Source organism: Ochotona princeps, chromosome 24 (assembly GCF_030435755.1).
Source record: "Ochotona princeps isolate mOchPri1 chromosome 24, mOchPri1.hap1, whole genome shotgun sequence".
Classification (NCBI taxonomy): domain Eukaryota; kingdom Metazoa; phylum Chordata; class Mammalia; order Lagomorpha; family Ochotonidae; genus Ochotona; species Ochotona princeps.
In genome coordinates, this window is record NC_080855.1 from 27,791,726 (window position 1) to 27,854,491 (window position 62,766).

At 50.1% G+C, this 62,766-nt stretch overlaps 2 protein-coding genes across 2 annotated transcripts; one reads left to right on the forward strand and one right to left on the reverse strand.

The window, feature by feature from the left end:
* Positions 1-317: 317 nt before the first annotated feature.
* FZD9 (frizzled class receptor 9) lies at positions 318-2,722 on the forward strand. The gene has a single exon (XM_004586990.2). The coding sequence runs from the start codon at positions 566-568 to the stop codon at positions 2,360-2,362; it is 1,797 nt and encodes a 598-aa protein (XP_004587047.2). The 5' UTR covers positions 318-565; the 3' UTR covers positions 2,363-2,722.
* Positions 2,723-5,239: 2,517 nt separating this feature from the next.
* On the reverse strand, positions 5,240-57,946 carry BAZ1B (bromodomain adjacent to zinc finger domain 1B). The gene is made up of 19 exons (XM_004586991.2): positions 57,159-57,946; positions 48,890-49,006; positions 47,754-47,898; positions 39,629-39,830; positions 36,839-36,960; positions 35,154-35,351; positions 28,315-30,016; positions 26,676-26,814; positions 25,931-26,064; positions 22,555-22,657; positions 21,847-21,945; positions 20,767-20,944; positions 19,085-19,267; positions 12,080-12,227; positions 11,168-11,315; positions 8,783-8,898; positions 7,693-7,835; positions 6,865-6,968; positions 5,240-6,766 (listed from the first exon to the last, which is right to left on the reverse strand). The coding sequence occupies exons 1-19, from the start codon at positions 57,263-57,265 to the stop codon at positions 6,409-6,411; spliced, it is 4,446 nt and encodes a 1,481-aa protein (XP_004587048.1). The 5' UTR covers positions 57,266-57,946; the 3' UTR covers positions 5,240-6,408.
* Positions 57,947-62,766: the final 4,820 nt, after the last annotated feature.

The following is a 62,766-nucleotide window of genomic DNA, read 5'->3' on the forward strand; positions in this document are numbered from 1 at the left end:
ATGCAGGGTTCCAAAGGCTTTTGGGCCATCCTCTGCTGCTTTCCCAGGCCACACGCAGGAAGCCGGATGGGAAGTGGAACAGCCGGGATACGAACCGGCGCCCATATGGGATGCTGCCGCTTGTAAAGTGAAGATCACCACTAGTCGGGTTTTGCAGGGTGCTACAGGGTGCTGCAAGATGCTGCGCCTTTAAACCGCGGCGGGGGCGTGTTTGGGGCAACGCGCCCCCGCCCCCTGGGCGTGCCCCCCACACCGGAGCCCCGCCCCGGGGTTGTAGCCGCGGCCGCGGGCAGAAGGCCCCCCGCGCTGGCGGCGGCGGCGGCTGGAGCGACAGCGGCGGCGGCTCGGCTCCTCCTGCGATCCCTCCGGCGGCGGCAGTCTGTGCGCTGCCCACGCGCACGCCCCTCTCTCCCGGCGGCGCACGGACACACGTGGGTGGGTGCGTGCGTGGGTGGCTTCGACGATGGCCCGCGCGCTGCCGCGACGTGGCGGGCAGGCCCGGGGGCGCGGGACGGCGCGGCCCGAGTGAGTCGGTAGGGAGAGGGCGAGAGCTGCTCCGCCCGGGATGGGCTCGCTGCCGCTGCCGGCGCTGCTGCTGTGGCCGCTGCTGGCGGCGGCCGCGGCGCTAGAAATCGGCCGCTTCGACCCGGAGCGCGGGCGCGGGCCGGCGCCGTGCCAGGCGGTGGCGATCCCCATGTGTCGTGGTATCGGCTACAACCTGACCCGAATGCCCAACCTGCTGGGCCACACGTCGCAGGGCGAGGCGGCCGCCGAGCTGGCCGAGTTCGCGCCGCTCGTGCAGTACGGTTGCCACGGCCACCTGCGCTTTTTCCTGTGCTCGCTCTACGCGCCCATGTGCACCGATCAGGTGTCCGCGCCCATCCCCGCCTGCCGGCCCATGTGCGAGCAGGCGCGCCTGCGCTGCGCCCCCATCATGGAACAGTTCAACTTCGGCTGGCCCGACTCGCTAGACTGCGCGCGGCTCCCCACGCGCAACGATCCGCACGCGCTCTGCATGGAGGCGCCGGAGAACGCCACGGCTGGCCCAGCCACTGAACCGCACAAGGGGCTGGGCATGTTGCCCGTGGCGCCACGGCCCGCCAGACCCCCGGGCGAGGCAGGCGTGGGCCCAGGCGCGGCGGATTCGGGTCCTGGCGGCGGCGGCGGCACCTGTGCGAACCCGGAGAAGTTCCAGTACGTAGAGAAAAGCCGCTCGTGCGCGCCGCGCTGCGGGCCTGGCGTCGAGGTATTCTGGTCTCGGCGCGACAAGGACTTCGCGCTCGTCTGGATGGCCGTGTGGTCGGCACTCTGCTTCTTCTCCACCGCCTTCACGGTGCTCACTTTCCTACTGGAGCCGCACCGCTTCCAGTACCCAGAGCGCCCCATCATCTTCCTCTCCATGTGCTACAACGTCTATTCCCTGGCGTTTCTCATTCGCGCTGTTGCGGGCGCGCAGAGCGTGGCCTGTGACCAGGAGGCGGGTGCGCTCTATGTCATCCAGGAGGGCTTGGAGAGCACAGGCTGCACGCTCGTCTTCCTGCTGCTCTACTACTTCGGCATGGCCAGCTCGCTCTGGTGGGTGGTGCTGACGCTCACCTGGTTCCTGGCAGCCGGCAAGAAGTGGGGCCACGAAGCCATCGAAGCGCATGGTAGCTACTTCCATTTGGCCGCCTGGGGCCTGCCTGCGCTCAAGACAATTATCATCCTGACCCTGCGCAAGGTGGCCGGGGACGAGCTGACGGGGCTGTGCTATGTGGCCAGCATGGACACGGCGGCGCTCACGGGCTTCGTCCTTGTGCCCTTGTCCTGCTATCTGGTGCTGGGCACCAGCTTCCTCCTGACTGGCTTCGTGGCTCTCTTCCACATTCGCAAGATCATGAAGACGGGCGGCACCAACACAGAGAAGCTAGAGAAGCTCATGGTCAAGATCGGGGTCTTCTCCATCCTCTACACTGTGCCGGCTACCTGCGTCATCGTCTGCTACGTTTATGAGCGTCTCAACATGGACTTCTGGCGCCTGCGGGCCACGGAGCAGCCCTGTGTCGCCGCCACCCTGCCTGGAGGCCGCAGGGACTGCTCCTTGCCTGGGGGCTCTGTGCCCACCGTGGCCGTGTTCATGGTCAAGATCTTCATGTCGCTGGTGGTAGGCATCACCAGTGGTGTCTGGGTGTGGAGCTCCAAGACTTTTCAGACTTGGCAGAGCTTATGCCACCGCAAGATGGCAGCTGGACGGGCGCGGGCCAAGGCCTGCAGAGCCCCTGGCAGCTATGGGCGGGGCACTCACTGCCACTATAAGGCCCCCAGCGTGGTATTGCACATGACTAAGACGGACCCTTCTCTGGACAACCCCACACACCTCTAGGGACACAGGCCTGGATGACCCCACTCCCTGTGGATGGGGTGACACCTGCTGCCCCTCCCCCAGCTAGCTGTCAAGGTCAGGCCAGGGGAACATGGTGAGGGGAGGGCTGAGGACCCAGTGAGGTGCCAAGTCTGTGTCCCCCAATTAATGCAGGGGGATGCAGGACAGCCTGATTCCCCTACAGGCACTTGGGAGAAAAGGGCAGAAGTGGGCCTGACCTGACCTTAAAGTTTATTTAATGATGTAATTTATTGTTTTTCTTTTTTTTTCCTGGAAGCTGTGACTGGAATAAATGCCCCCTTTCCCCGTGTGGCACCGCCGAGTCCTCTCTGGACTGGAAAAGAGGGAAGGTTGGAGGGATAGAGCTGGCATGGGGCAGTCATTGGGCTCTCAGGGGACCTTGAGGCTGTGTGTCACTGGAGTCCTGGAATGCCTGGTGCCTCCTTCCTCTCGCCACCTTGCCTTTGGGCAACCTCTGCTTGCCTGCCCTGTCCATGTTTCCAACCTGGGACACTGGGCTGAGGCCAACCCAGCTGTCCTTGCTATTACCTTCGTCCTTTGCTGTGCGGGTCCCAGAGATGGGGCTGGATTGGTATGTAGGCATCCTGGAAGCACAGACCTGAACTTATAGGAGGCCAGCTCTTGGGCCTGGCATGTCTCCAACTGCTATGGTCATGGGAAGATGGGAGGAGTAGACAGCAGTGGGAGAGGTGGGGGACAGCAATGTGCCAACCTGGGTGCCAGTGCAGCTCAGCTGCCGAGTGGATGTAAGTGTCCCAGAGACTCCAGACTGTTTGGGATCAGAGCCCAAGGCCCCTCTTGGCCCCTGAGACTACATACAGCCACGTGTGGGTTTTGGTGGCTGTCCCCGTGTACCTGCTCGCGCACGACCAGCACTGTTGGAGCCAGGGAGGCCACCACCATCATGCCCCTGGCCAGGGTTTGGCCCTGCTTCCAGCCAAGGGGAGGCTCCAGGGAAGGGGAAGCTCGTTCCTCGCACTGCTCACAGACCCACGGGTTGTCAGGCCACAGATTCTGTGCTCCACACCCGCCACCAGGGTCACCGGGCAGTGGATTCTATGGAGAGTCCAGCAGGGATCCCGGCTCCCTTGCAAAGGCAGATGCACTGTGGTTTCAGAGCAGGCAGCCCAAAACATATGTGGACCTTCCTGCCACCTAGCCAACGGACCACAGTTCCTTGGAACTCTCCGTGGGAAGGTCTCTGTGCTTAGTGGAGATAGTAAGGCAGGCCGGCAGTTCGGCAAGTGAGATGTTAGGGGCTGGGCTGGGTAAACTTCAGATCTGGGAAGAGAAAGCCGAGTGGAACTGGCTTTGTGTGTGAGTAGGGGGAAAGCTGAGCCTTCCCACACAGCTGCTCATCCCCTTCTCCTTGCCCACTGAGGACAGAGTTGGGGAGGTGGGGGTCACTGGTGCTTGGCTGTGCCATGCACAAGGCAAGTTGGGATGGGCTGGGGAGTGCCCAGGGCAGAGGAAGCTGGGATGGTTCCTGCTGGCCAAGAGACGTAGGAGGGAGGGCAGGATTATGCCAGCCAAGGCTTCCCTGGCCCTAGAAGATGCTTGCAGAAGTCCCAGAACCAAGCAGGAAAAGGACTTGACTCTGCCAAGGCCCGGCCCGTGACCTTCTCCCTCATTCCATAGGTAGTGACCCAACCACAGGGGGGCTTCCGGTAGGTCTGTCCACTGTGGGGAAGCTGCAGCCAGGGAAACTGGGCAGAGCAGGGAGGGTGTGTGTTTGTGCTGGGGAATGGGGAGGAGGAGACAAACACCTTCTCCCCCTTGCCCAAGAGAACCTTCCAGAGCCAAACACACATACCTCCATGACCAACATAGGTGCTCCTGATAGTACTAGTGTGCAGGGACTGGATGTCTCACTCCTGGGGACCTGGGCTCGAGCAGCAGCTGGGTGCTTCCCACAGCTACCATGACTTCAAAACAAGGAAGTGAGGCTAGTCCAGGGGCACCATGATTGATGCCACGTAAATGAGAATTCACTGCTTTTCTGAAAGTTTTCCTAGAAAACCTAGCAGATCTCCCATGCCGTTAGCAGGGAGCTGAATGGCAGGGGGACTTCCTCATGAGCTAGAGTTTATTCTGAAAGCAAAGTCAGGAGTTCCCTCAGAACCAAAGGACTACACAGGGGGCAGGCATTGTGCCATAGCTAGTATAGGTGGAGATTCAAGTCCTGGCTGCTCCACTTCCCATCCAGCTCCCCGCTATGGCCTGGGAAAGCAGTAGAGGATGACCTAAGGCCCACCTGTGCCTCCATATCCACATGGGAAAACTGGAAGAAGCTCCTGGCTCCTGTGACCATGGCCATTGTGGCTATCTGGGGAATGGACCAGCATAGTTCTTCTCTCCCACTCTTTCAAACACGTCTTTTGAAAGAATAAAGGCCCATGCAGATCCCCGCGGTAGAGCCTGCACACAGGAGCGTGCGGAGCTTGAAGGTCATGTCTCAATCCCAGGGGGTTGAGGAATGCAGCAGATGGCTCTGACCTCCAGCCAGGAACCAAGTGCGGTCAGCTGCTGGGGAGGACCCGGCTTTCAGCACGCCACCAGATCTGGGCAACACAGAGAGGAATCCAGCACAGTCGTTTCTTTATAAACACAAGTACATAATGTTTATTTGAAATTCCAATTTATTACAAGTTCACCCTTTAATGGGGCCCTTCCTCCTTTGGGACGGCTTAAAAAAACAAAATGGTTCCGATGTCCTGAAGTGGGAACGCAGGAATCGCACTACGAACAAGGACAGACTGATCTAGCACAGAGGTGGGGGAAGGCGGCGGCGGCCGTGGGACAGGGGCCAGCGAAGGGGTCCCGGGGCATGTGGGCTGCACCCGGGCGGCCTACTCCCAAGTCCCCCATGCACAGTCCCCACCAGGGAACCATCTCCTTTCACTGCAGTGCAGACAGGAGGGTCAAGGGGCTCCAGCCTTCCAGATTCCAAGTTGATAGAAAAGCAAAGAAAACCCTGTACTGTACTTCTAGCAAAATCTGTCATCACGGAGAGAAGACCGCCAAGCCTAGCCTTCCACTACCGGTGAGTGCTGGGGGGCTGGTGGGGCCTTTCCCGGCCTTCCCTCCTGGCCCTGAGGACAACGGAGGGGGAGGCGGACGGAAGAAGCGAAAGCAGCCACCGTAGTTGCGGGCAGTCAGGCAGGACAGTCCCAGTGTCGCCTCCTCGTGGGCAGGTGGTGCATGGGTCAAGGACAGGGAGTTAAGCAAACACGCCATCATATAAACCATACTGTACATGTGCCGAAGCGAGATGACAAATATTTTACAAGATGTTCTTTATACAATGTCACTGCTGAAACAAGCAACTTTCAGTAACTAGAAAAGTTGATTTAAAAACAAGGTATGCGTTTCTGCTCTGCCTGCCTCTCCTCACCCCGCTTGCCCGGCGCCCGCGGCGGGCAGCCCCAGCCAACTGAAGGGGGCATGCATGATTACAAGCAGGTCACCGGGTCCCCATGAAGTGCCTTTGTTTGGGTGTTTTTTTTTTTTTTAATTTTTGTGTTTTGTTGAGGGGGAGGGGGTGGCAGTAGCGAGAGGCATGCCACCGAGAGGAGAGGTATTCAGGAACGGCTCCAGGATGGGACCCTCTACTCCGTGAGCCCCATGCCATGATGCTGGTGAACAGACTGCGTGCGGCGCGAGTAGGCGTAGGATGTGCAGGCTTCGGCAGTGAAGGCTGCCTGGAACCCCACCCTCCCTCCCCCAGCCATGCAGCTAACGCTCTCCTGCAGCCCGCAGGGGCCTCAGGGAGGTGAGAGGAAGAGGACTCACTCATGCGCTTCTTGGAAACCCAGAAGGCAGGGTCCAGGCAACCTCTACCTGCAATGACTGCGGCCCAGAGTCAGGCTGTTCCGAGAACTCTGCAGGTCGTCCAGGGATCGTGAGGCGCCAGGGCACGGCTGGTGCTCCTGCAACCACTTCCCTCAACCCTCTCACTGCCCCTTCCTGTTCCCTCGCAGTCTCCTGCCACCCCCCGCCCCCCAACCCTCAGCAGGGCCCCGCCTCTATTTCCTCTGTCTTCGTCCCCTGGACTGTCCGACAGGTTCTGGCTCACTGTCCACTTCCTCCTCCGCAGGCCGATCGGGAAACTTCCTGCGCTTCCTGCGGACATATGGGTGGCCGGGCAGGTGCTTGTGCAGCAGGGCCACCAGGCACTGCTCCGTCTTGGCCATGCAGCTCAGCACGTGGCTGCCGTGGCAGTTGTAGAGCTCAGCATTGGTGAACACCTGCTTCATGTCACCGAGGAACTCCTGCACAGAGCGGTAGTGCCCACACGAGCACTTGTTCTGCATCGTCTGGAAGTCCATGGGGTGGGTGATCACATCGTAGTAGTCCTCAGCCTCGTCCCTCGTCACGGGCTCCCTGTTGGGCGGGTGGGAACCAGATGGAGCTGGATGCGCTGGCCTCCTCCCCTGCAGGGCCAGGGCCAGCCCACCCCGCCCCTCAGGAGCAGCGCTCACCTGAAGGGCCAGCTGAAGCGGTACTTGACCACCTTCTGCAGGATCTCCTCGCACTTCTGCAGCTCCAGGCTCTGCCGCCGGGAGCTCCGCTTGCTCTGAAGCACCTGCGCCGGAGAGAGGGGTCTTGAGTGAGGGTCCAGAGGGAAAGCATGGGGTGCGGCACATGGGTGAGAGCAAAGGTAGAGCTAGGCCCTTAGCTCTCCTGCGGCCAACATCAGCACCACCTGACAGCGCTCAGGCTGTAGCCTGCAGTGCTCCTGGCAGCCTATGAGAGGGTTCTGGGGAGGGCCCAAGACGCGAGTGCTGCAGGTACACAAAGCCAGGTGCCCCAAGCAGTCTTGCGGAAGTCGGGTATCCCCAGGATATTCCAGGCCCAGGAGCAGCAGAGATGCCTCGGCAGGGCTGGGCAAACAGGAGCTTGCTGCTCCCTAGGGTCCCGGGTAGCCCGCTCCATGCCCCATCCCAAGGGGATCTGTGAGAACAAGAGCCCCTTTTGACTCTGGGAGGCACAAGCGAGCTGTCTGACACTAGGTTGGGGGCAGGGAAGGGACGTTCCCTCCCGTGACAACTGTGGGCAGAGCCCCGCCAGCCAGTGCAGCTCCGGCATTGCGGACATTCCCACAGTGGAGCCCCGGCCCCAGAGCCCTCGAAGACACATGGCAACTATTTTAGTTCAGTTCGAACTGCTAACTTGAGGAGACGGCATGTGCAGGCCGCCCGAGGGCATGCCGGGCATAGCTGCTGCCTCTGCTCCCACCTGTCGCTGGGCAAATTCCTGGAGCCGGGGTGGGGAGTGAGGGACAAGAGGGTTAGAGGGCAGTCACTCACCAGCTCATCCACCTCGGCGTCCTCCACGGGAGCCTTGGGCCGAGCCCGTCGGCCGGGGTGCGGCTTCTTCCCTGGGCGGCGGCCGGGCCTCGGTGCTGGGGTGACTATGTTCTGCTTGGCCTGGAGCGCCTTGCGGGGTCTCACTGGGAGGAGGAGGAGGAGGGAGAATTTAGACCGGGACACTAGGGGGGCGGGGAGGAGAGGGGAATGGAAGGACAGGGACGGGCATGGTTGGGGCATGGAGGCGGGGGGGGGGGGGGTGCAGACACCAGAGAGAAAGTAGCGGCTTCCCACGCTAGCAGGTGTGCCTGCTCCTCTGTCCTTGCTCCCCTGAGGAAGCAGCAGATGAAGAGGTGCACCTCCCAGCAGCTGCCAGAGCCTGTCCGGCAGTCACTCCTTCATGGCACCTGTGCACCGTGGCTGGAGGTGCAGGCGGTTCTTGGACACACTGACCATGATGGGGCAACTGGAACTGACCTTGCCTTACGAGCCTCAGCCTGAAGGACCCGAGTTCAAGCCACAGCCCTATTCTAGCTTCCTACCAACGTGCACCTGGCAGCAGGTGATGGCTCAAATATCTTCATATCTTGTTCTTGCCTCTGGCTTGGCCCAGCCCCTGGCTGTTGTGGCCTCTTCAGGAGTGATAACAATTAAAAATGTTGGGGGGAAAAAGCAAAAGCTAAGATCTTTTAAAGGAAAATCTTCCTCTATTTTCTACCAATTGATATGGAATACCTTTCGCAGAGAGGTTGTTAAAAGGCTCATTGGAAAAGGCTCATTGTGGTGCAATACTGGCAACCCACTCTGCAGCAGCTCCACTTCCAGGGCAGCTCCCTGCTGCCGTGCCTGGGAGAGCAGTGGAGGACGCTCAGTTGGGCTCGTGCCTTCAGCCTGCTCCAGCCTGGCTGTGTGGGCATCTGGGCAGTGATCAAAGATCTGACACTCTGCTTTTCAACAAATCTTTGTAAAGAGAGCAAAGAAGGCTGCAGGGAGAGCCAAGGCAATGGGCACCAAGGAGGTAGCACCACCGCCTGCCCACCCTGCCCTGAGTAGCCAGGAAAGAGAAGAGCTGTGCCAACGCAAGACTTACATCGCAAACCAGCCACCTCGTAGTCTTCCTCCTCCTCCTCTTCTTCCTCCTCCTCTTCCTCTGAGTCACTCTCGTCATCTTCACTGTCTTCAGAGGCAGACTCTTCAGTATAATTCCTGTGAGGACGACAAAGCATGGGGTGGGGACAAGGCTTGAGCCACAGCTCTGAGCAGGGCTGGAGACCCTCGAGGCTCCCGGCTTTCAGGCAGAGACTGAACAGTCAGACCTGGCAAGGCGGGGGGACCCAAAATCTAGGCCAGGCCAGTGGCCCCATGTGTTCAACAACTGAGTTTCAACAGTTGCCTGCCTAGAGCAGGCCCACATGGCTTGGACAAGAACCAGCGGCATCAGAAATCAAGAGCGAAATGCAATCCAACCCGTTCCCACACAAAACCTGCTTACTCTGCCTCACAAAAGGAACCCAGATAATGTCGCATGTCAGGTGGTAGGAGCCGTCCCCAGCTCCGGGTGGCTTGAAGGGTAAGCAGTGGCCAGACAGGTGCTGCTGTCCCGAGATGGCCCCATTCCAGGAGGAACAGCTTGCAGATGCCCCCAAGATCAAAGCTGGTAATCCCAGCTTGGAGCAGCCGGCGTCAGGCGCAGCACTTCAGAGTGGCCCGCCCACCCTCCCATTCTTCCCCAGTAGCTGGAACAGAGGCAGTCGGCACAGAGGGACTGTGTGTGTGGGCAGATCCAACAGCTCTGCCCTTTAAAAGATGCAGTCACAGGCCCTGTGAGCCACTATTTCAGTACGGGAAACAGTGGCACTAACTCGGCAAGTATTACAAGTCTCCTCTTACAGGCCCTGCGTTGGCCTTACTGGGACCCCAGGGAGGAAAGCGACCCCTCTTCTTTCTGGGCCCCAGGCCTGAAGCCATGGGACTGAGTGAGGCAGGATGCACACAGATGCTGTCATAGCCGCCTCTCTAAGGCAGGCCGTGGGGTGCTCGACCCAGGCGAGATGATTCTCAACAGGGGGGAGAGCAAGATGAACACTGAGTAGCCAGGAAAACAAACACACGATGGAAAGGATGCACCAAGACCTGGGCCAGTGCTGTCGAGTCTCAAAGTTTGGGCAAAGAGGAGGGACAGGGCCTAGCACCTGGCGCAGTAGCCTAGTGCCTAAAGTTCTTGCCTTGCACGCACTGGGATCCCATTTGGGCGCTAGTTTGTATCCCAGCTGCTCCACTTGCCATCCAGCTCCCTGCTTGTGGCTTGGGAATGCAGCAGAGGATGGCCCAAAGTCTTGGGACCCTGCACCCACATGGGAGACCTGGAAGAAACTCCTGGCTCTGGATCAGTTCAGCTCCTGCTGTTGCAGCCACTGGGGGAGTGAACCAGCAGTGACAGCAACCTTTCCGGGTGCCCATCAACCACGTGTCAGACCAGAGGGTGTCCTAGGCTCTGGTTTCAGCCTGGCCTGATCCCCACAGTCACGGGCATTTGAAAAATGAAGCAGTGGATAGAGGAACTCAGTCTCTCTGCCTTTCAAATAAAAATTTTAAGAAATCAGGCCAGGAGCTGGCATGGTCCATGACACTGGGATTCTATATGGACATTGATTTGTGTCCTGGGAGCTCCACTTTCTGATCCACCTCCCTGCTAATGGCCTGGGAAAAGCAGTTGACAATGGCCTGAGGGTTTGGGTCCCGGCCACCCACACGGGACACCTGGATGGAGCTCCTGGCTTCAGCCTGACCCTGCCCTGGCCATTGTGACATGCGGACAGTGCACTGGTAAATAGATCTCTCTTAAACTCTGACTTTCATAATAAATCTTTAAAAAGTTAGGCTAGTGAGTTTAGGACAGGTAATGGAAAGATGGCCCTGGCAACGGACTCTAGAACAGAAGGCAGAAGACTGGTCCCCAAGACTTCAGGACACGGGACTGATCACACTGGGAAACTAATGACCACGTAACACCAGGGAGGACTCACAGCCTCGCTCTAGTCGTGACAGGTAAGGGGAGACATGTGGAGGAGGTGATGAGCATTGGCCCAAGTTTCTACACGTGAAGACATCACGTGGGCAACATGCAGGGAGGACTGTGAGAGCCATCCAGACAGTTCATGGAAAATGTGTATTAATGGATGCATCATGCCCAGATTTTGTAAATTTTTGTGTTAAAATGATCTTCCGGGAGTTGCCTGCAGTACTATTACTGAGATGGTCTGGCCAAGAGATAGCAAGCATGGCTGGCAATGAAAAGCTGGCCCATCACCATGGAGCTGAGGGAGGACCACCACCCTCAGGACCCGGACCAAAAGGATTGGCTTCTATACCAAGACCCTAAACGTAAAGCTCCTCACGGCCATCTGGGCTGAGTCACCAAAGCTCCGCTCTCACAGCTAACAGACTCCTCTTTAAAAAAAGAAAGACTCCTTACCTGCCGCGGGAGTTGCGCCGGGCCGTGGCTGGCTGGCATGCTGGGCACTGCCACTCGCCCTCGGGCACCTCGTAGAGGGCCGGCCGTAGGCAGAACAGGTGGAAGGCTTTATTGCACTCGTCACAGAGGATCAGCTTGTCGTCCTCTCCTGCAGAGAGAGGGGCACGGCAACTATCACTGGGCACCCCCACTACCACCACCACACAGCAACACACATTTTCAACAGGCCCACCCGCCCCTTTTCTCAGGTAGCCATTTTCTGAAAAGAAATGTAGCAGTTCACGTAGGCTCAGGTCTCCAGCTTACACCCTCAAGTGGTTGGCCGGTTAAGGCTCACTGGAGGGAGTCGGGGAGTGGCACACAGCCGGAAGCCCCAGGAGCAGCAGAAGTGGGCCTGCTCTTCTAAGATCCCCACTTCCCTCCCTGACAACACCTTCCCGCTTCCCAGGAAGCCACCTGGCTTCCATCTGGCTTTCTTACTTGAAGATAAACCAAATCTACTAGACATGGCTTTCTCTACTCCCTAACCTTTATATGACTTTTTCATCCCTGGAAATTAAACCTTTATCCAACTCACAGAGCAACTTTGGCCCCTGGGAAGTCAGTCAGGTGACATGTGAGTGTTCAGAGACCTCAGCTGTCCCTGGGCCTTGCTCTGCCCTGACACAAGGACCCGTTGCACCGCAAGTGACCAAGTCTCAGCTTCACTAACAGGGCTCTGCAGAGAACCTGCTCAGGACAGAGCGCCGGCTGCTCTGATGTGCACCCTAACTTGGAACGCACAGTGCTGGCTTGGATTCACTGGGATGTGATTTCCATTCTGTAGACCTTCAGAAAGTCAAATGTGTCTCACCACACTTGGGGAAAAAATCCTGACCCCCAATACACCCAGATCAGCAATTCTAACTCTACCTTTCTTCCGACAGACTTTGCATCTAGCATTTTCTGCAGACATGTCCCACTTGATACAGGCATCCAACATCCCGAGCAGAACGTGCATCCTGGAGAAGGTCTGGGCTTCCCGGATCGCTGTCTTCCACTTTTCCAGTGCAGACGCCACCTGAACAGAGACCACAGCAGGCCACCGTTACTACAATGAACACAGACAAGTGAGAACGGGCTCGGGAAACATGCTGTGAGCAGAGAACAGGTGCTTCCCCAGCCCTGCATGGGTCACTCTACAGGAGACAGTGCAAGCTTGCCAAAGGGAAAGCATGGGTCTCCTCTCCACGAAGAGACTTGGCATCATGTAAAAGTAAGAATTTGTATGTGCTGTACACGCTAGTGTGCAACTGGCAATCCTGTTTCTGCACCAGTGCCCACCACAGTCCCCAGCACAGGGCCTAGAGGGGTAACATCTACAAAGACATCTACAACCCCTACAGAGAGCACTCCTTTTGTGTCACTTCCAACTGATCGGAAATTCTGAGGTCCCAGAGCAGCCTAACTCCACCCTGGATGCTGGCCTTAACACATGCGCACTGCTTCTCCCTGTCCCCAGCCCGCATCCAACAATGCAGATAGACTTGGGGGGCATGCTGTGCACAGCATGGCAGGATACAGGAGTAAATTAGGCATGCACTGATAAACATGCACCCCCTTCTCCATAAAACATACACTCGGCCAAGTGCAATGCCCATGTCAACAGTGCCAGGATGGGGTGCTGTTCTCCCGGGGAGAAAAGGCCAGCTTAAGGGCACACGACAGGGTGGTCCTCTCAGCTAAGCTCGGTCAGTCAGAACAAGTGCTTTCAGTTGCCCCTGTTGCCCTCACTGCCTGGCCAGCACTCCACTCCTTACTCCAACCTCCCTGACAGGGTGCTCCGCCCCTGCTTCTTCCCTCTGCAGCGGCAGCTCCTAGGGCTGTGGACAGTGCAGCCACAGTGCTCAGCTGTTCTTCACGGACACACAGCTGCCAGAAAACAAGGGAGGTGCTTCTATTGAAAGAGTAACTCAAACCTCTGCAAGCGGGTCCACAGGCATGGATAGGCTTAGCGTGGGCTCTGCTGTCCTCTAGTGGACAGTCCGCCACAGTGCATACCAGTACCCAGGAACAGTTGCAATGCATCAAGCAGCACAGCTTCTCACTTCCAGATCATTTCCTGCAAGCTTTCAATTGTGGGCACCCAACAGTTCAGTTGGCCTCATTAGATTATTTTTAAACATGAAGAGATTTTGGAAATGAACTTGTTTAACCTAACTTGTTTCTTAGCATTTTAAATGATCATATAATAGGTGGCCATTTGCTAGTGGCTTCTTTTACCGAGTATGTTTCTAGGGTCAGGTACACAGCACAACACTTTATCCTATTTTATTGCGGATAATATCCCACTGTAGAGACGTATCCTACTGTATTTACTCATCAGCTGATGGACACCTGGAATGTTCCGATGTATCAGCTATTCAGAGTAAAGCTGCTTGTGTAACTTTGACTTGGTGCTTGCCATGGTAAGACTATGTCCAAAGTTCCCCACCAATTTCAGGCCAGGTCTCTTGCTTCCCAATTCAATCCGCCTGCCATCACACATCCTGGAGAGCCAGCACAGCATTCTGTCCTCCCCTAAACCAGCTCAGACTACAAGCTACCTCACTTTAAAGAGCAAACATTATCAGACACTCAAGAGTCGAAAGAACATCCCAGTCTCCTCTGATGGCATGAATTTCCCAACCAGCCAGCACATTCAAAAACAAAACTGCAACAAGCATTGAGGGGTAGGTGTTGGCACCAGGGGCGAGATGCTGCTGGGGCCTCCTGCAGCCTGCACAGGAGTGCCAGGGCGCAAGTCCTGGCTTTGCTCCCCTTCCCAGCTCCCTGCTAAGGTGCACACTGCGAGACAGTGTGGCTCTGGTGCCTGGGTCTCTGCCACCCACAGGGGAGAGACGCAGCTGGAGTTCTCAGCTCCTAGCTGTGGCCTGCCTGAGCTGCAGCTATCATGGGTGCTTGGGGAGTGAAACAGCAGATGAAAGATCATTCAAATTAGAAAAAAAGAACTGTTGAACAGCCAGGTATTTGCCTACCCAGAGCCAGGGGAAGCCTGTGAAAGCTCTCTGTGCCACAGTGCTCGATACTGGGAGCCAGATACACTTTGGCAAACCCAAACCCGCTGGCAGCCAGGTTCTTAGCAGTACTTCAAGAGACACAGGTACGGTCACATCCGGCCCCAGGCGCCTCTGTGCTCGACCCAGAAAGGGCAGCTAGCCTGTGTGGGCAGGGACACTGGCAGCCTCCCATTGGTCTCCCACAGAAGACCACTTAAAATGGAAAAACAGACAATAAAGCCACCAGGATAAATGCAACCAACATAAACAGAGCCCAGCAAAGCCCAGGACTCTGCCAAACTACCTGCTAAGTACTATCTGTCCCACTTTACTCAAGGAAAAATAAGCCATCAAATATTCGAGATAATTTGCTTTTGTAAATAAGGAAACTGAAGCCTAGATTAGAGACTGATACTAATTTATGCAACAGGGATGAGACATTCTTGGCCCTTGTTAAGTGGAAACCTTCAAAGGACAGGACTGGAAAATTCCACAGCTGTGGTGACTCTGGCTCTGGGTGGGAAGGGCAGGGCACAATGCCCTGTTGGTGCGGAACACGGCGCCCCGACTCGGTAGGCCGCCTAACGGATTTTCCGAGACACTCTTCCAGGCGTTCCATCCGCACCTCCAGGCCTCTGGAGGGCCACAGCTGAGCTGAGAGCCAGTCTCTGTGGATAAGCCTGCCGCATGATGAACAAGGAGAGGTCGCCTGGAAGGGCCCTGTCATGGAAGAGGTTTCTGTAGCACCTCACAGGCCTCAGGAGCAGAGTGACTCAGACAGCCTCCCCTTCTGCGGAGCTGCTTAGCTAGGCCAGCAGCCACGTGACAGGTGGGACCTATAGCCCAGGAAGCCAATGCATAATGCGTTACCTGCTCACCTCTCATTCTCCACGGTCCCCCAGGTGCCCCTACACAAGCCCAGACGAGGGGCTCAGAGAGGCAGGGCAGACAACAAGGTGAGTGCCAGCTCTCAGTGAGTGACACCTCCATTCCTCTGCCAGAGCTGGTACTGACCCTTCCAACTCCCTCTTCTTTTGCAGCCCTGTCCTCTGGAAAGGTCAGTCCGCCCTGGGCGTGCCTCCCTTGAGGGCAGCCTGAGGAGGCTTCTCTCCATCAGTACCTGTCAGTCTGCTATAGCTCTCTTCTGCTCCTCAGGCTTGCACACACAGGCAGAGCTTCTGGAGGGCAAGGACCCAGGGCTTCCTACTGAGCTCCCTACAACCTCCGCAGGCCAGAAGGCAGGGAGAGACAGAGAATCTTAAAATAGGGACAAGTATTCCACGTAAGATAAGGGCTGGGGGCCCGGTGCCATGGCCTAGCAGCTAAAGTCCTCGCCTTGAATGCCCCGGGATCCCATATGGGCACCGGTTCTAAACCCGGCAGCTCCATTTCCCATCCAGCTCCCTGCTTGTGGCCTGGGAAAGCAGTTGAGGACGGCCCAAAGCTTTTGGACCCTGCACCCGCATGGGAGACTCGGAAGAGGTTCCTGGTTCCCGGCTTTGGATCGGTGCAGCACCGGCCATTGCACTCACTTGGGGAGTGAATCATCGGACGGAAGATCTTCCTCTCTGTCTCTCCTCCTCTCTGTATATCTGGCTTTGTAATAAAAATAAATCTAAAAAAAAAAAAAAAAAAAAAAAAAGATGAGGGCTGGGACTTGCCTATCATGCAGCATTTTCAAATGCTTTCCTGTGCTAAGCATTCTTTAGTTGAAATTTAATATACGACACAAAGCGGAGGTGATAGTTAATAACTAATTAATTAATAAGGCAAAGAGACAGGCAGATTTTCTATCTGTTGATTTATCCCAGGAATATCTGCAATAGCCGTGACCGAGCCAGCTTGAAGCCAGGAGCAGGGAACTCAATCCAAGCTTCCCACAGAGGTGGCAGGGAGCCAATTACTTAAATCCATCAATGAATCAAAGGTTGCAGTTGGCGCTGACATTCTACAAGGACATTGGTTCAAGTTCTAGCTGCTCCACTTTCCACCCAGCTCGCTGCTGACACACTTGGGCCCTGCCCCTCGTGGGAATATCAGGTTGGATCTTGGACTCCTGGATTCAGTCTGATCCAACCCTGGCTGTTCCAGCTATTTGGGGGAGTTCTCAGTGGATGGAAGATCTCTGTCTCTTCTTTTACTCTGTAACTCTACTTTCAACTACCGTTGCCACCCACTTGGGGTGGTAGTTCTTGATTCCTGGATGAAGTTCTTGATTCCCGGGTCATACCCAACCATTGTGACCATCTGGGAAGTAGATCAACAGATGAAGATTGATATGATCTCTCTCTAACTCTACTTTCAAATAATAAAGAAAACTCTGGGTCTGGCACGGTAGCCTAGTGGCTGAAGTTCTCACCTTGCATGTGCCAGGATTATATATGGGCACCAGTTCTAATCCCAGCGACACAATGCTTCCCTGCTTGTGGCCTGGAAAAGCAGTCAAGGACGGCCCAAAAGCCTTGGGACCTTGTGCTCGTGTGGGAGACCTGGAAGAAGCTTTGGATCAGCTTAGCTCTGGCCGATGTGGCCACTTGAGGAGTGAATCATTGGACGGAGGATCTTCCTCTCTGTCTCTCTTTTTCTCAAATCCTTTCTGATAAAAATAAAATGAATCTTAAAATCAACCAACCAACCAACCAACCAAACAAACCCACAATGAAATGCCACTTCATCAAGGACTCAGAACCCATCAGTGCTGCGAGACCTGGAGGAAGCTCCTGGCTCCTGGCTTTGGGTCAGCTCTGCTCTGGCTGATGCAGCTGCTTGGGGAGTGAATCAATGGATGGAATATCTTCCTGTCTCTCCTTTTAGAAAAATTTTTATCCTTTCTAATAAAAGTAAAATAAACCTTAAAACCAACCAACCAAACAAAAAACCACAACAAGATGCCACTTCATCAAGCACTCAGAACCCATCAGTGCCGCGAGGATGAGGAGACGTGAGGACCCCGATGGTGTGATAGTTGGCCTCTGTGGGAAATATCCAAGTGATCTGTCAAAACATTAAGACCAAGTGACCATATGACCCAGCAATTCACTCAGAGATACAGCAGCGCTGTCCACAACAGCCGAAAGGCAGTAGCCCCATCAGCAGATGGAAGCTCATGTATGGCACATGCTTACATGGTACAGAAAGGAACGTGCAGGTTGCTGTCCTTGGTCTTAACACTCCTGGAATCTCCTACCAGGAGTGGCTTCTGGTGTTTGTAGGGAGCCCTTCTGATTGCCCCTGGGTTCATGTTGCAGGATGACCTAGGGTGCCCACCCCTCTCCCCGGGATAACCTCAGGATGGGGCTGATCACCAGAAAGACCCAAGCAAGGACAGCTGGAACTTTGCAGATCTGTCCCTGGCCTCCAGGGAAGAAGAAAACAAGGACCCAGGGGTTCAAGTTCCACGATTTCTGCACGGCAAGGCAGGGTAAGTTTCAGGGTGATGAACACATCTGGGTGTTTGAAAAGGCAGAAAGGGTATAGCTGTTCTGTGGGCCATGCTAGGCCTGGTTGTTTCTGAGCTGCATCCTTTATGACAACACAGTAAGCCTACATAAAACACCTTCGTGAGTTCTGCGAGCCATTTCAGCAAATTATCAATCCTGAGGGGGCAGTGACTGTGCGAACCTTCAACCTATAAGCAGGGAAAGATGGCTACAGGAGTGTCTGAATGAAAGCAACCTGTGGGACCACATCCCTTACCGTGTAGACCTGAAGCAGTTCAAGCAGTGTGGAGGTCAATCATGGGACCCAGTGGTGCTGGCCAAGAACTGCCCAAAACCTCACTGAGCTTGTGTCCAACAGAGTGTAGTGTGTATCAACAATTATAACATACAGTATATTAACTGGCTTTACAAAAGAATTCTGGTGTGTGCTATGACGCAAATCTTGAAGACCTGCTAAATGCAATAAGGCAGCCACAAAAGGTCACATACTGCAGCAGGCACCCAGAGCAGTCAAGTTGTAAAGTGGGAAAAGCAGAGCTGGCGCTGAACTTGAGCTGTGGTTATGCAACAAGGTGGAGGAATCCACCATGGTGGGAGAGTTTGGGGAGGGGTGGGGAGAACCCAAGTACCTATGAAACTGTGTCACATAATACAATGTAATTAATGAATTAAAAATAATAAATAATTAAAAAAAAAAAGCAGAGCTGGCGGCTGCAGAAGGGCAAGTGGCAAGCTGGTGCCCAACAGGACACAGTATTTTGGGAAGACAAAAGGTGCTGGAGAAGGATGGTGCCAACAGCTACATAACTGCACATGTGAAAGTGGTCAATGATACATTAGGTGTATTTTGCCACAAATTATAGATTTTTAAAGCCAACACTACCACCTTTTAAAAATAGAATTAAGTTATTACTTACACAACGAAGTTAATTGTTGCTGAGGGTATGTTGGAGCCTTTAATTGATCGGGTTGATAATCTGATGGTTCTGCCCTCGGACCGGACAGGGTCCCTCCAGGAAGCTGAGGAACTAGACTGGACTATAAGATGTTGGACTCTATGTCTAGTTTATGCTTGCAAAGAAGGAATCTCAACTGTACTTGATCAGTGGATATGCAACAAGGTGGAATATTCCACATGGGGGGAGGGCGGGGGGGGGAGGGGTGGGGTGATTCCCAGTTCCAACGAAACTGTATCACATAATACAATGTAAACAATGAATAAAAAAAAAAAAAATAAAAAAATAGAATTAAGTTGTGCTTATAGAATGGGGCTAGGAATACAGCCATTCTGTTGTCCACACACCAGTTTGAAAATCACATATTTAACAGAAAATTATTAAGCAGGGAAATAAATGTGACATGAGCTCAGAGCAGCTAAAAAGCACGGAGTTATGACTGTAGTAAAGCACCATCGCACACCACAGCTGCAGGACTAATACCTTTGCCTCCTCTGCCATTTTCTTCTCTTCGTCCACTTCCTCGGTTTTTGCTGAGTCTTCACTTTGCACTTTTCTTCTTTTTTGCTTGGGAGCCATGAAGCCTTGGAGAAATTTCTTTATGACACTGGCCTGAAGGGCAATGACACACTCACCAAAATCCTTCAATTTCTCTAATGAAATGACCTACATGGAACGAAAGTACAAACAGACTGAGGGAAGGCTGAGAGAAAGGTGGAAGGATCCCATCCCAAGCTAAGTTCAAGTCCACCTAGAATCACGGGGCAAAAGGGCCAATCACTCATTGAAATGACGAGACAGAATTGTTTGGGTTGAATAACTTCAAAACATCATCAGGAACCATAAATATACTAAAATCATTTCTGTTCTAGAGAATATGTATGTGTGTGTATGTGCGTGTGTATAAAGCCACGTGGTGGATATGCATATAATTTACTACTTGTCTTGAGACAGATTATGTAAAATATATATGTGTGTGTATGTGTATATATGTATAAATGTATGGAATACACTTATAAACTAAGGGAAATGGGGGATATAACATAACAAAGGCCACATCAACTCTGAGAACACAGACCACAATGAATGCTGTGGTCCCTCAGTGTCCACAAGGCAACTGGGCCAAGTCTCAGGCACTAAAATCTATGGGTGCTCACATCCCTTCCATAAAACCCACGCACATCCTCCCCCACACCGAAATCATCTCTAGCCGACTTTTAACATATCCACAGTGTGGATGTGTGTGAACAGCCGTTGTAGTGCACTGTTCAAGAAATCTGCCCCACAGAAAAATTCTGTCCATCTTCAGTACTGACTGGTTTTCCTACAAATATTTTTTTAAATCTAAAGTTGGCCTAATCATGGATACAGAACCCACAGATACAGACTAACATTATTAATAGGAAAAGACACAAATGTTACAATGTCGAATGATGCAGACTTTAAGTTTTCCAAGCAGCAAATAACTTTCTTTTTTTTTTTTTTTTTTTTTTTTTTAAAGATTTATTTTATTTTTTATTACAAAGTCAGATATACTGAGAGGAGGAGAGATAGAGAGGAAATGCAGCTGCCGGGACTAGAACCAGCGGCCATATGGGATCAAGGCGAGGACCTTAGCCACCAGGCCACACCGCCAAGCCCAGCAAATAACTTTCAGAGGGTACCTGATGGGCAGTGCTTTCCAGCCTTCTCTCCAGTTTTGATACCTAAATGTGCCTCGTGTGGGTCTCCACAACACTGCCTAGGGGTCTATCTGTGCAGTAAATGGGCAATCTTAAAGAACAAGGCGCCCAGCATCAGCTGCCTCTCCTGTGCCGGCAGCTGTGAAGGACATATAGATGCAGCACCCAGGCCAAAGCGCAGACCCCACAGGGCCAGATGCACTGAACACTGTTAACACACTTACAGCAACAACCAGCTTCCCATTCACTAACTGAAAAGCTCATCTTGAACAAAGATTCTACACCAACTCTTACGTTTCCTAGATACCAAGAGAAGATGATGCAAAACATACACACATGGAGGACTGCTTGTTCCATACATACCTTTCAACCAAAACCCAAACATGATTTAGATGGTCACCAGGAAACAATCCGATCCCACTCCAAACTGAGCCTCCAGCAGTGACAGCTCCCAAACGGCACCCTCTCCTCTCCTGTTCTTACCCGGGCTTCAAACTCGGATGTTTCCTCCACATAGCCAAGTCCTCCTTTCTGTAACCTTGTTGCAACTTCAATGAGATCACTCCTGAGAAAATTTAAGAGCTCCTGGTTGCCATCACAGGATTTCAGACCCAGATTCGGTTTCCGAGCCAGATGAATAGAGTGAATAATGTCCTGGTACCTATAAGAGGTGGGGCAGGTAAAGTCATTGTTGCACGTGCGTTCATCAAGTCTGAATCACACCAGTGATATGCCTGCTATTGCTCCCGAGTCCAGCACTATTGCAGTCTGTCCTAAAGGGTGTTTACTTTCTCTCTTTGAGCCTAAATTCAGTCATGAAAATAATTATGTGCTCAGAAGAGCCCTGCAGCCAAAATCTTGGCTTTGACAGAAACGTTGATTAAACAGAAAAGACACTATCAATGTAGATGGAGTAGTTACTATTTGATAGATAGAACAAGTTTGTTTTTTTAATCAAGATATAATTCATTTAATGCAAAACTCATCATTTTAAAGCATACATTTCATTTGTTTTCATGCTGTGAAACCATCACAATTCCAAAACGTTCCCAACAGGGCTAACTCTATACCTTCTCAGCAGCTGTCACTCCCAGCGCGTCCCTCTTCCCCAGCCCCTACCAAGCCCTAATCCACTTTGCTTCTAGCACTGGCCTACGTGCAATCACAGTGTGCGCTTTGGGTATGGCTTCTTACATCATGTTTTCAAGGCTCACCCCACGTCACCCCCTCTGCAGCTGCTTGGATATGTCCTATTCTGTGAACCCACCCACCAACTGAGGGCATTGTCGGTGTGTCCCCTATAGGCTGCTGACCCCCCAGGACTGCCATCCTCAGGGATGCCTGATGACAACAGCCTGGTCACACTTGCATCCACTCCACCAACGCTCTTGCCACCTGATCAGATGTGGTATGTCTTTTCCAAGCATGACATGCCCAGGAAAAGCCAAACGGTATTTTTTTTTTACTACCTTTTACGGATAAGCGAAAACCAGAAACAAAACCCCTCAAACCATCTGCCTCAGGATGACTTTGCAGGAAGCGCTGAGCAGAGGGCACCCATACCTCTTCTCCAGCCTCTCCTTAAGCTGACTTTCTCTGATTCCCTGAGGATGAAGGCAGTTCAGTAACTCGTCCAGCTCCTTCTGACTATCACACAAAAACCTGCAGAGGCAATGCAGACATGGTCACATGGGAGAAACACCCAGAAAGGAAGGAAGAGATCTGGGACTGGTCCAAGGGTTGAGAGAGCAGAATTCCAAATAGGTCTGAATTCTGCAAGTATAGCAACTTACTGTTTCCATCAACAGGAGACAAGTTTTATGTAAAGTTGCTGTAAACACGTAGTCACACACTTTCAAAATATAAACCTATACTCAAATCCCAAATAGGAAAGCCCATTCCACCAAAGGCCGTCACGGTAGTGAATGCAGCCACAATCCAGAAGGGACCCTCCCACATTCCTGCAACCCTCCACACAGAGGAGTGGCTATATTTCAACTCTTAAAATATATGCAAGTTGTATCAATGTATCCTAACTCAATCTATTATAGAACTGCAAACAATAAATAATTCAGTCACTGAAGGCACAAGTTTTAATTAAGGAAAATCCCGAGTTTTTTCATTCCTAGATTCAAGAGCACTTCTACTGTTTTGTAAAATCTGTCATCTACTACACCAAGTTCCAACAGACACCTTCTTATCACTTGTCACTACCGTAAACATCTCCTTGAGGTTTCAAAGGAAAAGTAGCAGCCAGAACGCTCACATTACCATAAGTTCTGTCCTTGCTTGGGGATGGTGGTCTCCACAGCAATTTCTATTGCTGGTCCATGGGTGTTCAAACCGGCATTTTTGCCCAAGTTTGCTTTCTTACCTTAAAAAAAAAAAAAAAGTATACAACAGGCCTGATGAAAGAAATACTCAATTTTTAGTTCCACACCTAGACATAGCAAATTATCTAAGATGTAAATGGTTTCTGGCTGAGGACAGTTCAACCTCAGATTTCTGACTCTGCAAAGGTGTGAAAGCAATATGCATCCAGCAGAAAGTACACTTCAACTCCTGAACTTTTCCTGGGCATGCTCTGCACACCAGGCAGCAGCGCAGCTCAAAGCTGGTCAGGCCAGTCTATACTCCCCCATGTCACTAACTGGGCACATTAAGTGCATTTCTGCCATGATATCTGCAGCTCAGGGTCTGTGAGTGTATAACAGCACAGCAAATCCAAGAGCACCGAGTACTGGCCCTGTGCAGGCACGGCTGAAGAACTGTGGAGTCCAACATTTCAATGGCAACATAACTCAGAATGGGAAGGACAGCTTTCTACCAAAGCAAGTTAAGACTGCTAACACTGCTCTGAGGAATGGCGCCACCTACAGAGACGCAGACACAACTACACCAGTTGACAAGGATTCATACTCCAAGCCAACAGCAAAGGACACATCAACATTTTTGTAATCCACAACATTCACACAGTTACTTTTCAGAAGATTTATTTATTTACTTAAAAGCCAGAGTTACAGAGAGCACAAGAGACAAGACTGTCCATCCACTGGTCACTCCCCGGATGGCTACAGCAGCCAACACTGGTCAGACTGAAGCTAGCAGCCAGAAGCTTCATTCAGGTTTCCCATACGAGTGGCAGGAGTTCAAACACTTGGGCTTTTTTCCCCCACACTGTTCTTTCCAGGTCATTTGTACGGAGTTGGACCAGAAATGAAACAGGTGAGACACATCCTATATGGGATGTCTGCATTATGTTATGTGGCTACATTATGACACAGGTCCCAGTAGAGCTATGTCTCAAGCCCACCACAGGGCATGCAAAGAGTTGAGGCCTGGGGCCTGGCACGGTGCACTAGAGGCTAAAGTTCTCGCCTTGAATGCGCCGGGATCCCATATGGGTGCCGGTTCTAATCCCGGCAGCTCCACTTCCCATCCAGCTCCCTTATTGTGGCCTGGGAAAGTAGTCGAGGACGGCCCAAAGCCTTGGGACCCTGCACTCCCACGTGTGGGAGATCTGGAAGAAGTTCCTGGTTCCTGGCTTCAAATCAGCGTGCACCGGCCATTGTGGCCACTTGGGGAGTGAATCATCGGACGGAGGATCTTCCTCTCTGTCTCTCCTCCTCTCTGTATATCTGACTTTGCAATAAAAATAAATAAATCTTAAAAAAAAAAAAAAGTTGAGGCCTGTCTTAACAAGTGGCCCTCCTTCCCTTCCTCCTAAACCTGCAATACTAACACAGAATCTCATTTAGCTGCAAAAGTGCATAATTATAAAAATGCTGCCATTCTGGAAGTAAAATTATGAAACAACAATATCCACAAGAATGCTCGAGAAGCAGATACTTGAAAACGTGTTCTTAAAGGGCTCAAGTTAGAAAGAGCTGGCTTCCAAGGAATACCACTAGACTGTTGAAATTGGCTACAAATCTAAGTCCCTTAGGACCCCGGGAATCTCCCCAGCCTGACGATCCTGACTCTATAGCTAGTGCCCTCATCTTGTCAAAGTCTACCAAACTAGATTTTTCTATGACTTGACACAAGCTCTGTTTAACGTATGTAATTAAACAAGAAAAACAGGCTCTAACTACATTAAAAAATAAACTTTCTTATTTAACAACTTTGTGAGTTTGAAGTTTGGGTTAGAAAATTCTATAAAATGAAAAAACTTAAAAAAAAAAAAAAGCAGTAGTGGCTGGCATTGTGGTGCAGCCAGATAAACTGCCACTTTGTAGCTTTGGCTCCAATCCCACCTGCCCCATTTACAATCCAGCTCCCTGTTGATGTGCCTGGGAAAGCAGCAGCAGGTCAAGTGTGCATGGATGCCTACCGCTCACAGCGGAAACTCAGATAGTGTTCCTCCTGGCCCACTGCCAGCACTGACTGTTCAAGCTGAATCAGGAGTGAGCTAGTGGATGGAAGGTCTTTCTGCTTCTTATCTTACTGTCACTCTACCTTTCAAATAAACCAATCTTAAAAGGGACATCTATCAAACAATGATTTAATAGTTGAGAGGTACTTTCATTCAGTTACTCAGAGCTGGAAGGAAATGTGTTGATCGCTCTGGAGACCCTGGCATTATGTGGTGTCAAGTCTGCTTTCCTCGCTGGCACCTGAGCAGGGGTTGGGGGGTAGGCTGAGCAGGGAGGCTTCCAGACATCCTATGACACCCAGACAGCTGCCACAACAAAGAGTGAACTGGCCCAAACTGTCATAAGGAGCTGAGAAAGCTGATTGTGATGAAAATAATTTCTTTTAAAACTTTTCTTTGAAATACACTGCATACATACACACTGAAAACTATTACCATTATTATACATGCAGAGAAAGGCCCACTTGCATTGCTCCCTAGGGACCCTGGCTCACCCCCTGCCTGCCAGGATGTACTAACTGGGTCCTGCAGAGGAACCTACCCATCTTTTCTGCTGCCACACTCTAGGCATGGCACAGAGCAGATACTCTGCAAAGACTGTGTAACTTCATTTAAAAATGGGGACAGACAGACAGCAGGCACAGGCAGTAAGATGCATGCTGTTGGGAACACCCAAATCTCACAGCAAAGCTCCTTCACTCCCAACTCCAGCTTCCCACTAGTGCTCGTCCTGTTATTAGCTGGCAACCAATGCTGGCTTCCTTCCTGCATTCTACAGCATCTCATACCCGCCCACCTCACGCCACACATACATCCAGCTGAGAAGGTAACTAAGACTGCCCTGTCTCTCTGCATGACTATGCCTTTCAAAGGAACAAAAATCTTTAAAAGAAATTTTGCAAATGACAAAGAGGAGAGAGGGAAGGCAGTCCCTTATGCTAGCTCTGAGCCAGTAAGATAATTGCCAGGAGCACCTTACTGCCCGAGGTTCCATTGAACAACTTCCCAACACTGTGAAGGTGGAATGTGACCTGTGTGGTCAGAGCTACGCTGCGTATCTGGACCTTCCCCCGGGAGGTGACATGCTGGGTGGTATGCTTTCACAGCTCCAGGCAGCAGCCTCGGAGAAATGGGGCTCTGGCAGCCCAATAAATGTGACACTTCACAATGTGCTGTGTGGCAGGTGACCTTCAACTTCTGTTTTCACCTACCATGCTCGGGTTGGGACATAATCTTATCAAATGAGGGAGCACCTGTGGTGGACACACTTACTGCGGGGACAGTAATCCTCTTCAGGGGAGTCTGGGTGATCCTTGCGGTGATGGCTGAATCGGTAGTCAATGCTGTCATGCACCCAGCCTTTTTCAATGAACAATCCCGGAACCTCATCTGAGAAGAGCCAGTACCTACAAACCACAGCCACAAGTTAAAGCAGCACCAGACCAGGACTGTAGAGTGCCACAGAGCATCACAACCACAAGACACAGCAAAGCATACAACAGTATGGCACTGCCTTTGGGTACCACATAATTTATGCCTTTAAACTAAATGGACAGTATTAAAGATTTCTATTTGGACATTATATGCTTATTTGAAAAATAGAGATCGCCCATCTAGGAGTTTATTCCCAAAATGCCCACAATAGCTTGGAGTGGACCAGGCCAAAGCCAGGAGTGGGAATGTCTACCCAGGTCTCCCACACGGTGGCCATCACCTGCTCTCTCCAGAGAGAGAACTGGCAGGAAGCTGGAACTAGGAAGGGAGACAGGACTTGAGCTCAAACCTCCAATTAGTGTTGCCCCTATTATCATAACCTCAGCTTCATATGTGTGGCATCTTCAAAGGGTCATTTACTACCCTAGCATTTACTACAATTAATATCCAATAAACGTGTGATCAACACTAGTGCCCCCAAACCACTGAGAAGCCGAGCAGCAAGACTTTATTTTAGCACAACACACAGTTTCGTCACTTACAACCACCTAACCCCCTGGGAGAGGTGACATGCAGGACATACCGATTGTGGTTCCGATCTGTGCCAATGGGAGTCCTGCGCATAACCAGCTTCGCCTTGGCAATGCCCTCCTGGAAAGCTTTCTCCGCAGCTGCTTTGTGCTTCCGTATCCGTTCTTCTTCTGCTTCCCTTTCTAGTTTTTCTGTCAAGGAAAACAAAAAATTAATTTTTCCCCTCCTAATAGATGCCACTTGAAAAGGGCCTGGGAGGAAGGAGAGGCTCATTCAGCCATAAGGTCCTTCTAACTCCGCTGTGAGAAATGACACACCAGACAGCAGTCTCCCTGGTCTCCACCTTTGGTCTGGGGGAGGTCTCACCTGTCCACTCAAGGCAAAATTTTGTCTCTCTAAATTCTAACTTCCTATTTTAATATTTTAAATAACCTGAAAGAGATTTCCTAACAGTTCACAAATGATAGTAACAGATAAGATCAAAGGATGTCCAAAAACATGGTGATGAATAAAACAGTGACTTCAAAATTAGTCGTATTTCAGTCCTGAGGAACTGGACAGCTATTCAGCTGAACAGCTTTGATGTTACAAAGAGAACAACTGAGAAGGGCCAGAGCTTCAACCACACCTGCAGTGCCAACACCCCATATGGAAGCCAATTTGAGTCCTGGCTGCTCCATTTTCAATCCTGCTTTCTGTTAATGGCCTGGGAAAGCTACAAAGGATGGCCCAAATGCTTGGGCCCCTGTGCCCACATGGGAGACCTAGAAGCTCCTGGCTCTGCTCTGGCCAAGCCACGGTTTTTGGCAGCCGTTGTAGTAAACCAACAGATGGAAGATCTCTCTCCTCCTCTCACTTTGTTGTTCTGCCTTCCAAATGAATAAGCAAATTTCAACAACAGAGAAGGGGTCGTCAGCACAGTGGCTCAACAAGCTAATCCTATGAGTGCAGAACAGGCATTCCGTATGGGCTCTGGTTCCTGAACTGGCTTCTCCACTTCCAATCTAGGTCCCTGTTTATGACCTGGGAAAGTGGCGAGGATGGCTCAAGTCTGCGGGTCCCCCGCATCCATGTGAGAGACCCAGAAAAAGCTCCTGAATCCTGGTTTTAGATCAGCTCAGCTCTTTGTATCAGTGGATGGAAGAGCTCTCTCTCTGTAACTTTGCCTTTCAGATAAATTTTTATTAAAAACTTATGGTATGAATTTAAAAATAAGTTCTTTTTGAAAATGTTCAACTTTGACTTTGCCACGAAGGCTCAAAATGTTTAAGTTTTCAGAATACTCTCAAAGGAGGGTACTATCCTGAACTGGTCTGAATTGACTTTAATGACCAGTCGTTCAGTTGCCATAACAATCTCACCAAGAGCATGAGGCATGGGTAGGTTAACTTGCCCAAGGAACACAGTTAAGTCAGGCAGCATGTGCCAGGTCGCTCTCTGTGTCGCTTCCACTACGCCCACCGGTGGATCAGGTCCTCTATTGAGCCCAGAAGGATGCCAGTATCACATGAAATAATCACTAGTTGCCGAATGCCAGGTTGAATATTCCTATTAAAACAAGACACACCTAGGAATGCTGGCTTATTACGCAGAAAGAAGTAACCAGCTCCACCAGAGACCCTACCATTCACTCAGGCCATTCCCCTCCTCCAAGCAGCCTGCCCGCGCTGCCCCCCAACACTTCTACGAACCTTTCAGTTCTCGCTCCTGGATCTCCCGCTCCTTCTTGGCTTGCAAGGCAAGCAGCCTTCTGCTCTTCACAGCGCTGATCATGTCCTCAGCTTCCAGGTCTACCTGGGGCTCAAACTTCACAACTTCTTTTTTCCTCTCGGTTTTGCTCAGCCCATTTTCGTCTTTCCCATTTTCTTTATTTCTGGCTTCCATTTCCTTGCGCTTCTGCTTCTCGGCTCTCTTCTTGTCGTTCTCCTCCTTGAGCACGGCGAGCCGCTCCTTCCACAGCTCCGCAGACATCTGCTGCCTCGTCTCCATGTGCTCCTGCACCGAGTACGTCATGAGGATGCGGTGGCACAGCGCCGTCAGGATCTGCAGCTTCTCTTCAGATGTCAGCTCAAAAAACTCCGAGGTCTCCAGCTTCTCCAGGAACTCGTCCTGCACCTCATTGTCCTCGAACTGGGCCGAGTCCTTGTTGTCATCTCCGTCAGAGCCCTCACTCTCCTCCTGGACGTCGGACCGGCGCAGGCAGAGCCGCACCAGCTCAGACACGGAATGCAGTGTCAGCGGGATCTCCGACAGCTTCATGCCCAACTCCCCATAGTCCTCGGCGATCTCGTCCTGCAGCAAGGTCTGCAGGAGGATGACCAGCACCCTGTTGAGGTACAGAAAGCCGCCCTTGTCGGCACTCAGAGCTTCCATAAGGGACACGGCAGTGATAGGGTACTGGGCGTCAGGCAAGAGCAGACCAGAGTAACAACTCAGGAACTCCACAACCAGGGCCACGTCCCCAAAAAGTGTGTTGGGCAGGCCTTCCGGGGTGTCCACCAATCGGAAGGCCGGAAGGCTCTTGCCAGTCAGCTCTTGGTCCTCGTATCGCTTCTGCTTCTCCAGCTTCTCCAGCATTTCTTTCTCCCTCCGCTCTTTGGCTTTTTCCTTCAACCTTTCTTTCAGCTCCTCTCGTTTCTTTTTCAAATATTCCTTCCGCTGCTCTTCAGACATGGAGGCCCACCTCTTCTTATGCTCCAGAAGCTCGTAGCGTTTCTGAACGATGCCTCGCAGCTCCTCAGGCAGACGAGCCCTGTCTTCGCTCGACAGGAGCCGGGCTGTCTTGGAGATGACACAAGACAGGGCGCTCTTCTTGTCCTCCCTGTCTTTGTTTTCTTTGTAGTAGGCGATGAGGTGAAGGGCGGCAGGAGGCAGATGCTTGTGTGGTTTACTGGAGGATCTAGGTGTGCCCCCGGAATTTCTGGGGGCTCGTGTCATCTTCTGGGTGCCTTTGGCCATATCCAACAATGTCATCTGTTTCATCTTGGTTTTGGGGGTCTTCAAGCCCTTTTTGGGGGATCTGGTGTTTCCTGTGGATTTCTGTCCATTGAGGATGCCTTTGCTTCTGCCCTTGCCCTTCAAAGGTTTGTCGCCAAGCTTGCCTTGTTTCTTGGCAGCCGGCCCTTTCTTAGGAATGTGGAAATTAGCATTCAGCTTGTTGGGGGACATCATCTTCATTACCTCCTCCAGATGTTCTTCTGGAGACTTGGAATTTTTCGAGTTTTTGACTTTGAGTGGTGAGCCATTCAAAGACTTCTTCAAATGCACATGACACCACAGCTTGGGATTGAGTGGGGAACTGAGTGAAGAGCTGTCTGTCTTGGACTTCTTTGAAGGCTTCCTGTCTGGGGATCCAGCGTTCTTCCTTTTAGCTGAAGGGTTGAGAGTCATATACTAGAATTTAAGAACAGAAGCACAATTATTTTTTTTAAATGGTGATTTAAAGCAGCAATATATAAGCCCTCTTTCCCAGATAGTCCAGTAAAAGCTACAAATTCATTGTCCTCACAGATCTGTGTCCCTGAAAAAGCAAAGATGTGTTACTAACGTTTCTGTCTTATGAATGGAAAATTCTCTCCCTACTAGGGATGTTATGCCCTGTGCTATGTGACTAGTTCTTTGTGTGTATACACTAGTCTAAATGGGGCCCGGGGAGATGGCTCACTTGCCTAATCTCTCCCTTCAAACGCTGGAACCCCGTATGGGCTCTGGTTCATCTCTCGGCTGCTCTACTTCCCAACCAGCTCCCAGCCTGTGGTCTGGGAACACAGAGAAGGATGGGCCAAAGCCTTGGGACCCTGCACCTGCGTGGGAGACCCCAAGTAGGCTCAGCTCCAGCCATTGTGGAAGGAAGATCTTTGTCTCTTCTTCTCTTTGCAAATCTGCCTTCTCAATAAAAATAAACTGATCTTTAAAAAAATTTCCATTCTTTAAACTTTACCTCCATTTGAGGCAGCTTCTAAGTAACCACGGGTAGATTTCCTTACTGAATGACCAGAAGTATAGAACAGCATCATCACTGCTCCCAGAAGGGGAAGCCTGCTGACCCTGCTGACCACCCTGCTCCTTCCCATCAGCAAGCCACCTGCATGAACCCAGGCACTAGAAGTTCTCTCAGCTAGCCCACTCGTTTTGCATAATCCTCCTTGGACAGCTCCCTGTTCTCTCGCTCTAGTGTTCCTGTTCCACAATCCTTCCCTCATCACCAAGGCCTGAAGTTCATTCAGTTTCACTGCACTTTCCCCAATCTCAGCCCTGCTTTCCTGCAAACTCCTGGCGCCTGACTCAGCCCAGTCCCCACACAGATCTCCTCTCGTCACCCCCACTCTCCTAGACACCCTACTTACGGCTCCTCAAACCTTCCTGCCTCAATGTCATCACACAGAATCACTGTACAGGTGTTAGTCCATTTGCCAATATGCTTCTGTTCAAACGTGTATTTTTAAAAGAAAAAGAATAAAATAGTATCTCTAGTGCTTTAAAGAATTATGAAGACGTGCAAACTAAATTAAATTGCCAATCAACAGAAAATCTTTGGCTTCCGATCATGTGATCGGAAGACAAGAGAGATAACTTTGAGGATGCCTGATTTCTACCACCAGAGTGTGAAACGCTGCAGAGTTACTGAGACACAGACAAACTTCTAAGGAACAACAGAAAGTCAGCAGGCTGTGGGCAGAGTTGGAAGCCACGAAACAGCAAGTGATCAAAGAATATGCAGTCATGAGCCCCCCTAAAAAGGCTATGGGGAAGAGCTGAGGCGAAGGCACACACAGAAGAGCATCTACACTGCAGCCCTACACCACCATACAGAGTAAGAATGGAACATGAAAGATACGATCAACAGAAAACTCACAGGACACGGCAACACCACACAGGGTCAGAAACCGGTCCGCCTGGAGCAGGCCGTACTCCCAAGCTCTCTTCTGCCTAAATTCTCTAAGTTGCACAGATGGGAGTTATAGGTTGCTGACTTCACTATTCTTTGCAGCTGGTTTGGGGAATGATCCACGGGTCGAGGGCTCTCTTTCTGTTCTTCCCACTCTTTCTAACTCTGCCTTCCAGGTAAGAAAGAGTATAGGCAATTACAGACTATTGTTCTGTAGGTTATTTTCATTGCCTGGTTAAAACTGGGAGTTTTGCTCACCAATAATCCTCAGTATGGGCTACCATGGAGGTATTTTTACAGCTGGACAAATGTCAATTGCATCCACGACTGGGGGGAGGATCCCCCAGTTGCAGCTCCCCAGAACTATATTTCAGAATGTCAAACCAGATAAGCAAAGAAAACTGCGTTGGATTCCATTCTGCTGACAATAACAGCAGTGGATCCAGCACCTTGATACGCGCATGCCTCTGAAGTTCACTGTCCTCTTGGCTGGTCCTGGAGCACCACCAGAATACTGTTTACATGAATATGTAGAGCTACCCAAGATGAAATTCATCAAGGAAAAGGAGACCAGTGTGTGAGATGAAGTTTTGCATATAGCATCTTTGGTTATCTTTTAATAATCTATTCCAAGTGGGATACTTTCCAATTTATGACAATTTCTATCCTTAAAAATGACTCAAAGTTTTCTTTTTTTTAAAAATTTTTTGAACTTCTACTTAGAGTCATAGTATCATAAAGAAACAATACACGAAAGAGGCAGCTATCTCAGCCACAAAGGTTCTGCGGCCCATTTTTATCTATGAGGTGTGTTGTGAAGCCACACCATTTAATTGTGTTCTTGAAAAGCAAAGAAAAAAGGGCCCAGCGCAGTGGCCTAGTGGCTAAAGTCCTCGCCTTGCACGCCCAGGATCCCATACGGGCACCAGTTCTAATCATGGCAGCCCCACTTTCCATCCAGCTCCCTGGTTTTGTGGCCTGGGAAAGCAGTCACGGACAGCCCAAAGTCTTGTGACCCTGCACCTGCGTGGGAGACCCAGAGGAGGATCTGGGCTCCTAGTTTCGGAATGGCAAAGCTCTAGTCGTTGCAGCCACTTGGGAAGATCTTCCTCTCTGTATATCTAACTTTCCAATAAAAATTAAAAAAAAAAAAAAATCTAAAACAAACAAACAAACAAACAAACAAAAAAAAACAAAAGGAAAGGAAAGAAAAGAACTCACCCAACCCCCTCCCAATAGGCCAGCTCCCAGCGTGAGCACTCCTCCAGGAACTGGATCATCTCAGCCCGGGGCATGCTAGGCAGTCACAGCCAAAACCGGCATGGCTGGACTCAGGGGGATCTGAAAAAGCATAAAACCACGTATGCACGAAGGGTCTCCCCCACGCCCTTCTCAGCACAAGCCATCAACAAGACCCCGTGGGGGAGGAGGGAGACATGGGCACTAGCTGAGGCCCTTTCTGACTGTCACAAAGGAAAATGCCCGTGACCGTCCAAGCACATGGAAGGGGAGCAGAGCAAGCGTTGTTACCTGGCCCTGCCACGTGAACATACCTCCACCACAGATAAGCCTAAAGACTACAAATGGCCCCACCACACATCACACCAGGCCCTACTCAGGCAAAACTCCAACATTCTTCTAAGCAATCTTCCCCTCTCCCACACCACCTGCTTCTCCAGCCTCCCTCAACTGACTCCCTTCCTAAAACTATCACTCACAACCTGGTTCCAGCCACCAAGTCTCACCTCTCTCCACAGTCCATATATTTAATATATAGAACACGAAAGCCTAACATACATCAGAGGAGACTCTGAAGAGACAACACCCCACACCTTTGGGATAGACGGGCAGATGATGTGACTAACCTGAATCCTTAACACATCACATTAAGCTTCCTTTAAACACGGGAAGGACCCAAAGGACTGTCTCGTGACCATCTGATTCTTCTGGGTTATGTGCTGCTCAAGCTGAGGTGTCAAAAATCCTCAAAACAATTCATTTTATAAAAACGAAATGCAAACTTGGATGCAAAACACAGGAGATCATCAGTGAACTAACAGTATTTACTGTTAACTTACAGACGTCACTGTTCAAACTTTGCACCTGTGGACTGCTATTTTCCATGTGTCAACTTCTCTGAGAAGCTTTGCCTCCTTAAAACAGTTTTGTCTAAGCAAGCTCGCGCTGCCCAGGCTCAAGCTGAACTACAGCCAAACTACATGTAATAACTTAAAGCCTTACTAGGAATTTTGAGTAGGTGATGTCTTTAGAAATTGCCTTTCCAAATCTAAGTTACTAGAATTCTAATCTCTGCCTCCTACAAAGTTTCTCAGCTGTCTTAATAAACCTGAAAAATATTTCACTCATAACACTTTGAAGCACTGAAACACACAGAAGATATCTCACAGTTAAAAAGAGAAAATCACTTCTTCACAGTGGACATGTGACCAAGTGGTCACACCTCTGCATGAGATGCTCACATCCCCCGTGACAGTGCCTGGCTGCAGCCCCAGCCACTCTGCTTCCAGCACAGCTTCCTGCTAATGCAGCACCCTAAGAGGCAGCAGGTGACAGCTCAAGGATTTGGGTCCCTGCCACCCACATGGGAGAGCAGATGGAGTTCCCAGCTTCGGCCTGACCTAGCTATGGTTGTTCCGGGAATTTGGGGAGTAAACCTGATGATGGAAGACTTTCCTCTACCCACTTCTTGTCTGTCTACCTTTCAGATGAACAAATTAAAACCCACACATCTGAAGGAAATAGGAAAAAGGAAATTAGAAACAGAGCAATGCTAAGCCAATGCCCTGGCTTTTGTCATCACTTTCTGTTGACTCTCATTAGACTAGGCTTTGGATTCCCCTTCTGTACAGTATGACTAACACTACAACATCCTAAATATGTTCTGAAAAACAAATGTGATAATTACAGGGGAAAAAAAAACATATAAGAGAGAAATGCCAGCTTTCTACTATACTGTCACACAAATATATATTCCAGGTTCAAGGTCACCATGGGTCTGATTATCCTAACAGAGTTTACATCTTTGCAAACTGGCCTGCAAAGTGCACCTTGTATGTACACCATCCCTCCTTCCAAAAATGTTTTGAAGCCTAAAAAGTATGAGAGTGCACTTTGTTTTAATTGTGCAAAGTAAAAAATTAGGGAAAGTATTCAATGTGGCCTCATTCCTGCCAAACCCACACCACAATCTGTATTAATTAGTTAGAGCTGCAAATTTCGACATTCCTCTTTTGACACAATGGTTACAATGCTACTTGAGATGCTAATATCCTCCACTGGAACGTCTAAGTTCAAGTTCCAGCACCAACTCTGCTCCAGTCTCCTGGTAATAGACACACACCCGGGCAGGCAGCAGTAATGGGTCAGGACTTAGGGTACCCGCTGCTCTCAGGACAGAGCTGTACTGAGTTTCAGACTGTGGGTTTCAACCTGGTCAATGCCAAACACTGCAGGCATCGGCAGAGTGAACCAGCAGCTAGAAAAACCGGTATCTCTGTCTCTCTTTCAACTAAGATAAAAAAGAGCTCAAAATCTATTAATCTAATGCTAACAGAACTGCTAAAGAAAACATTCATCTCACAGTGCTTTTTCATACTATTAAAAACTTAATTGTACTCTTACCTTATATGGATCAAGTAAAAAGTCACTGAATTTGCTAGGCAGAGAATATTTCTTCACCAATTCGTCTTCTACAACCCAAGGTGCATTTTCACCAGTACCAGCCCGTAACGCATTGTGCCGTATGAAGTATCGGAGTATCTCCTTATTTGGTGGGCGCTCTGTACGAATCAAGCTTTCAGCTGGCACATTGCTGATGATCTAAGTGAACATACACATAAATAATTCACCAGCGGAAGAAAAAGAAGGAAACATTGCAAATAAAAAATTTACATTCCTCCAGGAAAAAAGTGTCACGATTCTAAAAATAAAGGCTGAAAATTAGAAAGAAAGAAAGATATCCTTAAGGAAAGGAAGACAGGAGCTGACTGTCACACAAGGGGTTAAGCTGCTGCATCCTGTTAATGCATCCTGGGAGGCAGCAGATGATGGCCAAGTACATGAGCTCCCGTCCCCAGGATGGAGCTCCAAGTTGCTGGAGGCAACCTGGCCCAGCCTTCACCAGAACAGGAGTTTGGGGGGGTGATCCAGGGGATAGATGCCATCTTTCCTTCTTTCCCTTTATCATTCTGCCTCCAAAGCAAAATATATATATATATTTTAAAGAATAGATCTATTCCTAGGCACTATGCTCGAACAATAAAAATATCCCCGGGCCTGGTGTGATAACTCAACTTGCTAATCCTCCAACTCCAAGAACCAGGATCACATACAGGTCCCAGTTCATGTCCCAGTCGCTTCACTTCCCATCCAGCCTGGGAAAGCAGCAGTGGATGGCCCAAAGCTTTGGGACCCTGCACCCACAGGGGAGACCTGGATGAAGTTCCAAGAGTTATCAGCTCAGCTCTAGCCATTGCGGCCATTTGGGGAATGACGCAGTAGATGGAAGACCTTTCTCTCTGTTATCTCCACTCTGTAAATCTGCCTTTCCCATAAAAATAAATATTTTTACAAAAAGAGAGGAAGGAAGGGAGAGGAAGAAAAGGATGGGGAGTACGGGAAGAAGGAAGGAACAGCAAATCTCCCTGAATCAGCGATTACCCTTGTTAGTTACTTTTAGCAGCAGTTGACACCACCTGGGGACCTGACATCCTATACTGGAGCGCCAGCCCTCCAAACACGGTGGGAAAGTCTCAAGTCCCAGGCCGCTGCCAGACAGAGTGCCTGTACCAGGCTACTGCAGGCACTTGGGCCAAGCTCAAGTTCTCAATAACGTTACCACTTAGCAAAGAAAAAAAATACTACCGGAAGACCTAACTACCAAGACTAGAGACAATCTGTCCAAAGATACTGACATTTCTCTTTAAGAAAAACAACCCTGAGAGGCTCAACCACTGTGGCCTGGTGACCACCTACAGCACTGGCATCCCTTAATGCGTGCCAGCTCCAGCTGCTCCGACTGTGATCCATCTCCCTGTTAATGTGCCTGGAAAAGCGGCAGAAGACGACCCAAGTGCTCAGGCCCCTGTACCCATGTGGAAGACCCAGACGGAGTTCCTGGCTTCAAACTGGCCCAGCTCTGGCTACTGTGGTCATTTGAGGAATGAACCAGCAAATAAAAGATCTTTCTCTCTGACTCTGCCATTCAAATAAATAAACTTGTAAAAGAGAAAAGAAAACCAACCCTATGATTTTTTTTTTTACAAATCCACCCAATATAAGAGGCTTAACATGCAGTGCTAACAAACCTTATCTTCATTTTGTAGTTTCACGTCGTATTTATGAGGCAGAAACTTTGGAGGAGCCCATTTCCTTTCTCCTTTTTTTAATGATGTAGGAAGTTTACGTGGAGATCTCCGAGCTCTATCATCTAGTCAAATAAAATTAGTGAAAAAAAAAAAATTCTTTAAATTACCTTCATTCATCCACAAGAATTTTACTGAACATCAGGCAATGGATGATACGGCATAAATATGAACCATAATGCTATTAATGCCAAGGTAGTAAAGCCTACCGGCGAGAAACAAGTCAATAACTCCCATACAATGGGGTAAGCACTGAACAAAGAAGAACACATGACAACAGGATGGGAACACCTGGCTCATCTGGGAGGCAGACAGGAAAGACCTAATAAGAGCACCGCGTGCTCAGAGACGGGGAGCACTGAGGTCCAGGCACATGGAGCTCTCCTACCACTCCAAGAGCCTGCCCATTACCTGGCCAACACTGGGACTCACAGAAAAACTGCTGACCTAACTAGTGTGCAGTTTCAAAAACGTAGTAAGAGAAATATCAACTTTAGCAGTTGAAAGATAAAATAAGGAGGTGAAACTAGAAAGTCACTAAAATGGCAAGGAGAACTGAAGATATATCAGAAGACATAAGGCCAAACCTCCCAAAACAGGTTAAGGGAGATGACAGTGAATCAAGGGGCATACCACTTATGAAATGGACTTGGTGCCAGCCAGCTGTGGACATGTGAAGGAACTCCGACTACTGTCTGAGAGACGGAGTGTGACCACTGTAGTGTCATGAAACCTGGTCAGAAAATGTGTCAGCAACAGCAGGACTCTTGTTTCTTTATTATTTTTTTTTAACTAATTAGCTTATTTATTTATGGTTCGTGTTTAAAATCTCTTCTACTCTTTTTTTAAGATTTATTATTTTTATTGCAAAGTCAGATATACAGAGAAGAGGAGAGACAAAGAAGATTTTCCATCCAATGATTCACTCCTCAAGCGGCTGCAACAGCCAGAGCTGAGCCAATCCGAAGCCAGAAGCCAGGGGCCTCATTCATCAGATCTCCCACACGAGTGCAGGGCCCCAAGGCTTTGGGCCGTTCTCAATTGCTTTCCCAGGCCACAAACAGGGAGCTGGATGGCACGCTGGGTTGCAGGATTAAAACTAGTAACCATATGGAACCCCAGAGCATGCAAGACAAGGACTTGAGTTGCTAGGCTACTGCGCCAGGCCCTCTGCTACTCTTTCAAATACATACATACAAAAAGGGAAAAAAAAAGATGTAGAGATCATCTGTAACTACATTAGGAACTATTTCAGAGTGAAGATCATGAAGTCAGACCACAATAGTGCAAGCAATAAAACAATGGTCAATGAGAAATATTAGTATTCCCAAGAATCTTGACTTGAATGAATGAGAAGCAACGCAGGACTCTCCACATTGTTCTTTTTAGAAAATGAGACTTGGTTCAGTTTATTCTTCTCCAGGAAACATTAAGAATACGCCATGGGGGGCCCAGAGTGGTGGCCTAGCAGCTGAAGTCTCGCCATGAATGCGCCAGGATCCCATACAGGCTCCGGTTCTAATCCTGACAGCCCTGCTTCCCATCCAGCTCCCTGCTTGTGGCCTGGGAAAGCAGTCGAGGATGGCCCAAAGCCTTGGGACCCTGCACCCGTGTGGGAGACCTGGAAGAACTCCTGGCTCCGGACTGGCTCAGCTCCAGCCATTGTGGTCACTTGCGGAGTGAACCATTGGATGGAAGATCTTCCTCTCTTCTCTCCTCCTCTCTGTATATCTGCCTTTCCAATAAAATAAAAATAAGTAAATCCTAAAGAAAAAAAAAACAAACTTTCATCAACCACAAAGAATTGCTAGTAAGACCCATAAAGCCTGAATAACAAAAACAAGAGCGAAAACATAGATGCCAGATTCATAAATCAGACCAGAAAACAAACTCAAATTTAGCAACAAGCGGTCAGCTACACTGACCACCCGGAGATTTCCTCCTAAGGCGGAGTCACTCAAAAAGCCACCTGCACATGCCCAAAGTGTCTACAGAGATACAAAACAGAGGATACACGCAGGTAGACGATATAACATCCATACCCAAATTCTGTCAACAGTTCAGCAACAAGGTAAAATCAGGTGATTCCCTGCAACACTGATTAGGGAGTGATCAGTAGATACCACACAATTCACATAGCCACAAAGGAATCCAGTCCACACTCCATCACACAACTGTTAAAATCAAAGGCTTCAGCTCCTGATGGGCTCAGCATAGGCCGTGGTGGTCATTTAGGAAGTGAGGCAACAGATGGAAGATCCACACCTCCTTCTCATCTCCCTGTAAAATCTCCTCCCCCCAAAATCAATCATTAATAAACAAAACAAAAAAACCCTGAAGGCTTCAGAGACTGAGTATATCCCCAATTCTTCAACTTGCAATCATGACAGAATCTCCAGGCTACAGACTTGACAGTAATTCGTTACCTGATATTCACCACGTCCCTCCACATACAGTGTGTTTTCAACAGAAAGAGTGAAGGGAAAGCAAGCTGTGCCATCTCAAGTAGGAATGAACAGATTTCTAAGCAACTAGAGCAAGCAATTCACTATGTTCTTCATTGTTTAGGAAACTGAAGCCTTGATTCACTTTGTCAATATTTTAGTTCTTTTCTGAATCATAAATGGAAAAAAACCAAGTCTATTACACATGTAGCTGCCAGAGCGCTAAGAGCTCCATGCACGACGCACTAGGAGCCCATGACTCACTAAGGAAAGCCAACGTTATACATACTAATACTCTCTCTCCTTCCTTCATCCTCTTTCACCACTGCCTCCTTCTTCGGATGGTCCTGAGCAATCTGACTGGAATTTTCTTTGTCACTTGACGGAGAATCACAAGCCCCATCAGATTTCTTCTCTGCGGCCTCGTCATCCACCTTCTCCAAAGGATGAATCTTCACAATCTTCACCTTGAGCATTTTCTCCTTTCCCACCTACAAAGGACATGAGAGAAAACCAGAGATAATAAAAAAATAAAGTCACCAACACTGACTCGGAAAAGTTTAACCAATCTCAAATTCCTACGATCAACCAATCTGACCATGCTGTATTCCTACTGTCCTTGAAATAGAAAAGCAATTAAGAGTCCATGAAGGGCTTGGCAGCGTGGCCTGGTGGCTAAGGTCCTCGCCTTGATCCCATATGGCCGCTGGTTCTAATCCCGGCAGCTCCACTTCCTCTCTGTCTCTCCTCCTCTCAGTATATCTGACTTTGTAATAAAAATAAAATAAATCTTTAAAAAAAAAAAAAAAAAAAAGAGTCCATAAAAAAAAAAAAGAACAATGAGCACCTTTTTTTTCTTAAAGAGTTATTTGTTTTAATTGCAAGGTCAGATTTGCAGACAGAGGAGATACAGAGAGAAAGGTCCTCCATCTGCTGGTTCACTCCTCAAGTGGCCATAACGGCTGGAGCAGGGATGATCCAAAGCCAGGAGCCTCCTCTGTATTTATTAACCAAGCTTGGCGATAACTCGGCCCACTAGAAACAGCAAATCACAAGTCCATATAGCAATCCAGTCAATTGAAACCCCAAGATGAACAAAACGTCATTACCCTGAAGTCCATCCATTAAGCTGAAGACCTATGTCCCAGCTTCTCCAATAACATAAGTTATCCTAACAGATATACAGCTGCAAACATGTCACCTTTTTCTGGCTTCTCTGCTCACATTCCATTAGTTAGGCCTCATCTCTCCTGGAACTCTTTCAAGTACATAAATTAGAAATACAAAGCATCTTAGCATTGCTGTATTTACTGCCCCGCCCGAACAGTGAAGAGGGTGAGCAATACAGACATACAGAAGCCATGCTCCAGGGATACTGTCCTCGGAGTCTGTCTGCAGGAAGCCAGAGAGCAAGCAGGTACTGAGGGGGCCAAGAGCCAGAGTGCCAGAGCAATGGAAGCACAGGACTGAGTGCAAGCCCCTCCCTATCATGGGCCTTTATGGGAGCTTGTGAGGGGAATGGTTACAAAGCAATGCAATATCGCCCCCTCTCAGGTCCCAGGTGGATAGGTGAGCATGAGGGAACACTTAAGTAGCGGTGGGGGTGTGGCTTCCAAGCTCATGACCCTGAACTGGCTGCCTACCCCACAGCAATCCCAAAGTTTAGGGTTGTCCTCCACTGCTTTCCCAGGCCACAGCTGGGAACTGGATGGGAAGTGGAGCTGCCAGGACACAAAGTGGTGCCCATATGGGATCCCAGTGTACACAAGGCAAGGATTTTAGCCATTAGACTACTGCACCGAGACCATATTTTCAATACTCCTTTTCTTTTTTAAGATTTATTTTTATTGCAAAGTCAGATATACAGAGAGGAGGAGAGACAGAGAGGAAGATTTTCCATCTGCTAATTCACTCTGTAAATGGCTGTAACAACCAAAGCTGAGTTAATCTGAAGCCAGGACCCAGAAGCTTCCTCTGGGTCTCCCACATGCGTGCAGGGTCCCAAGGCTTTGGGCCGTCCTCAACTGCTTTCCCAGGTCACAAGCAAGGAGTTGGATTGGAAGCAGGGCCACAGGGCACAAACCAATGCCCATATGGGATCCCAGCGCACGCAAACTGAGGACTTTAGCCACTAGACAACCGTGTTGGGCCCATGTTTTCTATATTCTCATCAGCTACTTTTTCTTTGTTACTGAGAACAGGAGGTGATCTGCGTCCTCTTTTGGGTTGGGTTTCATGTAATTTGAAGCTCTAATAAGCATGTGATTATTAAAGACTGCCACCACCTTTATTCACAGTGACCTCTTGCTCAGTATGAAGGAACCTTCTTATCCTCAAGAACATTCCTTTCGGGCCCGGCTACGTGGCCTAGTGTCTAAAGTCCTCGCCTTGAATGCCCCGGGATCCCATATGGGCGCCAGTTCTAATCCCGGCAGCTCCACTTCCCATCCAGCTCCCTGCTTGTGGTCTGGGAACGCAGGAGAGGACGGCCCAAAACTTTGGGACCCTGCACCCGTGTGGGAGACCCGGAAGAGGTTCCTGGTTCCCGGCTTCGGATCGGCGCGCACCGGCCCGTTGCAGCTCACTTGGGGAGTGAAAAACATTGGACGGAAGATCTTCCTCTCTGTCTCTCCTCCTCTCTGTATATCTGACTTTGTAATAAAATGAATAAATCTTAAAAAAAAAAAAATAACATTCCTTTCAATGGAATCTATTTTTTAGAAAACACATTTATTTGAAAGGCAGAATAAAAGAGGTATCAAGATTTTCCATCCACCGGTTCACTCCCCAGATTTCTGTAACAGCTAAGGCCAAACCTAAGCCAGAAGTCTGTAACCCATGGTGGTCTCTGCAGGTGTAAGGGACCAAGCACCTGCACCACCATCTGCTGCTTCCCAGGTGCATCAGCAGGGAGCTGGACCAGAAGCAGGGAAGCTCTGAAATGGGACAACAGGAGATGTTGATGTCCTAGGCAGCAACTTAGCTTGCTACACCACAATGCCAGCACTGCCAACAGAATGTATTTTATCCAATATTTTTCAGTCATTCCAAACTTCTGATTTATGTTACCACTATATTTCTTTTTTGTTTGTTTTGTATCTTCATATTAGTATACAATTTTCTTTTAGCCTAAATGGACTGGATCTTGGGCTGAGCTAAGCTGCAACACCCATAGGTGTATACAAGAGCCTAACTGCGATGCAGCATGGACCGGAGTAGTCTGCTGTACACACTGGCATGTGCAGGAGCTGGGGCTGGGACTGGGCATGGTGGGCGTTGTTGGGGATCACTCCAGCTAGGCTGCAATTCCTGCTGGTGTGCATAAGGGCCAGGTATGTAGCAGGCTGGGTTAGGTGCTGCACAGGACATAGAGCTAGGAACAGAACTGACCAGACAATAGCAATCACCAGTGTGGGAGTAGTCTGATGTGGATGATGCACTGAACTGGAGCCTGTTCTGGTTGGCATATGCAAGAGTCAGGTCTGGGGTCACCCCAGCTGAAGTTTCTTGGAAGACTCCCAAACTAAACTACTGGACTCAAAACTCCAGGCACAGGGAGGATCAGAGGATTCGTAGTCCGACCTTGAAGTGCATGTGTCAGGACTGAGTCTCCTTGATTGCCGAAACCTATGCAGTGGATGGCATGCCCAGGTGCATTCGGGGGATAAGATGGCCAATTCTTCTGCAGAGGATGCCGAGTGGCATGTCAGACGATGGAGAACAAAACAGGTTGGACAACACTGCTGGCTGAGCTTTGGCAGCCAGTGTCTGCGTGAGTGGATGCACTGGGGTAGACTGCCAGGATTTTGTCAGTCTTGGAGCAATGAAAACAACAACATCTCGGAACTATTAAAACCATTCAGGCAACACTCCCAGAACATTCTTCACATTGGGGTTTCTAAGACGACATGAAGGGCCCGGCTACGTGGCCTAGCAGCTAAAGTCCTCGCCTTGAAAGCCCAGGGATCCCGTATGGGCGCCGGTTCTAATCCCGGCAGCTCCACCTCCCATCCAGCTCCCTGCTTGTGGTCTGGGAAAGCAGTCGAGGATGGCCCAAGGCTTTGGGACCCTGCACCCGCGTGGGAGACCCGGAGGAGGTTCCTGGTTCCCGGCTTCGGATCGGTGCGCACCGGCCCGTTGCAGCTCACTTGGGGAATGAAAAACAACGGATGGAAGATCTTCCTCTCTGTCTCTCCTCCTCTCTGTATATCCGGCTTTCCAATAATAATAATAATAGTAACAATAATAGTAACAATAATAATAATAATAAAAAAAAGATGACATCAAGTAGACATGCCCCATCCTCAGATACTGACATAGTCTGGCAGCTGGGAGCAGACCCTTCTGTCTCTCTCACTGACCCCCAAATAGAAGACAAGGAAAATTGGAAATATTTACCCCACCCACCTTCCCCCATGCCTCAACCCCCACCCTAATCAGTGGTTCTCATGTGCCTGCATCCTTTGTCAACTATGTAAATAACACCAAAAATTAAAAACAAAAAACAAACTAACTAAAAATTGCTCTTTAGAAATCACTCTCAGAAACACAGGCCATGACTGGGAGACTGGTCTGCAGAAGCATGTATCTGATGAAGAACACATATCCAGCCTATATAAAGAACTTTTAAGATTCAAAAGAAAAAAAAAAACCCTGATTTTTAATTATAAAAGTATGTATTTGCTATGATTGTCGTTTTTCATGTTTCTTACAAAGGTGAGGGAATAAGAGACGCTTGCAGTCTCTGAGAGAAAAATCTCCACTTTCCCTCCTGTGGCTGCGTTTTGGGCGGGAAGGAGGGTGCACTGCTCTTTGCTGCCAGATCACATCAGCACCAGGTGACAAATACAGTGCCTGATATGGTCCCAGGGATGTGAGGGTGTCCTGAAGGTGTTAACTGAGTGGTCTACTGCTCTGAGATATTCTTGGCTTCACATTGAAGAGATAAGAAATTACTTCTAACACCTGTTGGCTGTCCATGTCTATCTCAGTATGTCTACTGGCTTAGATACTTGCTGGAGAACTTGACCTGTAGTGTGTTTAATCTGACTCCTTGTCCTCTTTTGGTCATTCTGCTGGACTGGAGGAGCTGGACTGGAGGAGCTGCGGGGCATAGTAAGTATGCCAGGTGGAGCAATGGCTCTGTTGTAGGTGGTAGCATGTGCTGTTCCCAAAATTTTTTTTGAAGTCTTTTAAGAATTTTTAATCTTATTATAATATGTACTACAAGGTGAAAGGGCTGCAGACCTATGTGGGCCTCCAATTAGGATGGAAGGTCAGGATGGGAGAAGAGTGCACCACTCAGTGCCAGGATGGAAAGTGTCACCTTAAACACCCCAACGAGCATGATTGTTCTGAGAAGCTGCTGGCTTTTTCACAGCAGAGGCGAGCAATTCTAAGGTGTGCAGGCAGCTCATGTCTCCATCAGTGTGTTCACAGGCCCAAGTGCTTGCTGGAAAGCCTGGTTTGGAGTGTTATTCAACCCACCTTTCTTCCATCATTTGAAGAGGTACTCGAAGTCCTCTGCTGGCTTAGATGAGCTGGCTGTTTGACTTTCGTGTTCTCCTGGGTATGCGCTCCACTCGGGCATGGAGTCAGCAACCAAGGGGGTCCAGTTCTGAAACATGTGCTTTGGGGTTGGATCCTGAGGTCAGAGATCGAGCCCAGAGGTCTAGTTTGGGAACCCCCTAAGAAACCTCACCGTGGAGGTCCTCATACCTGGCGCTGGTGTGCTCGCCGGATTTGCCTACACACCATGCAGTTAGAACACTGACTACCAGGAACCTCCACGGGCTTCCCTGCGAGCCTCTCTGGCCCAGGCAAACTACTATTCTCAGTTACTTAGTTCTGCTGTTTGGAGCCTTCTATAAACACTATTATGCCATGTTCTGCAATTTACTCTTCTAAATTTATTTTTCCTGTTGTAGAGTACCCCATGCCTCAACTATTTTTTTATCCAACCTCAACGGTCAATGGATACTTGACATATGCTCCTTTTAGACCACTATGAACAATATTGCTGCAAATATTCTCACACAATTCCCCTGAGGCAAAATTTAAGAGGCAAATTCTCAGGAATAAAATTTTAAGCCAAATGATACATGCATTTTAAAGATTTATTTATTTTATCACAAAGTCAGATATCCAGAGAGGAGGAGAGACAGAGAGGAATATCTTCCGTCCGATGATTCACTCCCCAAATGAGCTGCAACGGGCCGGTGCACGCCGATCCGAAGCTGGGAAATAGGAACCTCCTCCAGGTCTCCCACATGGGTGCAGGGTCCCAAGGCTTTGGGCCGTCCTGCACTGCTTTCCCAGGCCACAAGCAGGGAGCTGGATGGGAAGTGGAGCTGCCGGGATGCGAACCGGCGCCCATATGGGATCCCGGGGCTTTCAAGGCGAGGACTTTAGCCACTAGGCCACGCCGCCGGGCCCATATTCAGCAGTTAATTGTGCTATTTATTGCAGTGAACCAGCAATTCTACATTATCAAAATGTGGCACTTTTGTATGTGTTAATCTGACTGGTACAAGACGGCTTCACTATGGTTTTCATTCAGTTTCCTAGATTGTGCATGAGTTTAGACAGCTTTTCTTGTTTACAGGCTGCTTCCTTTTGTTCGAACATTCGTCCTCCATCTTGCAGCCCTTCCATCCCCACTCTCCACCCTTCACACATAGAGCTGATCTGGAGGGCCTACTTCCCAGAATGCCTCCCTTACAGGTTGGGTCTTGCCCAGCACTGCCCCACAGCTTCACTCTTCACTGCCTCCCCTTGCTGCTTAGAGGTTCAGGACAGCCAAGCCTCCCAAACACTGATGGCTAGGAGGCACCTAACACTGCCTAGTGAAATCTTCCTTAATCAGGCTGCTGTCAACAGTCCCTTTCCGGCACTCAAGTCAATGATACCACAGAAGTGTACCAGGACACTGAATGACATGAAGTTTACAGTTAAGACTCACTGGTGATGCCAGACATTACCTCAACAGGGAGTCAGAGTAAATTAGTGAAACAACGAAGAGTACAGCCAGACAGATATGGAGTTGAAAGCTTCATTCTGGTCTCATCACCTCCCAGCTGCTGCAACTCACACAGGTGAGCAGTCTACCTGAGTCATGTCCGCCCTCCCTTCCTCATCTCTCCTGCCAGCCCCTTCAGAAGAAAAGGCAAACACACCAACTTTCTCAGCACCTCTGCAGCTCAGTGTTGCTATGTAAGCCACAGCCTGGCCAGCTACACATAAAGCCAAAGGTGAGCTTTATGTCTGATGCTGTCCTCCATCAAGAAGCAGAGAAGCTAAGGCCTGACACGCAGCACACTGAGAGGACCAGAGGGGCAGGACAGCCTAGGTCCCTGACTGTTCACTCGGTTCTATCCCAACACGCAGCTGTCCACTTCCAAGATACATTACACCAGAGAACTAAATGACCACATCATTTAAGCCAGTGCTACTCCAAGTGTAGTCCCCAACACAAGGGCACTCTTACCGGCTGCAGCTTCTTAGAATGTCAACATTTCAGGCCCTGCCCACAGCTCCCGGAGTCCCAGGGCATGGGCCCAAGGACGTGCTTTCAGAAGCTCTCCCAGTAACTTTACTCCCATTAAATACATCAGACCAGAGCTGCCACTATTGGAGTCTATCACTACACACAGCTAACAGCACCTGACAGGTACACGTGAGCCTCAGCAAGCTGCGAGAGGCTGGCTGCTGTCGGCCACCCCTGAGGTTTCTGTGCAGATGCTGCACCAAGTCCAGGAGCCAGCCCAGAGACATCTAACCTGACTTTCAAAACATACAAGTATCACTTAAATATATATTTAGGTAGGTATTCATTCATTCATTCATTTATCTGAAAGTCAGACTTAAGAGCGCTGGCTCACTCCATACATGCATGGCCTCACCAGCTAGGGGAGCTTTACCCGGTCTCCCACAGGGGGTGCAGAGGCCCAAGCACTGCTTTCCCCACGCTGTTGGCAGGGCCCTGGATCGGCAGTGGAGCAGCAGGGATGTGAACTGGCACCCACAGGAGCAGCTTTAGCTGCGACACCATAATGCCAGCCCCAAGAGGATCCCTTTTGTAACAGCTAGCCTTTTAACTATCTGGGCTGGAAAAACATTTTTTTAATTAAGTAGAAAAAGCAAACTATCAAATCTCTCACAGAGTGAAGACACAGACTAAACATATTTGGAAGTCTTAAAATTATTTATAAATTTTAAAATTGTCAAGATAATAAAACTACCAAAACCTCAGAGAAAGTAAGGATCCACTAGTACCTAGTATAGCAGTTTTCATAGCACTGAACATTTGCATTTAATTAGAAGCTCTAAAATTTACGTTTTATAATATTCAAACACATTCCAAACATAACAGCCTTTCCCACACATAAAGATGCATTCTGTCCCCTGGCACTTACCTCAAAGTCACACTCCTCTCCCACGGCGTATTTCGTCATGATCTCCAGCCAAGCAGAGTCCACTAGCTTCTCTAAGGAGGCTGTGTTATGGTGAACCATTTCCAGGACAAGCTTCTCATACCAGGTAGGGAATTCCTCCTTCAAACTAAACACACACACCATTGGTTACCAAGGAAACACAGCAAAAGCTATTCAGAGACCTAATTCATGTCAGCACAAACATACCTTTTTTTAAAAAAAGATCTATTTTGTTTGTGAGGCTGAGAATAAATTCACTCCCCAAATGCCCACAAGAACAGGGGTGGGACTGGGCAGAAGCTGGGAACCAGGAGCTCAATCCAAGTCTCCTTTGTGTGCGCCCTTGCAGCAGGCCCATCACAGAGCCCACACTTGACCCCAGGCCCTCTGCAGAGGCAGGTGCCCCAGCAGCCTCTTCATCACTAGCTCAAAGGTGCTCTCTCAACTAGTGCTATCAAAACAGAAATCTTTCCTCAGCAAATGTCTACAGGGCAACAGATGAGTAAATTTAAAAAGTTTAAAAAACTATATAGTCAGGGCTGGCATGGTGGTATAGCAAGCAAATCCTACACGACTGCTCCACTTCCCAACCAGCTCCTGCTAATGTGCCCGGGAAAGCAGCAGAGGATGGTTCATGTCCTCGGGTCTCTGCACCCACATGAGACCTGGAAGAAACTCCTGACTTCAGATAGGCTCAGCTCCAGTGGTTGCAGCCATATGGGGAGTGAACCAACAAATGAGAAATTCCTCGCTGTTCCACCTCCAATCCAGTTCTTTTCTGGCCTGGGAAAGCAGCAAAGGATGACCCAAGTCGTGGATCCCTGCACCTGCAATTCGAGAAGCAGCTCTGGGCTTTTGGCTTCAGCAGGGCTCAGCCCTGACAGGTGCAGCCTTTTGGGGAGTGAATCAGGGGATGGAAAATCAACATATATCTCTCTCTCCCTCTCTAACTCTGCCTTTCAAATAAATAAGTAAATCTTAAAAAAAAAAAAAAAAAGAAAGAAAAAAAAGCACACATACACACACAACTAAACACTCAGTACAAACACTTTGCTGCAGGCCAAAGCACCCTGAAAGCACTCTGCATCCCGTAAAAACCCGGGGCTGCCGTTCCTTACAGCTCGGCCACTTCCTGCTCCTCCTCCCAGGCCTCCTTGTGCGTCAGCTGGCTGCTGCCGGTGCTCTTGCACGTCCAGATGCGCTCACTGTACCTTTCCAGGCGGGCTTCATATTCTCTGTGGGCAGTGGCTTAGGAAAACAACGTTCAACTGCGACAACCAACCCAGAGCCATAAAAAACCGAAGCATCAGGGAAAAACGCCCAGTACCCTTTCGTAACATGAAGGAGGAAAAGAAAAATGGAATTGGCTTTGAAACAGCAAGAGCAAAGCAAACCAATTAAAGCACAATGAAAATAATTGTCACATTTCACAGATAAAACACTAGTATCTATCTTAGTACAAATGTGGTTTCCTCAATTTGCCAAAGTTTTGCTTCACAGAAGTACTAAAACATTGTAGGGAAAAAATAAAGGCAAAACAAAGCACAAGTCATAAGAAATAAAAATTTCAGGTCAGTGGAATTGCCACACAACCCAAATAGTTGGTCAACTGAATCATCACAGCACACAGTGAGATGAATGCCCACAAGCCCACGGACAGTCTGAATGACGCTACACATATACCAACGATCACCTACAGTCTCCCAGCCTGTCCGGAAACACCTGTTGCTTTTTAGGATTAAAAGATATTTTTGCTGCATTTATAGTTGGGCTTTCCTTTGATTGCTTAAGTTTTTGGGGGGGCTAATGTGGTGGTACAGCACACTAAATCTCTATATGCAGTGCTGGCATCCCATATGAGCACCAGTTCAAGCTGAGTTGCTCCACTTCTGATCCAGCTCCCTGCCTATGGCCTGGAAAAAGCGGCAGAGGATGGCTCTAGTGCTTGGGCCCCTACATGCCCTTGAGAGACCCAGAGAAGGCTCCTGGCTTCAGATTCAACCCAACTCCAGCCACTGTGGTCATCTGGAGAGTGAATCAGTGAATGGAAGACTTCTATCTCTCCTTCCCTCTGTAACTCTGCCTTTCCAATAAAAATAAATATTGGAAAATCTTCAATCTATTGGTTCACCCCTAAATACTCACACAGTGAGGACTCCAGCCAGACCAAAGTCAGAAGCCCAGAACTCCATCCTAGTTTCCCACATGGTGACAGGGCCCAACTCCCTGGGCCATCTTTGGCGGGCAGGGAGAACACTGGAAAGCCAGAGCCAACCAGCCCACAGCATCCCTGAAGGCCTTCACCCCTTGTGTCGCCTAGTTTGCTATTGCCTCCAAAAGGATCACGTTCACAGATCACTGCTAGCTGCTCATTTTCACGAGGCCTGGGGAAAGAGCTTCATGTAAGTTAGTTATCTGGCAACTTTCTATTCCATCCCAACTGGAATTCACTACCAGCCAGGCACATTCAAATTCAAATTCAAATGGCAATTTACTTTCACGTATATAGCAACAGATGCTGTGCAACAAGATAAACTGACACTATAGCTAGAGAATCAGCTGCCAATCCCTCCACTTTCCCAGGGACATGTTTTATAGAGGAAGTACACGCACTTAAAACAGGCCCTGGAGCCACCATTGTGGCTGCAGCGAGCAAAGCTGCTGCCTGCAGTGTCAGCATCCCATATGGGCACCTATCTGGGTCCCAGCTGCTCCATGTCCAATCCAGCTCCCTGCTAGCGGCCTGGGAAGGCAGCAGAAGATGGTCCAAGTACTTGGACCCCCACACCCACATGGAGACCCAGATGAAGTTCTTGGCCCTGGCTTCAGCCTGGCCCAGTCCCAGCTGTTGCAACCATTTAGGAAGTGAACCAAGTTATCTCTCTCTCAACTCTGTCTTCCAAATAAATAAATCCTTAAAAAGAAATAAACAAATAATCAAAAGTCTTGCTCGCTGCTAGCCCTCCAGCTCCCTGAAATACTCATGTATCCCACAAAACAAAATCCCCTGCTCCTACTGTACTGAACATGTCACCAAGACGCTTCCTTGAATTTAATTTCCTGTGACATGCAAAATTTTAAAAAGAAAAAATTTTAAAAACTACTACACAACAAATACATTTAAGGGGCAGGCACTGTCACCCCATCAGAGTCCCGGGGGCAGCCCTGGTGACTCCTGCCATTGCACTGAGGAGCCAAGTGTTTGGCTCTTGGTCACCCAGGGTCCTAACGTTAGCCTGGCCCAGGGCCAGCTACTGCAGGGCAAACGAACAGCTGTGTCTTCCTCTGTCACCCTGCCTTTCAAATTAATCAGTCTTACATATACCTTTCCAAAAGTACCAATCTGTATTGCTTGATTATGACTGTTCAAACAGTGAAAGTCCCTCCTCCTCCCCGAGGTGGGTCACCCCCTCTCCTTTGGAAATCCATTCTGCTGAGTCATTTTACTTACTGCCATGAACTTCACTGGCAGAACTGTATGCTAAAAGCCCCCACACCAGCCCAGTGGGCCTCGGACCGCTACACCCCACATCCAGCGGCAACAAGGACCTATGTGCATTTGCACAGGGTCTGCGTTAGAGTCCCAGCACCAGCTCCCGAGGCCTAGTTCTTTGGTCCTGTCACCCCGTGAGAGTCCTCTGCCTTCAGCCCTGACCCAACCCTGGCCAAAGCATCTAAGGAGTGAAACGGCGGAAAGGGGTTCCTGATGCAGCTGCCATTCCCTAATAAGCAAAACCTTTTTAAAAACAATGTCCAAACTGAACATTCTAATTCCCTTCTCATAAACAACAAAATCAATACTTGCTTCCCCTTCTGGGGACGTCACAATCTAAATGAAAACCCAAGAGTGACCTTGGCTCTCCTGTACTCAAACACCAAATCCGGTCCCACTGCCCACCTTGACTGTGAAGTCCACTATGCATCGCTCCCCTCCTCAAAGGCTTAAAATGACCACACTCACTGTCAAGTCCATCACCTCTGGTTTAGTTAGCCCAGGTCTCCAGGCTAGAGGTACTTCTCCATGCCGCAGCCACACCATCCTATGCTAACCCCAGAGCCTGCCTCTTTCCCTTTCAGGCTTCCCTAAGCCATGGGGACCTGCCTAATGGCTCCTTCCTTGGGGTTGCTCACCACCAGGCAATGCCATCCCCATTCCCACGTCTTTACTGCAGCTCTGTGAAATTCTTGCCAACTTTGAAAATCAAGAGCCTTCAAAGCCACACTCATTACACCTTGCTGGCTGAGGATATAGTCCTCTGTTCATCTCACAACCTCCCCTGGCTTACAGGGCCTGGAGAGGAGTCTATTCCCAACCACCTGCTTCCTCCATGGAGTTCCACCTCTGCCTAGGTGCCATGTGGCTTGCTCTGACCAGTGGTCACAATGTGACATTTTCTGCTTCAAGGAAGAAGCTTTAAGAGCCATTGTATTGGGCCCGGCGGCGTGGCCTAGTGTCTAAAGTCCTCGCCTTGAATGCCTCGGGATCCCATATGGGCGCCGGTTCTAATCCCGGCAGCTCCACTTCCCATCCAGCTCCCTGCCTGTGGCCTGGGAAAGCAGTTGAGGACGGCCCAATGCATTGGGATACTGCACCCGCGTGGGAGACCCGGAAGAGGTTCCAGGTTCCCGGCTTCGGATCGGCGCGCACCGGCCCGTTGTGGCTCACTTGGGGAGTGAATCATCGGATGGAAGATCTTCCTCTCTGTCTCTCCTCCTCTGTGTATATCTGGCTGTAATAAAATGAATACATCTTAAAAAAAAAAAAAAAAAGCCATTGTATTTGCTACCATACAAGCATATCCCTCCCTGGGTTGTGAAATAAGAAAATACATTGTTTCGGGGGCCCAATGCCATAGCATAGTGTCTAAAGTCCTCGCCTTGCATGCGCCAGGATCCCATATGGGCGCTGGTTCTAATTCCGGCAGCTCCGCTTCCCATCCAGCTCCTTGCTTGTGGCCTGGGAAAGCAGTGCAGGACGGCCCAAAGCCTTGGGACCCTGCACTTGTGTGGGAGACCCGGAAGAGCTCCTGGCTCCTGGCTTCAGAATGGCTTAGCTCCAGTCGGTGGGCCGCTTGGGGAGTAAACCATCAGACAGATGATCTTCCTCTCTGTCTCTCCTCCTCTCTGTATATCCGCCTTTCCAATAAAAATAAATAAATCTTTAAAAAAGAAAAAACCCACATTCTTCCTTCTTCACCTAGTAATTTTTTAAACATATACAGAGACATATACAGAAAAAGACATATACAGAGACAGCAAGAGTGAGAGTGGGATCTCCCATGCCCACCTCAGCTGCCTGCCAGCAGTCAGGGCTGCAACAGGCCGAGCAGGCTGAAGCCCAGAGGACTGAGCCAGACCCTCCCTGCGGATGGCGACCTCCTGCAGCCTCCAGAGTGCACCCCCTTCCCGCCGGCAGGAAGCTGGACTCCGGGGCAGAGGCGGGACTTAGATGCACTTCACTATGACATATGGGCATATCCAGCAGCATCTTAACCACTCAACAAATGTATGCCCACAACTTGACTTTTCTCAATCAATGTAGCTGTTAGAAAATTAAAAAAAAAAAATTGTTAAGATTTATTTTTATTGGAAAGTCAGATACACAGAGAGGAGAGACAGAGAGGAAGATCTGTCCACAAATTCACTCCTCAAGCGGCCGCAATGGCTGGAACCACACTAACACCAAGCCAGGAGCCCGGAGCCTTTCCCAGGTCTCCCACACGAGTGCAGGGTCCCAACGCTTTGGGTCATCCTCTACTGCTTTCCCAGGCCACAAGCAGGGAGCTGGATGGGAAGCAGGGCTGCTGGGATTAAACCAGCACCCATATGGGATCCCAGAGCGTGCAAGGTGAGGACTTTAACCATTAGGCTACCGCACCGGGTCCAGAAAATTATAAATTCTACATGGTTTACATTTTGATTGGATAGCCGTGTAAACACATCAGAATACTCCCTGACAATATTAACTCAAATTATTACACTTACTAGTTAGATTAGATAATTCCAAGAGCCTAAGACAAACTCCTAAAATAACCCCTCACAATAGGATGTCTTGACTTAGCTGATCCTGTTCATGCTATGAGAAAGTGAGAAAAATCAAAGAGGGAAAACAGCATGTCCGAAAAGTATTGAAATCAGCCACTTCCACTTCTAAATCCTATTTCAGATTTTAGGTTACCAAAATAAGTCCCTCATTCTCAATAACTACCCTGAGCAAATGCCAGGGAGGTTTTCACGTTCCAGCAACTGCTGCACATATAATTGCAGGCAAAATGTCAAACTAATTCTCCAAAGGTTGTGTAACCTATGCGTGATAAGATACTGTCAAGCCCTGGACCATCTCATTATGCACCTCCTTCTTCCAGAGTTCAAGAGCGACCTTCTTTCCCTACTAGGCTGCTGACTGGTTCTCTTCAGCCCACAGGATCTGTACGTTAAGTACACTCCTTGGTAACCTGAAAGGCTACGGTGGCCCGGAGCAGGACAGCTACAAAAGGGACAAGAGGGAAGATGACTGAGCTAACCCTGCAGCTGCCTTACACCCTATTTTCTCTCTTTGGACCAGAACCTGTTGTTAGGTTAAAGGTAAATCTAATCTGGTGTCATGTGTTGAACTGACACTAAATTATTCAAGTCAACAGTAAATCTCAGCCAATAAAATCCTGCCTGGCAGCCACAACTTAACCTGTGGCTGGTTGGACACATCCAGGTACACCTGTCTGGGGCCAGGAGAGCTACAGAGCACATCATCACAATGACCATTCCTCCTGGAATTCCGCTACCAAGGTCATGACTTACTGCTTCTAAGCCTTAGGAACTAGCACAGCAGAGGCACCCGGAACTCTCAGCATATACTGCCTGCCACTTCAGCCACTGACGCTAACCCACGCAGACAGTACACCTCGCGGTGGCAGGCTTCAGCCAGCATTGTAGCGCATCAAGCTGAGCTGCTGCCTGCGCTGCTAGCAGCCCCTAAGGAAGCACCGGTTTAAGTCCCAGGCGCTCTGTTTTAGATGCAGCTCTCTGTATATGTGCTTGGGAAAGCAACAGAGGACAGCCAAAGTGCCTAGGCCCCTGCCACCTCCGTGGAAGACTCATACAGAGTGCCAGGCTGTGGTCTTCAGGCTGCACCAGCCCCAGCTGTCGCAGCTATTTGGGGAGCGAAGCAGCTAATGGAGGATAGTGATACTGGTATCCCTTCCTCCCGTCCCTCTGTCACTCTCCTCTCCAAACAAATAAACCAATCTTAAAAAAAAATCTGATCAAGTTAATGCTTTGCAAGCTAGATCCAGTGTCTTGCTAGGGTACTAGCCAGCAGGAGTAATACGCTACAAATTAACGCTCCAGAATAATCCACATTACCATCCCTCCAACTCCGGCATCAAATATGTTATTCACCAACTGCACCAAAGTTTAATGAAAATGTACAACACACCTTCAAGAACAGTTAACAACTCACAGATGTAATTCAATAAAATAGCAGACAACTTTGCCACAGAGCACACATGCAACAAAAGGTGGGTATGCAGAGAAAATTTAAGTATCAAATTCTGTGTAAAACATAATTACAAATATAAATGAGAACCAAGAGTAATACTTCACATACAGCTATTACCAGCCTGTTTTCCTCTATGAAACCACTAATAGCCTAATAAAACAAATATGCCAACCATACAGCGCGACTGTTTAGAAACCACCCTCCCAGTGCTTCCCCTTACACACATTCCCAAGGGTGCAATCGCCCCGTTTTCCCAACATCCCCCCAGTATCTAAACCAGTACCTACCACTGTTTAAGAATGACCTGACTGCACAGGTTTTAACTGCTGGCATGGGAAGAGAAAAATGAAGAATACTTACTGCACACGTATTACTTCAAACGCCTCTGGCTTCAGTTGCCAACTGTGATCTTTCCATTTAACGACAGAGAACAGCCTGGGATGCCAGTGATGCGTCTGTGACCCAGGGCCATTCCTGGCCTGCTTAGTGTCTACTCCAGACTTGGGGCCTGTCCCCTCTCCCTGTCTCCCTTCTCACACCCACTACAACCAGGCCTGAAACATATTCACATCTGCTCACACTAATGTGTGGCCCATCAGCCACTCAAAACAATAACTAATTGAATCAGCGTCACCTGAAAAGGACGCATGTGTTTTTGCTCTGTTCTGGGATTAAAAAAAAAAAAAAAAAGCAAAGATTCTTTTAGAAGGAGGCTGTATTTAGTGGCGCTAAAGGCTTCTCCAGAACCTTCCAAAACCCCTGACCCAACAAGAAAAAGCAACATCTAAGTATCCATCCATCTTTTAGACCACAAGGTTGAAATCAACTACAAGTGCATTCTGGCCACCCAGGAGAGGAAAGGAAATCGCTCTCCTGGGCCACAGTAAGGCCAGCAAGGCCACAGCACAGCGAGAAACCAAGTCCTTTCACTGTGCTGCCCCTGACACCCAGTCTCAGCTCTCCAGGCTTGCCGTGGGCCTGATTCAGAAATGCACGTTCACACGCAAGCATCACAGAAAAATCAAAAATAAAATATCACCTGACAATCCATTGAAAAAAGAAAAGTAACCGAAAGCCACCCCCAGCTTGTACAGATTGCACCTGCCCCCCAAATCTCAAAGAACGAGTGGAAAGGATGCTTCCTAAGAAAAGCCATCGGCCTCAAGGTTCCCCCAAAACTGAACCCCTCAACTTGTACCTGCTTCTCACTATTGGGGAAAAAAAATATATATATATACATCTATCTCCCACCGCCAAATTTCCAATCTGTGTAAGCGCCAGGAAGGAAGTCCCCGGTTCCTCGCAAGGCGGTTTTTTGTATTTTTTTTCTTCCCTCCTTTCCGCGGCTGGCTCTTGCTTTCTAAGTCTCCCAGCCCTGTCAGTTCATCCATTCCCGGGGCCTAAAGTCCACTCAGGAGCAGGAAAGCCATCCCAGGCGCGCCCCGCAAGACAACGCCAAACCCGGACTTGAGGTTCGCAGGCGCGATCACGAGGCCGCGCGCGGGAGGCCGGGGGATGGGGGGAGACCAATTTCCAAAACTTAACTTGCCGGTTTAATTTAAATCAAAAAGCAAGAGACAGAGAGAAAAGCCCAAGAATCCCTGCTCTCCTCCCCCCGCAGCCTGGGCCAACTTGGGAAGCTGGTGGGGTGGCAAAGCGCGCTCCTCCACCGCGAAGGCCCCGCCGACAAAGTGCGCGGCTTGGGGGGGGTGGCGCGGAAAGGATGGAGGAGGGCGCGCGGGCCCCCCGTTTCGGCGGGCAGCCGGACGCGCTGACAGCTGTCCCCCCACCCCCACCCTAAGCCATCCACCCTCCCCAGGCGCGGGCCCCCCGACCGACCCCCGCAGCCCACGAGCGATCAGGGCCGGCGTGCGGCTGTGGAAGGATACTCTCGCGTGCGGAAGGCCTCCTGAGTGTGCGGGATGGTGAAGAGCGGCTCCTCTCCAGGCAGCGGCTTCACCAGCGGGAAGGGCTTGCGGCCCAGGAGCGGCGCCATCGCGGCGGCGGCGGGGATGGCGCGGCTCTCGGCCGGCCCGCAGCGGCCCAGCACGGCCCGGAACGAGCGCTTGGGTCCCCGGGAGGCGGCGATGGGGGGAAGGGAGGGGTGAGAGGGCGGCGCGAACTCAAGGCTCCCTCAGGGCTCGGCGCGTCCGCGCGACAGCCATGGAGCGCCACGCCAAGGGCCGCACGAGCTCCCCTCACTCCCCCTCACGCACGCCGCGGCGGCGGCGGCGGCGGCGTCTCCCAGGCACCCTTCTGCTCCACCTCCCTCACCACCGCGGCGGCCGGTAGTCACGACTCCCTTCCTCAGAGCGGCACCGGGAAGGAAATTATTGAAAAATGGCGGGAGATTCCCCTCCTCCCCTCCCGCCGGGCCGGCGCGCACACTAACTTGCTCCCCTGTGGCGCCGCTGCCGAATGCTCCAATAGGCGGAGAGCTGCGCGGCGCTCGTCTGCTATTGGTCCGGCGCGGCTGCCGCTCTCCGCCGGGGGGCCCGCCCCCTCGGCCGCGTCGAGTTGGGTTGCGGCGCACTTGGAGGGCAGTCTGAAGAGGTGAAAGGTCACGTTATGTAAGCCGCCGGTGACAGGCGGGTGTCGGGGGAGCGGGGAGGGAGAGGGCCGAGCGCAAAGTCGGGGCGACGGCTGGGAACCGAAAGGCCGAGAACTCCCGGGGGCAGCGCCTCACACACACAACTGCGCCATCTGTCACTAACGGGCGACACCGACATCCGGGCACCGCTGTCCGAGTGGGGCGCCCGAGCGGGAGGGGGAGGGGCAGCGCGCGGCCAGGGGCTTTGTCTTTCCACTGGGCGCTCCGCCCCTTCTTAAAGGCGCTGCGCTGAGCCACGCCCGGCGTGCGGGGGCCTGGGGGACTAGGAGGCAGATGAAGGGGTGCGGGCGGGTCGGGCTGGGCTTCTAGGAGGGAACTGATGAGAAGTGACCCCAGGACGTGCTGCCGAAGGAGAACTTGAACTTTTTTTCAGCCTTGCTTCCTACCCGTCCCCTTTTCCCACCGCACCCCCTTCCCAAAAGTTAACTTGCTCGGGATGCGCGATCCAAGGGCTTCTTGGAAAGCGTCAGGCACAGAAAACCTGCTTGAAGGAAAAAGAAAAATACGTTAAGGGGGCGCATGAGATTGAGGATGAATCTGGTCATCCTGTTAAGCGCCCTCCTCTAGGCGTTCCTGCGTGCTGGGTGCAGCGCACGGACCTGTTACGGGAAGGTAAGACACAAAACAGTGCCCTGAAGAAAAAGAAAAAAATAAAATCATCTCAGCTCTGAAGAGGAGAGCTTTACAAAGTGCGCCGTCTGGAAGCAGCGCCAGCCGCGCCTGGACGGGTTCGGAGAGGTGCCTGCGACATCCTCCAGGTCTGGAGTCACCCAAGGCCCCTGGGGCGGAGTTCCTAGCTCCCAACTCGCCTGGCAGCGGGAAGGATGGAAGAAGGGGCATTAGGAGAAAGAAGTAGCAGATGGGCACTCTCTCTAGAATCGGAAAACACCGCACTGTGCAAACCAGACCCCAGCACGCACATGGCCCCTTCGCCTTTCTCAGGTCCCTGGGCTACAAAGTAAGGTGTTGCTGAATGAAGCCTGCAGCTGCATCCGCCTCCTCTTCCTCTCCCTTCAGGGAAACGCCACTCCCACCCCAAAGGCAGTTAACTTCCAAGTTGGACACCACCTCTAGGAAGCCTCCGGGTAAGACCTTGCCAGAAGGAAGGTATTTCTTCCCAGAGAAACGGAAACAAGCCTTCTCTCAGGGGAAGTGGCATTGGAGGTCACCGTGAAGAGTTCCCCAAATGGAGAAATGAGGGAGGAACTTTCTAGATGCAGGTGGTTACGTGCAGGACACCATAAGGAACTTGGGACATAGGCCATCCCATAATGACACCAATTGAGTCCCAGAAGTTCCAATTCTCATCTAGCTCCCTGCTAATGCTCCTGAGAAGGCAGCCAGCAGGTGGCCCAGGAGCTTGGGGCCCTGCTACTCACGTAATAGACCCTGAGGGAGTTTTCGGCCTGGCTGAGTTCTAGCAGTGGCAAGCTTTTGAATTTTTTTTTCAAAGATAAACTTTGGGGGAGGAGAGGGGAGCACAGTGTTAATGCCACGCCCCGAGATGCCATCATCCCACTGCAGAGTGGCAGCTTAGGCGCCAGCTGTTCTGCTTCCCATCCAGCTCCACACTTACGCGTGCGGGGAAGCACCAGGTGATGGCTCAAGTGCTCCCTGCCAGGCTCACGGGAGACCCATGATGTTCCTGGTTCCTGGCTTCATTCTGGCTCAGTGTTGCCTGTTGACATTTGGGGAGCGAGCCAGCACATGGAAGACACCTCTCCCTCTGCCTTTCAGGTAGATGAACATTGCTTTTTTTTTTTTTTTTTACTTTATTTTGAGGGGCTAGCACAATAGCCTGGTGGCTAAGGTCCTCACATTGTACACGCAGGATTCCATATGGGTGCCGGCTTTCCAATAATAATAAAATCTTTAAAAAAAACCGCATGAATTTCATTTTTTGCACCAAAATAAATTTTTTTAAAGATTTATCTATTTTTGTCAGAAAGTCAGATATACACAGAGGAGGAGAGACATAAAGGAAGATCTTCTGTCCGATGATTCACTCCCCAAGTGGCAGCAGTGGCCAGAACTAAGCCGATCCAAAGCTAGGAGCTTCTTCTGGGTCTCCCACACGGGTGCAGGGTCCCAAAGCACTGGGCCGTCCTCAACTGCTTTCCCAGGCCACAAGCAGGGAGCTGGATGGGAAGTGGAGCTGCTGGGATTAGAACCGGCGCCCATATGGGATCCTGGGGCTTTCAAGGCGAGGACTTTAGCCACTAGGCCACGCCGCGGGCCCGAAATTCATGCGTTTTTAAATGCTGCATATTTTTTCAAACTATGTATTTATTTGAAAGATTATAGAGAGAAAAACAGAGATACTCCATCCACTGATTTCCTCCCTACATGGCTCCAGAGCTGAGCTGATCCAAAGCCAGGAGACTCTTCTAGGTCTTCCCTGTGGGTTCAGGGTCCCAAGGATTTAAACCATCCTCCATTGCTTTCTCAGGACATAAGCAGGGAGCTGGATGGTAAGTGGAGTAGCCAGGACACAAACCAGTGGCCACATGAGATGCTGGCACCTACAGGTAGACAATTAGCCAATTAAGCCATAGCACTAGCCCCATCAAGCTGTGAAAAATAAGTTTCTGTCTTATAATAGGGGAAAAAACAAGCTAGAATATGATTTACTGGGCAAATGGCCTCCACTTTCATGTTTCAAACTTACACAGTGAATAAAACACCCCACTAGCAGTGAGGCTAATTAACACAGAATGTAACTTTTAGAAAAAAAGATTTACTTATTTTTATTGGAAAGGCAGATATACAAACAGTAGGCGACAACAGAGAGGAAGATCTTCTATCCAGTGGTTCACTTCCCAAGCAGCCCCAACAGCCGGAGCTGAGCCAATCCGAAACCAGGAGCCTGGAGCTTTTTCCAGGTCTCCCACGCAAGTGCAGAGTCCAAATATGCCACCCCACTTTTTAAAAAAGATTTATTTATCTTTATTGGAAAGGCAGATTTACAGAGTGAAGGCGAGCCAGGGCCAAGATGTCAAAATCTTGTGCTTGGATAGGCACTGGGCTTTGTGAAGACTTCAATGAGGAAGGACATGCAGGTGAGTGAAGGCAGTGGTGACAGCTGTTATCCATGTCCTTCCCACAGTGGGGGCCTGGATTAAGTTCCTGGCTCCTGATTTCAGCCTGGCTTAACCCCCACCATCCTATGTGTGAATCTGGAGAAGTGAACCAGCAGATGGGCACTTTATCTTTGCCCCATCTCTGCCTTTCAAATAGATAAATAACAATGCAAAGTTGCATCCTGGGCCCAACACTGTAGCCTAGTGGCTAAAGTGCTTGCCTTGCACTCCCCGGATCCAATATAGGCGCAGGTCCGTATCCCAGCTATTCCACTTGCCTTCCAGCTCCTTGCTTGTAGCCTGGAAAGCAATCCAGGATGGTTCAACGCCTTGGAACCCTGCACATATGTGGGAGACCCAGAAGATGGTCCTGGCTCCTGGGTTTGGATTAGCTCAACTCTAGCTGTTGCAGCTACTTGGGAAGTGAACCAGCATATATACACACACAGACACACACCCACAATTAACCACCATAGAACCAGGAACTTCATAGAGCCAGGTCTCCCATGTGGTGGCAGGGGCCCAAGTACTTTGCACCATCTACTGCCACTTTCCCAGGCACATTAGCAGGGAGCTGGGTCCAAAGTGGAACAACCAGGTCTGGCACAATAGCCTAATGGCTAAATCCTTGCCTTACAAGTGCCGAGACCCCATAGAGGTGCCAGTTCTTGTCCCAGCTGCCCCACTTCCCATCCAGCTCCCTGCCTGTGGCCTGGGAAAGCAGTCAAGGACAGCCCAAAGCCTTGGAACCCTGCACCCGTGTGAGAGACCCAGAAGATGCTCCGGACTCCTGGCTTCAGCCTGGCTCAGCTCTGGCCGTTGCAGCCAGTTGGGGAGTAAACCAGTGAACAGATCTTTCTCTCCTCTCTGTAAATCTCACTTTCCAATAAATAAATCTTAAAAAAATAAAAAAAAGTAACGGAGCAGCCAAGGACCTAAAGTAGCAGTACTCTGACACTCTGATACAGGATGCTGGCGTTGCAGGCAGCAGCCTCATGAGCTGCACTACCATGCTCCTCAGAGGTGTCTGGCTTCTTTCTCTGACCCTTCCAGCCCTAGGGTCAACTGGATAAGGTGCATCCCACCTAGAACCTTCAGCTCTTTCCCCTGAACGGTCATCCACAATCCACAGGTACATTTAGTTATGTGAGCTCCTTGGTATTGTTTCCTTAAAATTTTAAGGCAGCGGCAGGAGAGACCTTGTAGCTGTTGGAGCACTCCTTAAATGCCTGTGACAGCCAGGGCTGGCTCAGGCCAAAGCCAGGTTCCATCTGTGTCTCCCATGTCAGTGACAGAAACCCAAGCACATGAGCTTCATCTGCTGCCTCCAGAGAGCACCAGCACGAAGTTGGCCTTCTCGAGCAGAGGAGCAGGACTTGATCCAGGCACTTTTTTTTTTAAGATTTATTTATTTTATTACAAAGTCAGATATACAGAGAGGAGGAGAGACAGAGAGGAAGATCCTCCATCCGATGATTCACTCCCCAAGTGAACCGCAACGGGCCGATGCGCGCCGATCCGAAGCCGGGAACCCGGAACCTCCTCCGGGTCTCCCACACGGGTGCAGGGTCCCAATGCTTTGGGACATCCTCGACTGCCCTCCCAGGCCACAAGCAAGGAGCTGGACGGAAGTGGAGCTGCCAGGACCAGAACCGGCGCCCATATGGGATCCCAGGGCGTTCAAGGTGAGGACCTTAGCCGCCAGGCCACGCCGCCGGGCCCGATCCAAGTATTCTTGATGCAGGTGCCCCAAAGAGTGACTTGACTACAGCCCCAAACCCCCTCCCCTGCCCAGGAATTTCATTT

Excerpts from the sequence above, each read along its gene's own strand:
- FZD9 (XM_004586990.2), top strand. The coding sequence starts at position 566 with ATGGGCTCGCTGCCGCTGCCGGCGCTGCTGCTGTGGCCGCTGCTGGCG.
- BAZ1B (XM_004586991.2), bottom strand. The coding sequence starts at position 57,265 with ATGGCGCCGCTCCTGGGCCGCAAGCCCTTCCCGCTGGTGAAGCCGCTG. Across the intron at positions 22,658-25,930 it reads AGAGGATTACTGTCCCCGCA|GTAAGAAAGCAAACTTGGGC; the intron begins GTAAGTGTGTCC and ends TTTTTTTTTAAG. Across the intron at positions 11,316-12,079 it reads CAAAGTCTGTCGGAAGAAAG|GAGAGGACGACAAGCTGATC; the intron begins GTAGAGTTAGAA and ends CTCTCTCTGCAG.